We start from the raw sequence: 72,089 nt of genomic DNA, 5'->3' as shown, positions 1-72,089 counted from the left end.
TTATTATATGGTAAGTATGACTAAAAAAATGTACTTTGTCATCACCCTTTGCTTAAAGCTTACTAATATTTTCTCAACCAACCTCACTCTTGTGTCTTTACTCTGCTTCCCTCACTTATTCTTATTCTCCATGTTTACTCCAATTTCCCTATTTCCCCTCTCATATTCAACTTTTTTCAATCCCTATTCTTTACTTCACTTACTCTCTGTTCCCTTTTTTGCTTTTTCACTCATTTTGTTTTTCTTCATTTTTTACCTTACTCCTACACACACACCTCATCCCCCTCTCAACACATACACACACCTCTAACATACACCCCAAAGACACACCACACACACACCTCATACACACAATAAAATCCCCCCACACACACTCTTCACATACACACACACATTCCATACACACACATACATCACACACATATACACCCCACATCCATACACTCCTCACACATACTTCACACACCCTCACCTCCACCGACACCAAAACACCCCACACAGCCACACCCACAGACACACCTTACATACTCACGCCCCGACCTACACCCACTGACTCCCTATAAGTCACACACACTGCATTACTTATCTTTCTTTGCTGTTTCACTCAAACCCATTCAGGTACTGTTTTCTTTACTCTTTTTGTCTTTTCTCTTTCAAACTCCCCATGTCTTATCCTAATTCAATTTTTCACCCTCTTTCACTCCTCTTTACTTACACTAACTGGTCTTTTCTTACCCTCACTCACCGTTCTTCATTTATCCCGGTTACGCCACTACACTTCATTCTCAAGGTTTTACTTTTCTTTTCTTTTTCTTTCAACACCCATTCATATTCTCCTACTATCTCTTCTTTAGTCTTCTTCCTCTCTCTTCCCTTCTTTCGCTCCTTTAGTCATTTTACTTTTCTCACTTTCACCCTATTACACCTTCTCTGTTTTTTACTATGTATTAAAGAATCCCTCTGTGTTCATCCTGTAGCTCTCTTTCTCTTAACATTACTCTCTTTGTGTTCTTCCCTCATGCTAACTCCTTCATAAATTTTTTGTGTTCTTTTTTTTTGGGGTGCGCTGCCCGGTGCACGCCCCTGTGCACGTACCGGTACGCGTACCCTGCAGAAAAAAGATTGACACAGTTTCATTAAAAATATAGGTTTATTTTTATAAAGTAAAGGTAGTTCTAAAAAGAACTGTTTTTTTTTTCTTTTTGTTGTTTTATATTTTTTTATGTTATTTTGAACATTTTGTACTTTTTTTGGCTTTTCTGAACACTTTTATATATTTTTTGTATTTTTTATGGGGAGAAACAAAAAACAGGGAATTGTAAATGGCTCAATTGGAGCATAAAAAAAATCTGGAAAAATTAGGGTTTTTTTGGACACTTATGGTTCTCACCAGCAACCATGATAAGTTCGATGCTTTGCTCACCATAGCAAAGTAATTTGTTACAATATTTGCATAAAATTTTGTAATCGTTAAACTTAGGTTGGATAGTAGCCAATGTATCTCTTGCCCCCAGACCCGATGGAGTGGGTTGTTTTGATGTTGAGTGTCTAGACGTTGATGGGGTAGTTTACTGCAGAGGTCCCTTAACTCTGCATTAGAGTAGTTGTTTGGATGCGCACGCATCATGTGGCGAATCATCGTATGATTGCCGAAGGAATACTTTTTGTTAGGTCTCCCCCTGGATAGCTCAGCACCACAAATTAAACAAGTCACCTTTGCTGCGTTGACTTTTTTGAAACCGCTTGAGAGTTTGTAGAACTGCCATATAAAGTGCTCTTTGGGTTTGTAGGGCTGTTTATCTTCAGGCGGAACTCCATTCTCTGTGTCTCCTCTTCATTATCCTCCTCCTCTTCCTCTTGACCACCAACGTAATCTTCTGGTGGTCTTTCAGATGGTGGTGGTGGTGGTGGTGGGCCAGATGCTCCAGCTGCTGATACTGCTGTAGCCATTTTCTGAGATAGAACTCGAAACAGGTCTTCGTCAGTCAAAGGACAAAGTCAGAATAAGGAAAAAAGGAGGGGGCTTTCATCATTTGGAAAACAAAAGTGTTCTGGACCAATGAAAAGTGTTATTTTCAAGTCACATGATCCAAGCTTTCATCATTTGGAAACCAAAACTGATCTGCACCAATGAAAAGTGTTATTTTCAGATCACATGACCCGACGCGCTTACGCTACGCGCCCCGGGGCGCGCGCGCAAGCGAGTCGAGACGTTGCGCGAACGTATGCGATTGCGTGCTTCCGGGTGCGCTTACACAGTGCTTCATATGACGAATCACGCGACTACGCGAAACGTCACGATGTTGTTTTCGTTCGCGGAAATAGCGCTCCCGGGACGCTCCCCGGTACGTGCCCCGGGGCGCTTCGTAACATTGCGCTTACCCGTACGTTCACCGGTATGCGCCCCGGGAGCGCCCCGGGGCAAACAATAAAACATTTTTTTTTTAAATAAACAAAAAATATTTACACAATTTAAAATTTGTTATAAAAATGATTACTTTTCATACCTATAGATATTTGCTATTAAAAAACCTATGAAATTCACTGAAAAAACCATAGGTTTCAGACCAGTTATAGTTAGGAATTAGCATTTAAAAATCGTATTAAATTCACTGAAAAAACCATAGGTTTCACACCAGTTATAGTTAACTGGAAATTTTACTCGCATAAAACCAATGAAATTCATACGTTATAGTTAGTTGGACTCACTTTAACTTGCGCGTGCAATGCACTGCTGATGACCTCACATATACCATCACTCATGACATGGTCAGTGACATCACTCATGACATCACTGATGACACCATCCTTGTGACAGAGTGACCGACCTCCTTTCACTGTTATGTAACCTTTGATACACATATTCAAAAATAGAAACTAAAATTTTCCAAAAAATGGAGATACCCATACCAGTTACAACAACCAATTCAGTGATTCCACCATCTATATACACATCCACTCATTCATCAACAGTTCTATATAGTCACTCATACATATACTTAATCATCATATGTAGTGATACACCTATACATCCTCTTACACACCGAGAGTCATCCAAAAGATACTCTCACACATACTCACACATGCAAATAAACTATTGAACATCCATTTATTTGCATATACAGTTATACACACACTACCACTTTACTTCTAATGAAACTTACACATACTTATTCTCTTAAACAATTACTTATAGAAACACATACTAATTTAAACAGGAACTCTTACAATCTCTTACTCTCACATATACTCACTTATATACATCAATATTCACATATACTACATTAAAACATATGTAGTTACTGATAAAGACACTCACACAGTCATTCACTCACTAACACACACATATACACACTCATCCACCCATACAGTCCTGCACATATGCTGTCTTCAAAACACATATAAAGAGAGAGTCAGTCATTCATGCATCTATGTGCTAAGTAATACCCCCACCAAACCATACAAACACTCATACTGATACTAAGAAAAACATCTAATAACCCATATACATACACATGTAGCTACTCACCAACCCATGCAGCCACTTATACACAAAGTGAAACAATAATACATATATTTAAATATTTAAACATTACTCACTAATATTTATTTTTCAAAAAGACACACATTCACTGGATGGTGTCATCAGTGATGTCATGAGTGATGTCACTGACCATGTCATGAGTGATGTAATATGTGACGTCATCAGCAGTGCATTGCACGCGCAAGTTATAGTGAGTCCAACTAACTATAACATAGGAATTTCATTGGTTTTATGCGAGTAAAATTTCCAGTTAACTATAACTGGTGTGAAACCTATGTTTTTTTCAGTGAATTTAATAGGTTTATTAAATGCTAATTCCTAACTATAACTGGTGTGAAACCTATGGTTTTTTCAGTGAATATATATATATTATATTAAAGTGAAATTAGCATTTAAAAAACCTTAGACATTTACTGAAAAAAACATAGGTTTCAGGGACGTTATAGTTAGTTGGACAGTTTAATCATAGAAAACGATGGAAATTCCCCTGTTATAGTTAGTTGAGCTAACTATAACTCACTATAACTCGTGCCCCCGCAATGTTCTGCTGATGATGTCACATATTACATCATTCATTACATGGTCAGTGACATCACTGATGACATCTCAAATTACATCACTGATAACATCATCCAGTGACAATGTGTTTCTATAAAATATAAATATGTTTTATATATATATATGTCAAGATGTATTAAAGAATGAATGGGTGTATAAGAGTCAGGATGGGTGATTAATTGTGTGCATGTGTTAGCGACTAATAATTATAATATTAATAATAATAATCACATTTATAAAGCGCCTGGTTACACTGGGCTAATGTGTCCCCGTGCTGCAGTTCAGACTGCTCTTGACATCTAAAAAAGGGAGTTAAAAGCTATCATAACAAGAGGGGGGCTACACAAAGGGGAAGAGATACAGACATTCACACACAGTAGGTTGCAAGTTGGTGTGTAAGCGGTTGCATGGGTTGGTTAGCAGCAAAATAAGGAACTATATGGGCATTTGATTGGTTGTCTGAGTATCCATATGGGTGCCTGAGTGTCTGTGTGGGTGGGCGGGGGGTGTGACACAGTGCATAGATGTGTGAGTGGATAATTCACTGGGTATATGTGTTCAAGAATGTTTCTGTGAAGGGTTGTATGGCAGGGTGAGTGTGTGTATTGTGTGTTGGTGAGTGATGGATGCCTCAGTGGTACATGTGTGAGTAACTGCATATGTGAAAGGCAGTATATGTGCATATTGGAGTGTATAAATGACGATATGTGAGACAGAGTGATTGTACGACTGTATGGATCAGTGTGTGCTTGTATTATTTATTGTATTAGAGTACAAGTACGTGTTAGTATATGTTTAAATAAGTGAGGTGGTATGTTTATAACTGTACAGGCGAGTAAATGATTGATTTTTTTCATGACTGACTAGGTGTGTGAATAACTCTATCAATGAGAGGTGGTATGTCAGTGCATATGATAATGCTGTATTAATGGCTGACTGTGTGTATGAATGACTGTATGGGTGAATGAGTGGATGTGTGTAGACCTAGAAATTAGTGAGTAGATATGTACTAATTTGTATTGGTGTGTTAATGGTTTCGAAAATTATAGTCTGTATTTTAGAGTGGGTCAATCAAGTGTTATATTAGGGTCTGATGAGGGGCATCTGATTTTCACATGGGTGATCTCATCAGTAATGTCATCAGTGATGTCATTTGAGATGTCATCAGTGATGTCACTTACCATGTCATGAATGATGTAATATGTGATGTCTTCAGCAGTGCATTGCGGGGGAGCGAGCTACACTTAGCTCACCTAACTATAACAGGGGAATTTCTATGGTTTTCTATGAGTGAAATGTGCGACGAACTATAATGTCCCTGAAACCTATGGTTGATTCAGTAAATTTCTATGGTTTTTTAAATGCTAATTTCTAACAATAAAGTTCCTGAAACCTATTATTTTTCTTTGCTTTTAAATTATCATCCAATTCTCAATCTGGTGAAAATATCACCACTTATCCATCCTTGCCTTCCGGCAAAAAAATCAACACAATTAATACTAATAACATGCAAATTAAGTGTTGCCGTGGGAAAAAAAACAAAAACACCACTTCCTCATATTTTCAACAACCAGCCAAATCTGCAAAGCAATCCAAAAACAGGCGATAAGCTAAATTAGCAGTAAGAAATTAACATCAACCTTTAACTGGTGTAAGGAGGTCGACTATCTACAGGTGAATTGGACTCAACTCACAGCCATATCTACAGACCAACACGTGATACAGCTACTGATCAAGCAGCTCCGACTCCTAACAAGGCTACAACACCCAGCTCCACAACCACCAGAACCTTCCCTTGGACCACCCCCCTACTACTACACACACAGCACAAAACAGGACAACAGACCTTCCCAAAATGCTATGGCCCCTCAGCTGCACAATATCTGAATGTTGGGAGATGTGGCAACCAAGTATTGTTGATTGGCAAGTCGCCCATCAATAATAATAATAATGCACACAATGCCAAGTGTACCGTTGATGTGCTGCACAGACCTCACCATGCAAAGCACAAACCTCTCCATGTGGAAATATAGTATTGATACTTATAGTGTAGTGCACAGAGGACGCAACCATGTTACCTCAGGCAGTGGGGAAGATCTCGGTCATGTTGCTGTCTTGTCCCTACCTGGAAGCGGAAGCGGAGTGGGCTGGTCCAATGTACGCCACTCCAGTGTACAAGTATGAATAAATAGGCCAGGCCCTGGGTGTGGTTCACTTGTGGGAAGAACAAAGAGTCTGCAGAGCGGCGGTCCTCATCCTGCAACACATGCCTGCCACCATGACCGCAGGCCTCCTTGACATAGTCCCCCTGCAAACCCAGCGGCACAGCACCGCAGACCTTTGTCTGTAACGACTACTGCCTTCGATCTACACTGCGGAAAGCAGGGCTCACAATTCAGATGCAGTGGTGATTGCAGATGAAGCACTCCAGTATGCAAGAAATGTTGCTCCCAGTGCGACCCGAACAGACGACGCATGATCGCAGGCTGTGTACACGCTGTGTGCTTCAGCTGCTACTAACTCACTGCACAATAAGTCATCGCCACGTGGCCTTACTAAGGCAGAATTTATTATACAAAATACATTGCTCCCAGTGCGATCCGTCTGGACCACGTATCATTGCAGGGTGCATGCACTCTGTGTGCTTCAGGTGCTACTAACTCACTGCACCATAAGTCATCGCCACGTGGCCTTATCAAGGCAGAATTCATTAGACAAATTAGACATTGCTCCTAGTGTGGCCCACCGGGACCAGGTATCATCGCAGGGTGCGCACACCCTGAGTGCTCCAGGTGCCACTAACTGTGCAGCTCAACTCAATGCCATGTGGCTGTGCCCCCATCCTGACTGCTGCCTCTGGCCTACACTGGAGTTAGCACGGTTCACAATTCAGGATTAGTAGTGAGGCAAATCGGGTAAGAGGCTATAATGGGTTAAGAAGATCAAATGTTCCCAATCTGTGCAACTCACGTCAACATCACATGCCTGTGTACCTTTGCTGACTGCTGGCTCTGGCCTACATTGTGGTAGACTGTTGACACGTGGTACCAACAAACCCTGTTCAACACAACCGGATCCCATATGTGTACCTGTGTCCTGAGTCCTGAATGGCAGTCACCCCAACTTTGTTGCAGCGAACATAGCACCAGACTCCCTTCAATCAGTGAGGGACATTTGCATATAGAAGGTCAGCGACACTTGGTACCACTGAATCCGCACTTCGCAGGCTGGTGGGGCCACCAACGTATGCATGTGGGTGTGGGCCCTTGCTCACCTCTACCTCTGGACTTCACTGTGGAAGATTAGTGACACATGGTGCCACTAACCATCTTCAACATAAGGCAATCCCACATGTGTAACTGTGTCCTGAGTCCTGAATGGCAGTGACCCCATCTCCATGAGACAACAACAGCAGCAGACTCCCTTCGATCAGTGAGTCATATTCCCATATGCTACGGTGGCAACACGTGGTGCCAATAACCCTCTTTAACACAAGCTGATCCCACATGTGTAACTGTGTCCTGAGTCTGGAATGGCATTCCCCCCAAGTCCATGGCAGCGACCAGTGCACCAGACTGCCTTCGATCAGTGAGGCATATTTCGATATGCAAGGCCGGCGACACATGGTGCCACAAACTCTGTTTAACTCAAGCCGATCCAACATGTTTAACTGTGTTCTGAGTCCTGAATGGCAGTGACCCCAAGTCCGTGGCAGCGACCACAGCACCAAACTCCCTTCGATCAGTGAGGCATATTTCCATAGGCAAGGCCGACGACACGTGGTGCCACTAACCCTGTTCAATACAAGGCGCAACATGTGTTCCCATTAACCCTGTTGAACTCAAGCTGCGACACGTGGTGCCACTAACCCTGTAAAACACAAGGCAAGACACGTGTTGCCACTAAACCATTTTGAACAAAAGCTGCGACCCGTGGTGCCACTAACCCTGTTCAACAGAAACCAGACAGAATGCAATAGACAAAAGACATTGGTCTGAGTGAGGCCCCACCTGAACCACGTATCATTGCAGGGAATGTACACGCTGAGCACCAAAGTTACTACTAACTGACTGCACCATAAATCATCGCAAGGAAGACCGAACAGTTTTATGTCAGCAATAAGGAATACTATAACTCAAACATCACCCCAAAATACGTATAATATAAAAAGAACAGAACAATTGAAGTATATTAATGATTACAATGCTGTGATTTAGATGTGGAATGCAAATATAGAAATACAATATGTTGCAGATAACTGAATTGCTGTTTCTCGCTATGTCACATTATATATTACCAAGTGTGAGAAGACAGAATTGAAAGAAAAGTGGGAACAAAATTCACAGAGAAGACACTTAGCAAAATATTAAACAGCTTCAGCTTAAAGATGCTTTCACATCGAGAAATTAGATCCTATGAATGTTCGCATCGACAGACATCTGCAAGTTTATATGCAAAGTCAAGAGGAATTATCTGGATAAGTCTAAGTCTTGCTGTGGCACGAAATGGAGTTTTAATATAAATCATATAAAACAGGTTTTTGAAGATATGGAGTTACTTCTCTTTCGTAGTTAAGAGAAGTGTACAGAAAATAAAAGTTTGATAAGTATATGTGTTGAAGAAGAGATGTAAGATAATAGTGATGTGAAGTTTCAAAAAGAAATAAAACTATTTAAAGTAGTTTCTGGTGAAATCCCAAATAAGTATAACATCCTTCAAATCTACACAATATCTTTTTAGTCTCCTTGCTTCAAGAACTTGTTTTATATCTCGTGGTGCCACTGAACCTGAACTATGCAAACCGTCGACACATAGTCCCACTAAACCTCTTTAACACAAGCCAATCCCAATGTGTAACCGTGTCCTGAGTCCTGAATGGCAGTGACCCAAAGTCCATGGCAGCGACCACAGCACATATACTCGCTTTGATTTGGGAGGTGTTTTTCCATATGCAAGGCCAGCGACACGTACTCCCACCAACCCTCTTTAACACAAGCCGATCCCACATGTGTAACTGTTTCCTGAGTCCTGAATGGCAGTGACTCCAAGTTCGTGGCAGCAACCACAGCACCAGACTCCCTTCAATCAGTGAGGCATATTTCGATATGCAAGGGCGGCGTCACGTAGTCCCAATAACCCTCTTTAACATAAGCCGATACCACAATGTGTAACTGTGTCCTGAGTCGTCAATGGAAGTGACCCCAGGTCTGTGGCAGCAACCACAGCACAATACTCCCTTTGATTTGTGAGGCATATTTCCATATTCAAGGCCGGTGACAGATAGTTCCACTAACCCTCTTCAACAAAAGCTGATCCCACATGTATAACTGTGTCCTGAGTCCTGAATGGCAGTGACCCCCTCCTCCATGGCAGTAACCACAGCATCAGGCTCTCTTCGATCAGTGAGGCATATTTCTATATGCAAGGGCAGCAACATGTAGTCCCACTAGCCCTCTTTACACTAGCTGATCCCAAATGTGTAACTGTGTCCTGATTCCTTAATGGCAGTGACCCTAACTTTGTAGCAGCGACCAGATTAGTGACGGGTATTTGCATATGGAAGGCTGACGACACGTGGTACCACTGAACCTGCACTACGCAGGTCACTGGGGCCACCAACTTATGCACGTGGCTGTGGGCCCTTCCTCACCGCTACCTCTGGCCTACACTTTGGTCAGCACACCTCAAAATTCAGATAGAGTCCTAATTCCACATGACGCAGTCCAGTAGGCTCCCAGTGAGGTCGTCCACACCAAGCACCTTCACAGGCTCATACAGTCTCAATGCCTCTGGTGCCACTAACTCTATTTAACACAAGCCAATCCCACATGTGTAACTGTGTCCTGAGTCCTAAATGGCAGTGACCCCAACTTCGTGGCAGCGACCACCGTACCAGACTCCCTTCAGTCTTATTTGTTGTTCTTTTCTTTAAATATTTTTTTATATGTAATTCTATCCATGATTAAGATTCTTCTTTGCCCAACCGCACAGCGACACTTCAGGGCCCATGAAGGTTGTTGGGCGTACGATGGCAACGTGGGAAGAGGGTGCGTTACCTGCTGATGTAGAAGAGGGAGCGTCAAAGGGGTATCGCTAACAGAAAGAACTCCGATATGTTTTCACAAATGCATCGGAGAGATGCTAGCTGATGACAAAATGATTCTTCGATACGTATGCAGTGTGAGTTATAAACAGTTTGCACCCAGGCTCGCAGAGGGAATGCTGCGGCCCATGCTCTCGACTCACAGATGCAGTACTATGAGCAGTCCCGGTCATTGTAGCTATCCCTGCCCTGTTCTGTCATATGCCATGCCACACCACTCCGATTACATTTTGATGTTGGCACCACATAGCTACCTGTCGCAGGCGTGCTCCCTGTTGGTGTGCAGGTCAACGGTCTAATTCTCAACATCTCATTGCCACTCGCTGAGGGCAGATTTACACATTCATCAAACCCATCAAGCACACGCGTCACAGGCCATGTGACCACGCAAATATAATGGATCGACAACATCACAACCTTTATTGCCGGTGCTGACTGGATGGCGGATGCTCCACGGGTCTCTACCATAAAGAGACCATGAAAAGTCGCGCAGAATGTTAGTCGCACCCTTAGCTGTATGGCTGTCAGTGGCCTACCATCCCCTTGGCGTGGACTCCAGATGCACAGGGTTAGTGCTAAGCCTGGGCGTAGTTCACGATGTAGAGCTATGCATAGCTAGGTGAAGTGCACTTCGTACTACGCGAGCTACACATAGCACTACGCAAACTGCGTAGTGTGCTATTCGCGATGAATGCACAGTGCCGGATGCTTGTCCGCACTGTGCAATCACTGAAACCGGCATCGTGCACAGTGCGAGCTGTCTTTTACTGCCACTCGAGTAGATTTTTACTCAAGCGTCAGCTTTCTCAAAGCGGACTGGTAGTTTCTCATCGCGAGTGGTCGCGAGCATACGCGACAACTCACAATGAGAAACCCAATCTCCCCGCGTTGAGAATCTTGCTGGTAGGTTTATTTTCCAAGCTCGCGATTCGCAACTTGATGTTGCTGATTGCGAACGAGGAAAAAGTCTCGCCGGGATGTCATTTTGATTGCTCGCGGTTGCCAACTTGACGTAGAGGACCGCGAGCAAGCAAAAAATGACTACTGCACTACGCTACGAGTGTTTGCACCGTGCTACATGCAATTCGCTTAGTGTAAAGTAGCGCAAACTTTGCAAACTATGCGAGTGTAGTGTAGTGCTTTGCCCGGGGTTAGTTAGTGTCACTCGAAGATCATGTGACCATCAGGGGCCTATCACCATGTGGCATGGACTTGAGTTCCACAGGCTTTGTGGCACCAAAAGCTGAGGTGGTCTCTGCCATTGATGACTCAGGACTCAGCAACATGTATGAGATCTTCCGGGCCACAGAGAACCTGATGTGGTATCCACCATTGATGACTCAGGACTCAGCGACATGTGTGAGATCTGCCAGGCCGCAGAGAAGCTGATGTGGTCTCCACCATTAAGGACTCAGCGACATCTATGATATCCACGGAGAAGCTGATGTGGTCTCTGCCATTCCTGACTCAGGACTCAGCGACATCTGTGAGATCCGCAGAGAAGCTGATGTGGTCTCCGCCATTCATGACTCTGGACTCAGTGACATATCTGAGATCCGAGGAGTTTAGATGCGCACGTGGAGTGGCCACTGCTGCTCACTCCAGTGGCACCAGGTAATTATTTGCACATGGATGCGCAGGGGCGGCAGTGTCTCCCTCTCTCTCTCTCTCTCTCACTCTCTCACTCTCTCACTCTCTCTCACTTCCCTCTCTTCACTCTCTCACTCTCTTAATTCCTTTATTTCTATTTCTCTCTTCCTTCTCCCTTTCTCACTCCCTTTCTTTCCTTCCCTCTCTTTTTCTCTCTTGCTTTTTTTACCTTCTCTGTTTCTCTGTGTCTCACTCCTTTGATATGCGCATTACATACATGCTTTTTTTATGCTTTATTTTCAAGGATTTGTCATCGACATCCGTGGTCCCCACAAGATTCTTCCACCTTGTTGTTTTGTACTATTTTTGTTAAATTATGTTTATTAGTTTATCATTTATATATATGTTAATAGAAAAAAGTTTGAAAATAGTTTATCGTTTATTAATATATGTGTATAAAAAAGTTTGAAAAAACCCATAATGTTTTGGGTTGTTTTCTTAACTGCTTTTTGACTCTTTCTTGTTCTTATTACTGTTATTTGGTGGTATCCACCATGGTGTCAAATGTTGGGGCACTTATCATGGGAATACTGGTGATGTCTGCAGTTTGCACCAACTTCTGAATAGTGTGTTAGATATATCTCAACTTTAGTTGCATGAAAGTGCTGATAATAAAATGCAGGGTAGACGTTCCCATGCAAAAAGACACAAGCTGCACCTTGCGATTTATTCTAAATACTAAAATCCTGTATTCAATTGCACTGAGGTAGTGGCTGCACTTACAGTGTTCTCACAAAATCAATGAAGAAATCTCAATGTATTTATATTGATTGGGAATAGTGTGTCATGTACTAGATCTTGATGGGATACACTACCCAGATAGTTTATTGTTCTGCACAAAAAAAATCACATCACAACTTTCACAACAACTGCAATGCAAAACAAATTCCGTCAATAAGCCACGTTAGCACCAGGGATTTTACACAAGCTTTTTGATGGTGTTAAGCAGGACGACTACCTGAAGCATGACAGGGACACAGCCAAGAGCCACATCAGAACACCCACAAGTGCAATAGAGTCAATGAGCATGATACAGGGATACCCATGAGGGCTACAAGACTCATCGCAACAACCCCAGGACCGCCAACGCCCCCGAAACTCACATCTGAGCAAATGTGTCCCTGTGGTCTTTGTGTTAGCATATGCACGGGCCCTGCAACATCCTAGTGTGCTGTCTTCAGCAGATGTTACCATGTCACCTCAGCGTTGGCAGTGACCCTGGACATGTAGCTACGCATGCATCCTCCTGCATGCACAACTGGCATGTGCTGGTTTGGCGTACACTAGTCAGCACAAGGAAGTGCCTATCCCGCAAGGGGAAAGAGGTGTTACGGACATGTCCGTGTGCAGGAAGTAGAAGTGCGGTAAGTGTGTCTTTGTGTTCTGGTGTGTAATTTTTCAAATGTATTTATTTATTTTGAATTGCGGGGTACGCGTACGGCATGAACAAAATAAAAAAATCTGGATAGCTTTTTTTTAGTTATTTAATTAGCCTCCAGGGAGACCAAATCCCGGGTCATTGGGGAAAAAGTGTGGGGGGGTCCAATCCCCCCACACTGCCCCGTGGACCGCCACCCCTGGGGCAAAGTAATTACACTAGCAGGGGGCACACGGTCCCCACGGCAGTCCCGGGGAGCCTAGGCCATTGCCACCACAGTGCACAATTATGAGGTCAGGGTGTTGGAGATGCATAAAGGATTTCACCAATGGCATCAATTGGTGCCACTTTAACCCTGTCTGTCCAATCCATTTAATGTCTACATTTGGTAAACCTAGGTCTTTGTGAATTTCTTTCTGTTGTGCATACCTTTCACTCCAGAAAATATAGCTGTGTCCCACAATCCACACTGTAAGCATCTTGAAGAGAGGTATTGATGCAGTTAGAAGGTCTCTGTAAATGAAAGGACAGTTTTAAGATTTGTTGTTTCTAAAATGGTGGATAAGTGGAGTTTTGAAAAAAGCAAAGAAGTGATTGGTTGTTTGAAATGTTATTAGCTACACAAGTAGGGTGCAATTTTCTGTTTTTTAAAAGCCTTTTATTTATTGGTTAAGAAAAAGTGATAGAAAAGAACATTACTTAAGATAAGCTGGTATATCCACAAGTCAAGCACACTTGCTGTTTTGATTTGCAACAATATATGATGAACTTTTCACCTGTGTTGTCAGTTAAGTGTTCCCTGAAGTGTTTCTATGTTAACTGGCAGAATGTGGTTGGGGGAAGGGTTAAAAGTTTTGTCAGTTGGAAATGGTTCAAAAGTTCAAGCAATAGAAAAGTGTGGTTCATTTTCATTTAATGTGGGAACAAGTGTGATTTGTTATTTATTTGTATTTGTGTGTGGATTAAATGTGTAGATTGACAGGAAATGTTTGCTGTTTGCTATAGGACTTCCTGACTCCCTTGGGTTGCTTTGGGCGTTTTACAATGATCCCCAATGTTATTTTTTTTTCTTGGTTTTGTAGGCTTACGGGACGACTTACAGACATCGCTCCGAGTATGGTAAATCTACCGTAAAAAAAAAAATAGCCTCTAAGACTAATTATTATAATCACCGGGAACCCCATCCCCCGGGGCTTAAAGTATATGTTTGGGGGGTGGGGGCTCTTTGCCCCCCACGGCCCCGGGGACCTCTACCCCCGGGGACTTCATTTAAAAAAAATTTAAAATGCTCTGAGGGTGGTTCAATACCCCCACTTGCCCCGTGGACCGCCAGCTCCCCGGGGACCTCCACCCCCTGGGGTTTTTCAATGTTGGGAGGGGGAAGGGGGTTGTAAATCTGGTACACAGTGTTTTGTTTTAGTTTAATTTGGTTGTCATCAGTGATGTCACTGACCATGTCATGAATGATGTAATATGTGGCATCATCACCAGTGGATTGCGGGCGCGAGAGTTACATTACAAAAACCCATGTTTTTTTCAGTGAATATATATATATATAAATACATACATATATATTACCTACTGGCAGTCGCCAGTAGGTAGTAATAGTTAGGACCTAGTTTCCATAGGAAATCCACAACATTCTATTGGGAATAACTTTGGCGCCGGCAAAATGAATCTTCGCGAATTTCTCAAAGAAGATGGCCCGCTCCGCTCCTTCCCTGAAAGTTTTGGGGGGATTTGTCAAGTGGGGACTGAGAAAAAAGTGGGGTCCCAAAACGTGTTTTCCCCACGGTATTTTCCATAGGACGATTAGACACGGCTACAGCCCGAACAGCTGAACGGAATTACAAGAAATTTGGCAAAATGGTAGAGTCTGATTCGCAGATCACGCTTTTTCTCAAATGGTGTAAATCCATCCAGTAGTTCATGAGAAAATCAAAAGAAAATATATATATATATAAGCGCGCACCGTGCGCATACCCGTGCGCGAATTGGGTGTGTGCGAGCGGAATTCTGATTTGCTGTTAGATGTCTGTCAACATTCCAATCGGTGGAAACCAGGAAGTGTTGGCTGCCATTTTGTCACTCTGAGGCAGAAGAGAGCACAAAACAAAAGTGGAGAACGTGGAAAGGGGGCCTTCTCAGGGGGTCCCCGGAGGACCCCAAAGGGCAAAAAAAACATTAAAAAAAAAAACCGCGGATTATGCGCACGTTGCATGCACCCCCGAGTCAGAAGAGAGTCAAAAACAAAAGTGGAGAATGTGAAAAGGGGGCAGGGTCGAGACTTCCTGACCCCCTAGGCCTTCTCAGGGGGTCCCTGAAGGACCCTGAAGGGCAAAAAAAAGCTTTTGTGTTCATTGAGTGTTTTATGTACCTACAAGTAAGTACCGATGCAGAGTTTAAAGTTCGGAGGAAGACTCTGTTTCCCTCATCTGTGAAACGCAAGTTGTTGTGGTATATAGAACCCATACCATAGTCTCTGAGGAAAGCAGAAACAGACTTATTCACATGTCTCCTTGCTTTCTCAATCTCTGGACAATATTGGTTGGACTAGTTCCATTTTTGCCTTTGGCATACATTACAATATACAAAGGCAGTTTGTGGAAAAAGTGACATCAATTGCCCAAAGGTGTCCTTTAAAAGCATTTCTAGACCTACCCCAGTCAAAGTGCCTAGGTCATTGCCACCAGAGTGCACAGTTATGAGGTCAGGGTGTGGGAGATGCAAAAAGGATTTTACCAATGGCATCAATTGGTGACTTCTCAACCCTCTTAGGCCAATCCACATAATATCCACATTTGATAAATCAAGGTTGAGAAAGCATCTATTTGCTGCATACATTTCGCTCCAGAAAATATAGCTGTGTCCTACAATCCACACTCTAAGCATCTTGAAGGGAGATCTGGTTGTACTCAGATGGGCTCTGGAAATGAAATGGCAGTTTGAATAGTAGGAGTTTAGAAAAAAATGTGGCTGAGATTCAGTGCACTTGAAAAAAAAGAAATGATTGGTGGTTTCTGAAAATTCAACATTGAAAACTAGGGTGCATACTACTGTTTTTTAAAAGGTGTAATGCTAAGGTGGAGTGGTGTGGCTCACTGGTTAGAGGCGGCAGACCCGGGAGCAGAAGTCAACCTGGGGCCAGGGTTCAATTCCCGACGCGGCAGGGTCGTGGACCAGGGTCAGCGGACTCGACAATTCTCGCCTCGGTGCCTACTCTAACCTGGGGTCCCACTCGGCAACTCTGGGCATTAGCTTGCCTAATCTCCACAACGGCCCCATCATCGCCGGGGATGCCTGGCTCCACCTTGGGGATTCCCAGTAGGGACCATCCCACAGGGAAAGCCAGGATGGGTTTCCCAGCGGTATACAGCGCCAGGACGCCCCTTTGCTGGGGCAGCTGTGCGCTTTACAAGTATACAACAACAACACATAATGGTTGAGAAAAAGTCATTGAAAGGTACATCAGTGGTCCCATGCACAAGAAATATTCACACAGCAATCAATGGATACTATATTCGTTATGACATGTCAAGCCGGACAGAGGTCGCAATCTTTTACTAGGTAGAAATAATAAGAAACACAATTCCTTCAACAGTTCTTAGTAGTTGGGGCACAAGCCTGTACCCTAACACATACAAATTGGCATGGTGAAGAAAATCACAAACAGAGCAGGGCTTTTAGGCAAAAAGCTACAGATTCCTGTGGTTGATATTTATAACAGAATATGTAGCTTTTTGCCTAAAAGCCCTGAGAGAGGGAAGCTATGTCATTCTATAATTCCAGTGACTGGTGCACAATTGAGAGATTCTGCTTAAGAAAATCTGGTGTGTGATTGACACTTTTCTAAAACTACAAAAGCATTTTTAAAGGTGAGTTGTTAATTTGTAAGGGGATCTATGTTGTGCACTTTTAGTTAATAAGAAAAATGTGTTCTAATGTTGAAGCAGGAGTTTCTTTGTATAGGGTCTTATTCTGAATTTGTCTGCTTTGGGAAAAACATTGTGATAGGAACATTTGGTATGTTAATGTGTATAAGGAGATATTTTTTGCAGTACATTGCTTTTGTTAAAAGTGTAGAGTGTATACATGAAATGGTCTAACCACTTACACACTTGTATATCAGGGTTAGAATTCTGCACAAATGCCATAGAAAATCTTTCAGTAGCATGCGGCAGAATATTTTGCTTAGTTGATGTGTTAAAACATATGGGAATACATGTACTCATGGAGTGAGTCAGGATTTAGGTCATGCAGTACTAGGAATTCCTATGTAGCATGTGTGTCAGGCCCCTTAACCCCTTCAGTGCTAATGACAAGGGTAACTCGTCATGTAGGGCCCATTGATTTCAATGGAAAGTCAATGGACCTACATGCACACCCCTTAGCAGCCAAGTGGTTAATTCCCAAATAGTCTCCATGCAGTGTAATAAAGATCCTGGGTGTGCTGTGGAAATGCCATAGCATCTCTCTCTGTAGCATGTAGTAATCATTTCAGTGAATTTTCATTTCTGCATTCTCAGTCCCACCTTGACCCCTTATACTGCCTGAATACCACTGAACTGTCCTAAACCCTGAAACACCATCCCTAGCAAAACCTGCTGAACTCTTTGAACACTACTGCACTGCTTTAAATCATGAATCACCTTCCTCAGCGAATGCCCCTATAATGTTGAAACACCACTGCACTGCCCTATTCCCTGAAACAGCATTCCTTGCAAGATCTCCTACAGTGCCCGGACACTGCTGCTGTGCCTTAAAGTCTGAAAGAACACGTCCTGCTATACCCCCTACACTGGGCGAATACTAGTGTAGTTTTCTAAACCCTGAAACAACACTCCCAGCAAGACCCCCTTTCACTGTAGTATTTATTTTACTGAATTGCAAGGGATATTGTCATGTATCTAGGATCACAGTGTGAGTCAGTATTCATTTCAGAAGATTGTGGCAGAATAATTTGCTTAGTTGATGTGATTAAAAATATGGGAATACATGTACTCATGGAGTGAGTCAGGCTTTAGGACATGTAGTGCCCGAAATTCCTATGTAGCTTGAGTGTCAGGCCTCTTAATTCCCAAATAGTCTCCATGCAGTGTAATAAAGATCCTGGGTGTGCTGTAGAAATGCCATAGCAACTCTCTCTGTAGCATGTAGTAATCATTTCAGTTAATTTGCATTTATACATTCTCAGTCCCACCTTGACCCCGTACACTGCCTAACAGCACTGCACTGTCCTAAACCCTGAAACATCATCCCTAGCAAAACCTGCTAAACTCTTTCTGCACTACTGCACTAATTTAAATCCAGAATCACCATCCTCAGTGAATGCCACTATATTGTTGAAACACCACTGCACTGCCCTATTCCCTGAAACAGCACTCCCTGCATGATCTCCTATAGTTCCCGAACACTGCTGCTGTGACTTAAAGTCTGAAAGAACACTTCCTGCTATACCCCTTACACTGGGTGAATACTATTGTAATTTTCTACACCCTGAAACAGCACACCCAGCAAGACCCCCTGTTTAAAATATGGGAATACATGTACTCATGGAGTGAGTCAGGCTTTAAGACATATAGTGCTAGAAATTCCTATGTAGCATGTGTGTCAGGCCTCTTAATTCCCAAATAGTCTCCATGGTGTGTAATAGGGATCCTGGGTGTGCTGTAGAAATGCCATAGCAACTCTCTCTGTAGCATGTAGTAATCATTTCAGTGAATTTTCATTTCTACATTCTCAGTCTCACCTAGACACCCTACACTTGACAAACAGCAACGTGGTTATACTTATAGGTTCAGTGGCGCGAGAGTATAGATTCACACTATATTGTTTTGGATTCACAATTATTAACACGGTGCTCTCAGGAATGGAGAACCACACAAACTCCATAAATCAAGAGAATAATCTCTCACCAAAATTTCTTAACTCCCAAGCACTCGTATATTCATAAGATTGAGTAAACTGGTTCAGAATTACACAAGCATTAAATGCAACAAGATGTCAAACAATAATTCCAGTTATCAAAGATAGTCCTTGTATTTTTTAATTCAGATTTCTTCTCAACAGCAGACAACAGCCAACGCGTTTCGTCGCTACAGATAGTAGTTCCGCGACTTTCTCAAGGCTGCATAAAAATAGATATACACAATTGTATAGTATTTATCCACATTGATATCTATCATTTAATCCCCAAGCACAATAGTGACATTTTAAAATAAACATAAACAGAACGTGCACCCATTATGGTATAATTATTTAAAAGCCAAATAATTATTTGCATTTTTTTATTTAGCTCAATTCTCTCATTATGTCTGTTGTAAAAACATTTCAGTTACAACCTATATAAAGTCTAAACATATCGTGATGGAAGGAGCGGAAACCAGTGGTTCCAAATGGTTCATGATATCTCAACCTTACTACCCAGAAAAGCAAAGTTAAAAGCCAGTCTCAAATTTAGTGATAGATTCAGTCAATCCCAAATGTAAAGGAAAATCATTCCATTATATATAGAAGTGATAGAGAAGAACGAAAGTTTGAGAAAGTCAACAGATTCTGTTGGTAAAGATCCCAAGTGAATAATAATTAAAAGGGAGTATTAAGAATTCATGTATTGTGCCCTGTAATAAATAAAATTTGTAATAATTATAATATATGTTGATACACTTCATCTTTAATAAGTATTGATATTAAAATAACACCTACTCTCTGCGTGGTGATAATTCCAACCCACACGTGGGTTCCAAGTAGTGACACGATATAAGTGGGTTTATTCCCTTTTGTTCTGAGTCGAGTATTGGTTCTTCAATTCTAAGGTTATAAGAAATAATATAGTAAATATCCTCTTATAACTTTTCCCAAATAATTATAAAATAACATTGGACAAACTATAACGAAAATTATAGCTAATCACTGTAGCCGTCAAATAATATTATCTGTCGACATTATAAATGCCCAACATAATCACCGAAAGTTTAATACCTTTCACTACGGAGAAGGGCCAGAAATAGAAAAGCGTCATAATTTTTCGAATATTTGTGTATTTCCCCTATTCCTACTTGCACAAACACGTAATTCTACCACACGTTCCGTATATCGGTACATAGTTGTTTCCTTAGCTATAATTATCGCTGGAGTAGCGCTGATCCAAAGTTTACGCCATGTGTGTTCGGCGTCCGTGGCCCAAATGTAGTCCGCTTCTCAATTAGATCGATATCACTATATCATCATCTCTGATTGGTTGATATTCGTAAACCGAAAATAAAAGTAGGACTATCAACTCACTAAATATAGCGGCCATATTTATAGTATTTTCTGTGGTCGATTAAAGGGCATCTCAATCAATCAATCAATCATAACATTTGTAAAGCGCGCTACTCACCCGGAAGGGTCTCAAGGCGCTTGGGGGAAGGGGTCCACTACTGCACGAACAGCCAGGTCTTGAGTTGTCTCCTGAAGGCGAGGTAGTCCTGGGTCAGCCGAAGGAGGATGGGGAGGGAGTTCCAAGTCTTGGCCGCCAGGTAGGAGAAGGATCTGCCTTCGGTGGTGGCTCTTCGGATGCGTGGTACGGTGGCGAGGGCGAGGCTGGTAGACCGTAGCTGGCGGGCGGGCGTGTAGAAGGTCAGGCGGTCGTTGAGGTACTTGGGGCCCAGGTCGTAGAGGGACTTGTGTGCGTGGGTGAGGAGCCTGAATGTGATTCTCTTGTCGATGGGGAGCCAGTGTAGGTCCCTCAGGTGGCCGGAGATGTCGCTGCGACGGGGGATGTCCAGAATGAGTCGGGCGGAGGCATTCTGGATGCATTGGAGTCTTTTCTGTAGCTTGGCTGTGGTTCCGGCGTAGAGGGTGTTTCCGTAGTCCAGTCGGCTGGTGACGTGGGCCTGGGTGACCGTCTTCCTGGTTTCGGTCGGGATCCATCGGAAGATCTTGCGGAGTATGCGAAGGGTGTGGAAGCATGATGAGGATACGGCGTTGACTTGTCTGGTCATCGAGAGGGAGGAGTCCAGGATGAAGCCCAGGTTGCGTGCGTGGTCTGTATTGGGGGCGGTGCCCAGGGCTGGGGGCCACCAGGAGTATTCCCAGTGTAGTGTAGTTCCTATATTCCCAATAGGCTCTGCGCATTGGAATAATATCTTTAGTAGTATAGACATAGGACAGAGGTTAACTAGGTCTTCTACTGACTATATTAGACTTAAGTTGTGTGTGCCAGCTAGCTCAGAGTTCACTAGAAACTTTCTTGAATAGGCAAGGAGGAGTTTAACCTCCCTGGATAGACAAGAAGGGATTTCGTTTCTGACAACCATAGAACATGACAACTTTGCTCTCCCTGATGAAGAGTGTATCTCTAGAGTCGTGTGAAAACAAAAGACAGCTATTTTACTCAGTCAATACGTGCATACTTAGTTTCACCAGATTGTAGAGAAAAGAAGAGACGGGCGTTTTCAATAAAAGGTGTTATTTATTGAGCAGTCTCTTTTCTCATACAAGAGAAATGAATCGCTACAATTGCAATACTTAGGGTTAAGTAAAATGCATATAGTAAAAGCAGGATTATGAAATAATACTGTAAAAGCATGGATATGGTTTCTTAGCCATATGACACTTTAAAATGGATAAAATAGATACATACATATATACATTGACTAATCGTACTCAACTGGTGCTTCTAACTACGCCTACCCCGGTGTACCTGACCTGAGCCTAATACGTGGGAGGGAGTAAGTAAGAAGCAGTTTAAGTTAAGTTTGTTTTGCCAAGAATCTGACTCAAGAATTCTCTGTAAGGGTTTAGTCAGTTTAGTACCTGGGATTTAGAAGTCAGGAGGGCTGGTATCTCTTTCTCAGGACTCGGTATCCCAGTCACCCACAAAGGTGGGGTGGAAACGCTGGCGGCTGGATTTCTCTGCAAGAGAAAAGACATCATCTTTCTCAGCTCGTCAAAAGGGGGAGGAGCAGCGTCCGTGGGCTCTTGCATCAGCTGGGCTCTCCGGCAAGTAGTCGCTGCTCCAGGTTCATCACCACCGTGTGTTTGCTTAGGGCAACGTTGGTATATTTATACCTGAGAGGTGCTGGGTTTGACGTAAGGATGGACATAAGACATCAATAAAGATGTCACTAAGAAGTGGTCGTTATCGGACAAAATCAAAACATAGCAGGCGGGGATTTCCCAGGTTGCTGGAGGCTTGGATTTATTTAAGAACTCGGTGTGCTTTCTAGGGGGCTGGAGGAATAGTGCTTGCTTAATGTGACAGCATGCGCTATGACTAATTTATGAAACGGTTTCTGTGCCGTTGTAGGGATATTATTGATTTATAACCGTACAAGGGCCAGGAATAGGAATATCGATACAGGTACCTAGATAAACATACTACACCAGGCGGAGGGTGATGGTCCCAGGATGAGGACTTCCGTCTTGTCTGAGTTTAGTTTCAGGCGGCTGTTCTTCATCCACTCGGCGACGTCTTTCACCCCTTCGTGTAGGCTGGTTCTGGAGGTGTCGGGGTCTCTGGTGAGGGAGAGGATCAGCTGGGTGTCGTCGGCGTAGGAGATGATGTTGAGGTTGTGTTGGCGTGCGATGACAGCAAGAGGTCTCATGTAGACGTTGAAGAGGGTGGGGCTGAGTGATGATCCTTGCGGGACGCCACAGATGACTTCGGTGGCCTCGGATCGAAACGGGGAAGGCGGACTCTATGTGTTCTTCCGGCGAGGAGTGAGATGATCCACTTCAGTGCGTTCTCTTGGATGCCGGTGTTGCCACGGCGTTGGACTAGGGTGCGGTGGCAGACCGTGTCGAATGCAGCGGAGAGGTCCAGGAGGAAGAGTGCCGCTGTTTCCCCGTTGTCGAGCAGGGCTCGGATGTCGTCGGTGGCTGCGATGAGGGCGGTCTCGGTGCTATGGTTGGCTCTGAAACCGGACTGCGGGGGGTCGAGGGATCCGTTCGTCTCAAGGAAGGCAGCAAGCTGTTTGTTGACGATCTTCTCGATGACTTTGGCAGGAAAATGGAGGAGCGAGATGGGGCGGAAGTTTTTGAGATCTCAAGCCCATCCTAATCCAAGCGAAATGATACATTAATACTCATGTTTCGACAATTTTGAGTTTTAAATACTAGTTGAAAGGGTCACGAAAATTAAATCTATGGAACGAAGTCAACCGTACTAACTTCCCGGTATTGAAATTGAAGTAGAAATTAAATTATTAAGTGTAGCGACCATAGTGATATTACTTAATTTTAATAATTTATTAAACTTCATAAGTCAATCCTAATTGTAAAATGTAACTCATATATCATTCACTTATGAAAATAAAGAATGTAGAATTTATATATTGAGGTAATCAGTGTCTAAATACCCGCTCATAATCGATTAACTAATATTATGAGAGTCCGCGAAAGTGAATATCAATCTGTATGGTTAAAATGTAACCGACCACTCTAATGTTAGAAAGTCCGTATTGATCAAAGAGAGAAATGCCATATAATTCATTATACTCAAGTCAAAGTAATAATTCTACGTGTATATCAATGTTAATAAATGAAAATAACAGAATGCTTTTCTGAGGATAAGTAAAGGAAACATGTAGAACCATCAATCCTTCCATCATTAACCATGATTTACATTTAAAGAGTCCTAGAGACAAAGGTCATTTGATTTTATGCAGAATTAGAAACAGTATTACCCACTATTTTCAGCATTGACTTATGCATTTCAATATACAATATCATAGCAGAATCAGTCTAATTAAAGTGTAAGCAGTATCATTCATCTGTTATCTCCTAAGAAATAATGCAACTCCTGGTCGATGTTCAGACCACACTCAGTGCTACGCATCTTCAGTATCCACATAGCTTCTCTCCTACGTAACATGAGTTCCCTATTTCCCCCTCTTGGATGTCTATATACATGATCTATCCCGAAAAATTATAAGCATCTGTTGGTAGTTTGTAATGGGCAAATCGACATGTGTGCAGCTAGGGGATATCTCATATCTCCTTGTGTGACTGCCCTAACATGTTCGCATATTCTTTCTCTTAGAGCTCTGATGGTACTGCCAATATATATTTTTTTACACTTGCATTCCACAGCATATACAACATATTTGGTGAGACAATTAATATTATCCCTGATCTCGTATTTTTTATCATTGGGACCATTGAAATGTGTGACTTTAGGTTTGGCCCATTTGCATGCCGTACACTGATTGCAACTGTGAAAACCCCTACCATGTTTAGTTAGCCAGTTTGTATTGGGTACGGTGGTAGGGTAACTAGGACTTAAAATGTTCCTAAGTGTCCGTCCTCTCCTATAGGTTATTGCTGGTCTCCTAGTTATGTATTTCTCAAAAGATTTATCTGCTTGGAGTAAATGCCAGTGTCTGTTTAGGGTCTTACTCAGTATTTTGGACCAGTCATTATATCCTGTGATCAACCTAATTTTGTCTCCCTCCTTGTTCTTCTTCCCTTAGTGTATCGTCTCGTTTAATCTTATTGATCCTGGATTCAGCTTTCTTTTGTCATAACCTCTATTTAGAAATCTTTGAAGGGTTCCCTTTTTCTGGTCATTAAAGTCTGTATTAGTGCTGCAATTCTGTCTTATTCTCATTAATTCCCCATAGGGGATTGCATTTATTTGATGCGGCGGATGCGCACTCTGTGCATGCAAGAGAGAGTTACAAGCTGTTTCTTTTCTAAAGGTCCTACCCTCATTATTTTGTTTTTAATGAAGAATTCGACATCCAAAAAGGAAATCTTGTTCTTACTATATTCACAATTGAAAGAAATATCCAGGTCATTGCTATTCATGTATTTAAAAAAGCCGATAAGCTTATCCTGAGAGCCCGTCCATATCATGATGCAATCATCTATATATCTTCCCCAGTATAAAATTGAGTAATTCCATGGTTGGCCTACAGGGCCCCAGATTCTTCTCTCCTCCAGCCAACCCATAAATAGGTTGGCATACGAGGGAGAAAACCTGGAGCCCAATGCCACTCCTTGTTTTTGTCTGTACCATTTTTCTTGAAACAGGAAAAACATTATTATCAAGAATGGTTTCAACCATCTCGATCAGCATTTCTGAATGTCTTAATGCGCCTGCCACTCTTTTATTGAGTATTTGTCTCATCGCCCGCAAGCCATGTTCTCTTTTGATGCTAGTATACAAGGATGTCACATCTAATGTAACCAGGTACATATTTTCATCCCAGGTTAAGTCAGATAATATGCTTAGACCCCCTACACTGCCTGAACAGCACTGCACTGTCCTAAACCCTGAAACACCATCCCTAGCAAAACCTGCTAAACTCTTTCAACACTACTTCACTGCTCTAAACCCTGAAACAGCACTCCCAGCAAGACCCTTTTTCACTGTACCTAGATAAACATACTACACCCACTCCACGCATTCATGTCCATAATTACTAACCTAAGCAATAGTAAACATATCCAATAGTGCATGTGTATACCGAACCACCCCAAAATAAATTTTTTTGCATTTGAAAAATGGCATATGCGAAATACATGAAAAATGAGTATAGTTACAGTATTTCAAGCAGAGTAATCATTCATAAAATAGGATGCATATATCAGTGGAATGATATTTGCAAAATTACACATGAAATGGCTCTTATTACAGAAAAAAATTTTGAGACCACTTCATCACATATAAATACAGTTATTCGTAAATATACTAGAGGCTGAGGTAATATTTATGTCTCTAGAGTTCCTAAAAATAGAAGCTCTGTTCTCTAAGAATAGTTCTACTTTAAGCAGAAGATGAGTGCCAAAAAAAAAGGTAAATATTTTGGAATTGGTACAAAGTTTTCGTTTTCAAGGGAAGATGAAAAAAAAATCAAAATAGTCCCAGTAGCTTTTGTTTTTCAAAGCTGAAGGCCAGATTCAGAGTTCAGGGAATGCTGTGTGCTCATTTTGCTCAAATCTATTCTTTTTCTTCGGGGGAAAACATCATTTCAGACAGACTTTCAACAAAACAGTTTACCGCCTCAGGTGAAAGTTCGACCAGGTTGGAGAATGTCGCTACCATGCAGTCGCGCGCATGATTGCTTTCAATGATGTTTAGATCAGCATTGCTTACAGAAGGTCGTACCTGGTTGATGCTGCTCTCATCTTGTACTTCACTACCCTTCAATCGCAGTGGTGAAGTCTCCACGAATGCCGTCATCAGGATAGGTAACCTCTGGGGACAACACGATGCATGAGCCTTTACTGGACTTGACAAAGTATCTGTATCCAATGGTACTTCTGATTGTAGTGTGAGACAGGTGTCCAACACGCATTCTTCGCCGCACAGCATACATCTTAACACAGGTAAGATACAATTCTGCCATATGGGTCTGAATGAAAGAAACCAGGTCATATTCAGATCTCTTAGCCGGGCTAATCCAAGGACTTTAGTTATGCGGTCCCGATAGCGTATAGCTAGGATCGTTTCTTCCATTGTTGCTGTAGTCTTGTCTGTGACATGGCTTGCCATAACGAAGCAGGAGTATCAAAAATAAAATGCCTGCTACGAGTCCCAACAGGAGTGGAAGGCCGCCAAAGACCGAATGGACAAAGTTAGGAAAAATTCCCAGGACTGCTTTAAAGGGTGTCAATAGTCCCGAAAAAATTGGCTTAAATACACTCACGATACCATTCGTATCAGAAATGTTTAAGATTTCGTTTAGCATTTCTGCGAAGTGTAGGGGGCAATTTGTTGATAATAATGCATGTATCTCTGTCGTTGTCCTTGCAACTTGGAGATCATACGTTTCTTTCGATGACGTCAAGGGCACAGGCGTCTGTAGAAGCACAGACTTCATTCTGCTCAAAGTATCAATTCGAATAGAAGAGATATTCAAACTGGGCCACATTTTTGCCTCCCTGTCTGGAGTGTCATTTGGATATAATACTTGCATACAACAAGTGACCATGGAACTCACGCTGACCAGATAAGCTTTTCCTGGCACCAAGCCACAACATCTGTGATCCACAATTAGAATGTAGCTCCCTTTAGAAAGCCGTCTAAAGAATGGTTCTATTCGAGTTGCAGGTGTGCCAAGCTGGTGACATGAAAAGTTATTTGAAGTCCCCTCACAGGCCCCATGTAAATTTATACCCTGACACAGGAGTATACCACTTAATGATTTTTCACAATTATTACCGCTAAGAAATACACTCTGTCCCTTTTCACTACAACATGTGTGAGTGTAAGGTAATTTCCATGTTGACTTAATGTATCCTTTACCCAACCTTTCATACTGGCCTGCCTGTATATACTTTTGGCAGTATCGAAATTGGAAAGTTGTTATCGGAATAGTTATGATTCCGTGTATTATCCATTCAATGACAGGTCGTTCTGACATTGTCAATGGTAATCTCTCAAGTTTTTCAATGCTCAGAATTGTATATACCGCTCCCTTTTGTGCCAAGCTGATTTGTGTATCAGTAAGGTTAAAGATAGTGAATAATGACGTTGTGTTGATTAAACGCCAAGGCACGTAGCCTGAACGCAGATTTTGTAACGTCCAGCCAAGCTGTACAATAGAACGCAATTGAGACTGACCATGTTGTAGCATTAGTAAGTCTTGTTCTATTATATCGATTGCAGATGATACAATACCGTCCAGTGAATATATTCTGGAAGACAGAGTCATTAACCCATTGTCCACAACAGAAAGTGATTTTTCCAAATTAACACGGTCAATTTCCCGTATTTTCTCTGCTGTCTCAATTTGAGTTTCTTTCCAAGCTTCGTTGTAAGCTGCATATATAGAGGCCTCTAAGAAACATTTTTGACGCTGTTTGCATGGTCCCATAATGAAATCACGCAAGTCAGCACCTACTTTAAGTAAAGTCAAGTGTTGCTTAATTTTAGCCAGTGTGGATGTGTGTAGCCATTCGAGGCAGAGTTTTCCTACACTGTATGTTGTTACGATCCCTGGATGTTGTCTCTGGGAGTATCTAGGGTCTGGCTTGGTCAATGTGAACCCCTGTATTTTGTTCAGGAATCTATCTTGACAGTTATTTGTGTCTGTGGGCCAGATCAACCATTTTTTCCAATCAGGATGTGTTCTGTTTTGGTTTAAAATATGGGATACGTCTATCTCAACATCTGTAGTTCTATTACTTTCATATGTTGGCTTTGGAATAGACGGTTTGTTTAAGTCTTTAATCTTGGCTAGGCCAAGACAGGTTGTCTGTTGAATTGTGTCATTCAAGAATATAATTTGTTCTGGGATCATGCAGGCTCTAAATAATGATTCTATACCTTGGACCTGCCAATCTTTTGTACCCCAGATGGTTTTCGTTTCAATATTATTGTTCCAGAAATCAAAAACAAATGTATTCATTTGTCAGCATAGTTTTCATTCCTGTCTTATTTAACAGTTTGAAATAAAACGTTTCTGCATCACTTGTGTTAAACCCTGTAAAGTATGAAAATGTATCATAAAATGTTTTCGAACTGCCTTTTGGTGGAGTTGCACAATGTTCCCATTGATTATAATTAAAAACATTTCTCGGTTGAGCAGATTTATGCAAATAATGGTTAGCATAGTGGTTGTAACAGTACATCTGGTCATAATTAGATGAACCCTGTAAATAATCATGTTCTGTAAATTTAGCTGGCATAACTAAGTCTGACATCATATCATTAATACTTTCAAAATCCCAATCATCAGAGAATGTGCTCGGTTTTACAAAGTCACTTAATGAAACCTTAAATTGATGAGGATACTTCAAGAGCTCGACCGGTCCATATATATCGTAATCAGTTTTGTCCCATGCTACCCCACCGGGTATAGGATTGGCTGTGAAGTTTACTGAAGAAAGTTCTCTTTTCTCGATGTGTGAAGACTTGTGTGGCTTTAGGACCAAGTTGATATTCTGACTTTCTGTGTCCATTGTAACATATTTTCCTTCAATATAGTGTCCCAACCATATTACCATGATGAGCCAAAGTAGGAGGAAAAGTACACCCAGCACCACCCAAAATTCAATCCATGGAGAAATCAGATAGGTTTCTTGTAGTTGATGAAAGAGTTTCTTTGCCTTGTATTTAAAAGTCATTGATATTGTAGGCTTTTCCTCAGTTTCGCTCTGATCCTCAGAAAAGTCATCGAAGTTGATGAAGTAGCCTGATGCAGTTCTGTCAATTGTTTCAATTGCTTCTGGATTTATTTTTGCTTTTGGAATTTTCTTTGTTTCATTAGCATAGTCTGTGGCTTACATCATTGTAGACTGGTGTTGATTCACTGTGGGTTTATCAAATGTGATTAGTCTCTCAGTTTGAACCTCTTGATTTGTATTAAACTTTGGTGTTCTGCTATTTCTTGGGAGTCTACTTGGCCTACTACTTATTATTGGCCACATGATTGTGGTTTAACCAGGTCGATGGATACAACTCGGTTCTCCTTTTTACCAGCAAGGGGCGGTAGTACAACTGATCTTGTCCCGTTGATAGATAAGACAGGTACTGTTTTTCTGTAAGAAGGCCCAAATTCCTTCTTCACCGTGATTTTCTCTCTGACCAGATCCCCGATCTTTGGAATCCAGACAGGCCTTGCTGGGACAGGTGGTTTCTCTTCAGTGGCTGTTGGCTGTTGTTTCAACTTTATGTTGCTCAGGTCTTTTCTTTTTTCGTTTAAGTCCTGTAAAATAGCCAAACGATCTTTGATATCAAAGCATTTTCCTTTTACCACTGAAGTTTGACTATCGAGGTCCTGGATTAGCATTCTAGTCCCGAACAATAGTTCGTACAGACTGAGACCTTTCAGAGAATTTCTTGGTAGATTATTAAGACTACGTTGGACACTTATTAAATGTTTGACCCACCCAGCCCCCGAACCTAATACCTTTGCCGTTATAGATTGCTTTATGTCTCGTTTTTTTCTTTCCACAATCCCGTTTCCCTCAGGATGGAAGGGACAAGAATACCGCAATGCAATGCCCATGCTGGTCATGGCCTCCTTATACGCTCGAGAGCTAAAAGCAGGACCCTGGTCAGAATGTAGCATGCCAATTGCGTATGTGCCGATAAAGACTCGCAAATCTTTTATAACAGTTCTGGCATCAGCTGAGCGCTGGGGCCACATCCAAATGAATCTCGTGCATGAATCAACTGCGACCATGATATATTTATAGTTGCCATCCCTTTGTAAGGGACCGCAGTGGTCCAGGTAAACACATGCTAATGGTTTATCTGAGATTAGAAGGGGCGTCTGTGCTGGTCGTTTCACGGTTGAAACCTTCATTCTTTGCCATATTTCACATTCTAGAACATAGTTCCTAGTTTGCCTTCTCATGTGTGGCCACCAGTATCTCTGTTTTAATAACGATACTGTGGCTGAAACACCAGTGTGTGCAGATGCGAGCCCTTCGTGTGCCGCTATAATTAGTCCTAACCTATATTCCATGTTTGGAATTGCCCTATCCCCCACTCCAGGGATTTCAGCAAATGGAACGTTATTTGCATCAGTTATGTATGAGTACTTTACTGGAAAGCCTTTCAGGAGTGTTTCTATCGCATCTTTTACTGTAGCGCTGACAGCTTGTAATATTTCGCTGTCTATTTTAGTTTTTGACCGGGTGATGGCAGCTACGGAAGCCGTTTGCACAGCTGCCTTCGTGGCCTCATCAGCCAATGAATTCCCTGCAACGTGAACGCCATCACGTTGATGACTCAGTGTATGTATCACGTGAGTCTTTTGTAGTTCCTTTTGTAAAATAACTACTTGTTCCCAAAGCGTTTTATGCTTGATTGTGCCACCTTTTGCATCTTTGAAACCGTTTTGAACCCAGTTCTGCAAGTATTCATTGTCTGACTGAACGCAATAATATGAATCGCACACTATGAGTGTGGGGAATTCTCGATCGGTATTTTCAAGCGCCATCTTAAATGCTAGTAGTTCTGCTCGCTGAGCTGTACAATCCCCTAGAGATTGTGTTTTAGTTACCCATGGTCTAAATTTTCTTTCGTGCCAGCGACCTTTAACAATCGCGCACGCAGCACTGTATGCTTGTTTACCCCCAACTGCGGGCTGTGCTGATCCGTCTGTATATATTATACAGCCGTAGTGTTCTAGAGGCAAGATTTCGGTCGGCAGGGGACATTCAAATTCATATTGGAGAAATTCTTATGTTCTTAAATTAGGATAAAATTCGTAGACCACGTGTGTTGCAGCAAGAGAATGAACCCATTTTATCCATCTCGGATGTAATGCTTTAGCATTCGGAATGCTTGCCTTCGTTACCGCTTCTAGTGCTGGTACCGGTGTAACGATAATGATTTGTTTACCTTGTGCTAGGGCTCTTTCTTTTGCTACCGCAGTCTTAACCGCGGTTAGAATCTTTTCAGTTGAGCTAAATTTCATTTCAGCTTTTGTGTACAAATGTGATTTGTATGCTATTGGTACAGTTTCTCCCTCATTAGAGGTTAGGTATGTGAATTTGCATCTTCCTGGAATGACTCGAATCACAAGGTTGCGTGTTTTATCGCGTGTTTGCAGTTTTGTTTTAGCTAACATGTCTGTTGGCAATGATCTCAAAATTTCTGTGTGTTTTTGAGTCCAATTGATTGTTTTAAAATCTGGTTTTATTAGTTCATAGAGAGGTTTAACCCTCTCTGCATAATTTAGAATGTAATTTCTTCCGAAATTCAGGAAACCTAGAATTGATTGTAAGTTTTTCAGCGTTCTTGGTGCTTGGATTACAGCACATTTCTCTAAGAAATTGTCAGCCAGGCTTTTGCCTTCACTTGATAATTCATGTCCTAAAAACAGAACAGTTAGATGGGCAATTCTTGACTTTTTAAAGTTGAATTTGTAACCCTCTGCTGTGAACCCAAGTATTATGGTGTTCACTCTTTTCAAGTGAGTATCCAAGTCATCATCTGTTAGATAGATGTCATCGACATAAGATAATGCCTCATCATCATACATTTGTAGTAACTCTGTTACTCTTGCTGAGAATAATCCTGGGCTGTTCTTGAACCCCTGTGGCAAACAACAGAAATTTTTCTGCGAGCCATTTATTGAGAACGCGGTCAAATATCTGCTTTCAGGTGCTATATTTTGACAAAAGAATCCATTAGAGATGTCTAATGTTGTTTTGTATTTTTTGCGCACGATGTTATTCATTAGTGCTGCACTGTGTGAGTTTTGTACTGCAAAAGTTTTGCAACATGAGTTTAGATGTCTGTAGTCCAAAACTAGACGATATGAATCATCTGGTTTGGAGACAGGAAACAAAGGATTGTTCATTTGTGAGGTGCAAGTTTCAATCACCCCCTGGTATTCAAGTTGATCTAAGATCTCCCTGACCTGTTTTTTAGCTTCTTGCTTAATTGGGTACTGCCTCTGTGCAGTTGGTTGTGTTTTTAACTGGATTTTGTGAGGAGGAGAGTCCTCATCCCATCCCACATGGTTTTTATATAATGCAGGAGCTTGGGCTACTGCCCACTTTCTTGCAAGTGTATATTTTTCATGAATTGGAATATGATTTGAGAAGGCAGGCATAATTATTTCTTCGCCATGAGGGCACTCCCTGACAAACTCCGGTGGCCAGTCTTTTTCAGCTAAAAGGATGTCATAGCCTTTTGAAAGGTTATCCCAAAATAGACCCCTTATTTTCCTAGTCTTATCTCCCTCTATACGTAATGTTATTTTATATATTTTATGAGGTTTGCTAACTCTGGTATCTGCAGTTTCCACTTGAATGTATTCATTCGTGTCCACTGTCTCCAGATGATTCATCAGGATCTTGCGAGCTATGCTCACTTCTGCTGCGCTGTCTAGCATTGTCTGAGCCCACTCTCCATTTTTCCGCTGTGTCCTCAGTATCCTCGGCATGTTTGATTACTTTAATACTGGCTACCTTCTTCTTTTGAAATTGTAACTTTTTACTTTGATGAGCAGGTTCCTTGTCTTTGGACTTGACGTGTTCTTCCCTGTGTTCTGACCGTCCTCTTCTTTCCGATTTCTGTGAGGAAGTCTGAAAAGATCGAGAGGGACGTGTATCAATATCTTGATATCTATCAGGTTTCTTCAAATTATCCCTATTTCTAAGGTTGTATCTTTTCTCAGTGGGCTCCCTCTGGGGAGACTTGTGTCCTTGGTCCGGAGATCTTTCTCTCCGTCGAGGAGACCTTCCTCTGGACTGGAATCTTTTTTCTTTGGGAGTGGATTGTTTATTTCCATCCCAGCACTTTTTTGGAGTATTTAAATTATTTTTAATAAATATTTGTTCAGGATTTTCAGTTAGTTGGGGTTTTACCGGTTTCCCACCCAAACTATCTCTTCCTAGTTCTTCATAGGTTTTTTCTATGATTCTGGCAAGTTCAAATGGTTGTTCTGCTATATCTGTTTCTTTCAGTTTCTGGAGGAAAGTGATATCCTCTGTTGCCAATTGAACTAACTCTCTATATGCCTGTGTTAATTCATTTATTTTAACTAAGAGTTCTTCGCTTGACATTTTATTAATGTCAGGATGTGGTGTGTAGCTGGCTAGAACCGGCCACGTTGCTCCTGGTCTACTTAGTGGACCGAGCCTGGTGATGTGATTATTATGTTTTAGGGCGCCTTTAAACCAGAGCAGGTGCTCTTGGTATTTTAATGGGATTTCCACCTCCTCGAAAGGAGTGTACTCATCCGGAGGTTCCTCTATTTTGTAATAGTGGAAGTCGTGTGTGACAGCGTTTGCTGCTGGAAAGTTTATCCATGAATAGAATACCTCTGTCTGCCGATATTCATGTGCCTCAATTACGAATATGACTGTACCACCTCTTGATGTCAGTCCATTTTCTATAAGTTTTAAAGTTATAGTTTTTCTTATATTGACCGGGATGAGTATTGCATCTGGGTCAGTCTGTAGGAGACTTGTGTCATCTGCTAGGAGTTGAGCGCTAGTCTAGCTGCCTCCCTTTCTTCTTCGTTGTCTGACATTTTACTGACAGGAAGGTTTTTTGTTGGCGATCAGGTTTCCAAGGAAACAAAGATTAGGTGCACAATATTTTGGAACACTGTATCCTTCAACGTTGAATAAACCAAAAAACATACATAGAAATCTCTTTCTACTAAGTTCCGGCGGATTTTAACCTTATACCCACTCCAGACGTCGTTGGAGTATTTATGGGAGAAAGGGTTTGTGTGAAAAAGCACGACTGAGTTACTCTAATGCCTTGCATTATATTTATCGCCTTACCAAACCGTTGGGCGCCATGTAGTGTAGTTCCTATATTCCCAATAGGCTCTGCGCATTGGAATAATATCTTCAGTAGTATAGACGTAGGACAGAGGTTAACTAGGTCTTCTACTGACTATATTAGACTTAAGTTTTGTGTGCCAGCTAGCTCAGAGTTCACTAGAAACTTTCTCGAATAGGCAAGGAGGAGTTTAACCTCCCTGGATAGACAAGAAGGGATTTAGTTTCTGACAACCATAGAACATGACAACTTTGCTCTCCCTGATTAAGAGTGTATCTCTAGAGTCGTGTGAAAACAAAAGACAGCTATTTTACTCAGTCAATACGTGCATACTTAATTTCACCAGATTGTAGAGAAAAGAAGAGACGGGCGTTTTCAATAAAAGGTGTTATTTATTGAGCAGTCTCTTTTCTCATACAAGAGAAATGAATCACTACAATTGCAATACTTAGGGTTAAGTAAAATGCATATAGTAAAAGCAGGATTATGAAATAATACTGTAAAAGCATGGATATGGTTTCTTAGCCATATGACACTTTAAAATGGATAAAATAGATACATACATATATACATTGACTAATCGTACTCAACTGGTGCTTCTAACTACGCCTATCCCGGTGTACCTGACCTGAGCCTAATACGTGGGAGGGAGTAAGTAAGTAGCAGTTTAAGTAAAGTTTGTTTTGCCAAGAATCTGACTCAAGAATTCTCTGTAAGGGTTTAGTCAGTTCAGTACCTGGGATTTAGAAGGCAGAAGGGCTGGTATCTCTTTCTCAGGACTCGATATCCCAGTCACCCGCAAAGGTGGGCTGGAAACGCTGTAGGCTGGATTTCTCGGCAAGAGAAAAGACAGCATCTTTCTCAGCGCGTCAAAAGGGGGAGGAGCAGCGTCCGTGGGCTCTCGCATCAGCTAGGCTCTCCGGCAAGTAGTCGCTGCTCCAGGTTCATCACCACCGTGTGTTTGCTTAGGGCAACGTTGGTATATTTATACCTGAGAGGTGCTGGGTTTGACGTAAGGATGGACATAAGACGTCAATAAAGATGTCACTAAGAACTGGTCGTTCTTACAGTATGCGTACCGGCAGCGCCACGGGAGTCCTCCATTTTGAGTTTCGGTAGATTTCAGTCAGAAAATGGTGGACAAACAATGTTGGGAATGGGTATAAGGGGGTACGGTAGGCACTCCCTGACCCCCTACGTTTTCTGTGGGGGTGTTAGGAGGCCCATATAGGCCACAAAAAAAAATATTTTAAAATTTTCGCGGGGGAAGCGCCCGGTACGCGTACCGGGGAGCATACCCGGGAGCGTACTTTGGTGAAAAATAGTGAAAAAGTTACAACAAAATAATCATTTGGAGTGATCAGAGGTAGGGTAGCCCTGAAAAGAGCTTTTGGGTTCTGTGGCTGATTTAGTACCTACAAGTAGGTACCAATGCACAGTCTTAAATTCAGGAGGAATATTCTATTCCCTTCATCTGAGAAGTGCACACCATCTCCTCTGTAGATATCTTGCATGTTGTTACGCAAGTTGTTGTACCCATTCCATAGTCTCTCATGTAAGCAGAAACAGATTCCGTGTTTTCTCAAATTGTGGACAAAATGGGTTGGACCACTTCCATTTCTGTCTTTGGCATATATTGGAATATACCAAGGCAGTTTGTGGAAAAAGTGCCATCAAATGATCAAAGGTGTCCTTCAAAAGCATTTCCAGACCTACCCCAGTCAAAATGCCCAAGTCATTTCCTCCACAGTACACAATTAAGAGGTCAGGGTGTGGCAAAAAGGTGTTCACCAATGGAATCAATTGGTGACATTTTAATCCTCTCTGGCCAATCCATTTGATGTTCACATTTGATAAATCAAGGTTGTGAACATTTCTGGTAGCTGCATACCTTTGAGCCCAGTGGATATAGCTATGTCCAATAATCCAGACAGAATACATGGTGAGAGGAGATTGTGGTGCAGTCAGATGAAGTGTGGGAAAGAAATGGCAGTTGGAACAATAGGAGTTTGCAAAAAAAACTGTAGACTTTCAGTGCTCTTGAATCACAAGCAATGATTGGTAGATTGAGATAGTTGAAAACTGAAAGTTAGGGGGCATGGTTGTGTTCTGTGTAAGAAGTAACTTGAATGGTTAAAAAAAGTCATTTAAAGAAACCTTGCACCAGATAAGCTGGTGTATTCGCAGGTCAAACATCCTTGCTGTGGTGATTTGCAACATTGTAGAATAAACTTTTAAACCTGAAAGCTCAGTGAGGAGGGAGTTGCTATGGTAACAGGTAGAAAGGGCTGAGGGAGGAAGGGTGTTGGTTTGAAAATACAGAGGGAATAGTTTTGATTGGTTACCATGAGCAATATGTGTGTAGAATTAGAGGTTTTCTGTGCCATTAAGGTTTGCAGTGCCTGGAGAACATACCTTTTGCTCTGCTAAAGAAATATTGGTGTGTGTATCTGACACTGTTCTGAATCTCCTAACGCATTTGTAAAGGTGAGTTTTGATTCACTGGATAGAGAGTTCAGATTAAGAAGCACATTGATTTTCTTTGCTGTTGGTTTCTTTGATGTTTTTTTAAAATGCATGGGCCTTATTTATGAAGGCCTTGCGCCGGTGCGTCACTTTTAACATGGGAAAATGTGACGCACCGGTGGCGCAAGGCTTTCATAAATGAGGCCCATGGTTTCTATATTTGTAAAATAGAGCATTTGTATTTTGTGAAATATTGATGTTTCAGTAGTTAAGTTGAATGGTTGTACATAGGACTTGCACTCTGTATCCAAAATGTTATTTTAAAAATCAATTTTAGGGTAAATAAATGGGTTTCAGTAGTGAAAATGAATGTTTGTACAGTGGACCTGTGTTGTGTTCTTAAAATGGTAATTGAAAAACGATTTTAGTGCAAATCAATGGGTTTCAGTAGTGAAATGAATGCTTGTATATAGAATCTGTGCAGTGTTTCTAAAATGTTAATTGAAAAACGATTTTAGTGCAAAACAATGGGTTTTAGTAGTCAAAATGAATGCTTGTAAATAGGACCTGTGTTCTGTTCATAAAATGGTAATTGAAAAACGATTTTAGTGTAAATCAATGGTTTTAACATTTTTAAGAAGGAATAAATAGTGTGTGCATAATTACATAAAAATATTTGAATCTTTTACAAACATGTTATGTGTTTTACCTCAGATTGGGAAGCAGACTGAGTTTCTTTGCTGTTGTTTTGTTTCATTTTTTGGGTAATGCTTAGTAGGAATGTTTGCAAGAGATAGGAAATGTATTTTGTAAAATAGTGACTTTTCAAGACTGAAATGGAATGATTGTACATAGGATCTGCACTGTGTTTCTAAAATGTTATTGGAAAAAACGATTTTGGTGCAAATTAATAGCTTTTACATTTTTGAGAAAGAATAAGAAGTGTGTGCATGATTAAGTAAAATAATTTGAAGCTTTCACAATCATGACATCTGTGTTATCTCAGATTTGGAAGCACACTGAAAGCTTTATTTATGAAAACAGTGATGCGTCACTTTTAACTGTGCACTCCTTGTGACACCAATAGTGCATTATATTTAATGTATAACGCAACATGTTTCTAGGACTTACAGATAAGTCACTATTTCTGATGTATCTGTAAGAGCAAAAGTGATGAATTGCTGGAGTGTGTTACAAAAATGACGCAACTCTAGCAATGCATCCTTTCACATGGGGAAAGCCCCATGTCAAATCGTTTGCCTTAGTGTTACGCCTGCTGTGAGGCAGGTACAAGATTTTGATGTAACAGTGTCCTAAAACTGACGCAGTGAAATGTCATAGATTTCACTGCGTCACTATTACAAGGCTTTTTGCGGGGGAATGCCCCCTCTGTGTACATTAAACCTGACAGAGGTATATTGTGCCGCAGAGGTTTAAAAAGTGACGCATCTACCTACATGCGTCACTTTTTAAATATGGCGCAAAAAGGTACATGTTTTATGCCGCCGATGCGTCACAAAAAGTGACGCATCAGCAGTGCAAAACTGACGCAGGGCCACATAAATGAGGTTCATCTTTTTTTGCACACTACTCCAGTTTAGTCCTGTGTACTGCACTCTTGGACACAAGCCTCACCTTTTGTGCTCCCCTGGACAGGGTTCATCTCATCTGCACTACTGCTTAGTTGTCAGAATCCTATCACATAGGGAAAGCCCCATGTGAAAGTGTTTGCTTCAGTCTTATGCCTACTGTGAGGCAGGTGCAAGATTTTGATGTAATAGTGTCCTAAAAGTGACGGAGTGAAATGTCATAGATTTCACTGCGTCACTTTTACGAGGCTTTTTGCGGGGGAATGCCCCCTCTGTGTACATTACACCTGACAGAGGTATATTGTGGCGCAGAGGTTTAAAAAGTGACGCATCTACCTACATGCGTCACTTTTTAAATATGGCGCAAAAAGGTACATGTTTTATGCCGCCGATGCGTCACAAAAAGTGACGCATCAGCAGTGCAAAACTGACGCAGGGCCACATAAATGAGGTTCATCTTTTTTTTAACACTACTCCAGTTTAGTCCTGTGTACTGCACTCTTGGACACAAACCTCACCTTTTGTGCTCCCCTGGACAGGGTTCATCTCATCTGCACTGCTGCTTAGGTGTCAGAATCGTATCACATGGGGAAAGCCGAATGTGAAAGCGTTTGCTTCAGTCTTATGCCTGTTGTGAGGCAGGTGCAATATTTTGATGTAATAGTGTCCTAAAAGTGATGCAGTGAAATCTCATAGATTTCACTGCGTCACTATTACGAGTCTTTTTGCGGGGGAATGCACCCTCTCTGTGTACATTACACCTGACAGAGGTATATTGTGGCGCAGAGGTTTAAAAAGTGACGCATCTAACTACATGCGTCACTTTTTAAATATGGCGCAAAAAGATACATGTTTTATGCTGCCGATGCGTCACAAAAAGTGACGCATCAGCAGTGTAAAACTAACGCAGGGCCTCATAAATGAGGTTCATCTTTTTTTGCACTCTACTCCAGTTTAGTCCTGTCCACTGCATTCTTGGACACAAGCCTTACCTTTTGTGCTCCCCTGGACAGGGTTCATCTCATCTGCACTGCTGCTTAGGTGTCAGAATCCTATCACATAGGGAAAGCCCCATGTGAAAGCGTTTGCTTCAGTCTTATGCCTGCTGTGAGGCAGGTGCAAGATTTTGATGTAACAGTGTCCTAAAAGTGACGCAGTGAAATATCATAGATTTCACTGCATCACTATTACGAGGCTTTTTGTGTGGGAATGCCCCCTCTGTGTACATTACACCTGACAGAGGTATATCGTGGCGCAGAGGTTTAAAAAGTGACGCATCTACCTACATGCGTCACTTTTTAAATATGGCGCAAAAAGGCACATGTTTTATGCTGTCGATGCGTCACAAAAAGTGACGCATCAGCAGTGCAAAACTGACGCAGGGCCACATAAATGAGGTTCTTCTTTTTTTTAACACTACTCCAGTTTAGTCCTGTCTACTGCACTCTTGGACACAAGCCTCATCTTTTGTGGTCCCCTGGACAGGGTTCATCTCATCTGCACTGCTGCTTAGGTGTCAGAATCCTATCACAAGGGGAAAGCCGCATGTGAAAGTGTTTGCTTCAGTCTTATGCCTGCTGTGAGGCAGGTGCAATATTTTGATGATATAGAGTCCTAAAAGTGACGCAGTGTAATCTCATAGATTTCACTGTGTCACTATTACGAGGCTTTTTGCGGAGAAATGACCCCTCTGTGTACATTACACCTGACAGAGGTATAATGTGGCGCAGAGGTTTAAAAAATGACGCATCTACGTACATGCATCACTTTTTAAATATGGTGGAACAAGGCACATGTTTTATGTCGCCAATGCGTCACCAAAAATGACGCATCAGTAGTGCAAAACTGACATAGGGTTTTATAAATGAGGCTCATCTTTTTTTTGAACACTACTCCAGTTTAGTCCTGTCCACTGCACTCTTGGACAGAAGCCTCACGTTTTGTGCTCCCCTGGACAGGTTTCATCACATGAGCAGTCCTGCTTAGGCCTCATAATCTTTTTTTAGAATTAAATTTCAAAAACAGAGAAAAGGTGATATGTATAAGCTTTTTATTACACTACTGAAACATTTATAGGGCAAATTAATGTGTTTTATATTTTTGAGAAAGAATAAATTGTGTGTGCATGATTACATAGAAAAAATGGATCTTTTCACAATCATGTCACCTGTTTTACCTGAGATTAGGAAGTCGATTGTGGAGATGATGTGAGGCATGTCCAGAGGGACAGAGGAGGTGAGGTCTATGTTCAAGACTGTAGTGGGAGAGAGGCCTTTCCTGGGAAGCATAGGTGGTTAAGCCTGTGTATAAGAGTGCAGTGGACTAGACTTCATGAAGTCTATCCCATACTGGACTCTTATACATAGGTCTCATCTTCTTTGTACCTGTGGAAAGAGCTGTTTTCCACTACAATCTTCAATACAGATCTCACCTCTTCTGCACCCCTGGAGAATCCTGACTTGATCTGTAACCCTGAATAGACCGTTTGCTCTTTGTCATTGCTTTGTTGTTTGGTAATAGTGGTCTATAATGTGCTATTTTTTACTTTAACACAGATTGAAATCAAGATTTGAAAAGTAAGAAAAAATGCCGTCAAGGGAAAGGAGAAGAAAACAAGATAACCGCCAAAAAAAAAAAACAGCAACGGAATTACAGCACTCTTCTACAACAAATACTTCAAAAAACAGGATCAAAGCTCCTGGTAAGAAAACTAAGTCTTTCTTACGTAACATATGTAGATCCCCAAAAAATGCTGGACATCATATAGAAAAAGAGAATGAGACAGTACATTTGAAAAGGAAGGAGAGAACCTCAAAGAATTCTACAAGTGGAGCAGGAGAGAATAATATGTATCGGAATAGAAGGCAGAATCAGTTTAGAGACATTCGTAAACGAATGTTTCGCAAAAGGGAGGTTTTAAATTTGTTGAAAAACATTAGGAAAGGAAAACAGAGAGCTGCTTTTTATAGGAAAAATGTAGAGAAGATTGTTGATATTTTAATAATCAATAGAATTAGGACACTTAACAAGACAATTGATGTTTTTAAATCAAACAGTAGATGGAAAAGAGTAATTAGTCGGACTAATTTTTTTAAGTTTTTTTCTGGAGAATGGATGCACAGTTCAAGTTGTGATCCATTTTTTAATGAGGAGAGTTACTTCCAGGATAATGAAGTGAAAGATGGTTGTCCGATTGAAAAAGAGAAACTTGTGCCTAGAGAACCAGAAGAGGTGTTAACTGATGAAGTTTTAGGGAGACGTACTAAGGGTCCAGTGTACACTTAGAAGTGTAGTCGTATTTGTAGTGTGCGACAGGAATCAATTGATTTGTTTTGTAATTTCTTACGTACATATAGTAAGAAAAGTCTGAAGCAGAAAATAAAGTTGTTGCAAGATTTAGATCCTTGCAGACTGAGAGAAAAGACAGGTTTGCAAGGCCATTCACCTGCTTGTCTTTCTAGAAAAGTCTGTCAGAGTGTTTTTCATCATTTTAGGATGTTAGCAGTGCATCATACCAAAATGCGGAAATTAGTGAGAATGTTGTATTATGCAAAAAGTCCCGCACTTAAGCTTAAACAATTAAACAGTGCTCTTTTACATGGAACTGAATTAGATGTGAAGAAGATTTGTGAAGAAATTGAGGTTTGTTATTTTGGTGAAAAAGAGGACAGTGTAGAAATTGACACAGCAATTCAAGGTAATGTGGAAGACAATATACAGATTTCAAATATAGAGAAGTTTAAGCAGGAAATTACCAGTTTTAAGGTGAAATCAAGTGAAAGGTCGAATTTTACTTGTGTGTGTTGTCGACGAAGTCATTGTAAGCATCAAACTAGATTAGTTGGTTTATACGTAAAAAGTGAAAAGATGAATAATTATGAGTGGAAAGATTTTGCAACTTATTTGTGGGTGGAGAATTGTTTTGATTTGAGGATCAGCATATTTGTAAATATTGTTATGATAAATTAAATCAAAACAGAATGCCTGCTAGAGCTGTTCATAATAATCTGGAGTTGGTAGACATTCCCCGTGAATTGATGGATTTAAATACATATGAGTCTATTTTTATTCACTGTGTCCATCCTTTTCATGCAATTTTTCGCATGGAGCCTAAGATAGGGAAATCGCCTCCTACAGATTTGCAGAGAGGATTAAAGGGAAAAGTTGTTTATTTGCCTCTAGATTTCAAAAAAAATATTGATACAATTGGTATTGAAAAAGTAGAAGAGGAACCTTTAGTTATTCTAGTTAATGGGGTTCCGACAAAGAGTAAATAAATCTGGCAAGATGTAGTGGATGTTAGGAAAGTCAAAAAGGCAAGGTTGTATTTAGTCAAAAAAATGAGTATTACAAAGATGTATGTGTTGCAGCAGAGGAAACAGCTGCAGATGAAGACAGTGATTGTTCAGGTGGCCAAATTAAAAACGTTGATGCGTCTAGAAGTGAAGAAATATATGAAAATTATACTGTTCATCCGTTGCATTCCAAAGAAGTAATGGGGAATGCAATTGAATTGTTTCAAATGAAAGCAGCAAAAGGAAGTCCCATTAGTGTATGGGAACAAAGTTTGGAAGCTCGTTGTTTTCCACAGCTATTTCTAACAGGTCGAGGTGGACGATATGACGATCGACCACTTCAAATTCCTGCATCTGAATATCGAACTGTAAGATTATATGCTGAAGATCCAAGGTTTTGTCAATGCATTCCCTATTTGTTTCATCTACTGTATGAAAGTGACTTGTCTGGGCTTTCTTATGCAGTAAACCATATACTGAAAAGTGGAGCACATCTGCAAAATGTTTCGGCGAGGGACTTTATGGAGAAAGTGAATCTGCAAGATAATATTTTAGAATCTCTTCTAATCAATCTCATGGCATGTCAGCATGGTACAAACGAGTATTGGTACCGTCGTCATGGGGAATTGAAATGTATGCTAAGAAACTTAGGAACTCCAACATGGTTCCTCACTCTTAGCTGTGCCGAGTATGCATGGCACGACTTACTTCAATTTCTACGAGAGGCAAATGCAAATATAGAAAATATAGAATTCAAAACACCTGGAGAACTGTTGGGCATATTACCAACCAATAGAGATAATTTTTGTCCCTAACTTGTTTAGAGACAAAAATTATCGCCGCAAATCGGCGATTTTTATCGCAGATAAACCTTGCTATTAGCAAGGTTTATCGCAAATGCGATAAAAAACGGCCGCAATGCATGAATATCGCTGAAAAGTCAGCGATATTCATGCATTATCGAGCAAATGCTCTTAGCCATGTTATCCACCTCCCATTGGTTAACATGGCTAAGAACTGCTCAGGGCAGGTGTTAGCTTTTGGAGATATTTGCGCTTAGTGCGATTATCTCCAAAAGTTGGTAATAGGAGATAGCAATGTTAGCGACTGTTTCCAGTCGCTAACATCTTGGCACGCCCACTTTGCATGTCATTAGTGATAAATATCACTGACATGCAAAGCGGGGCCCAAGATGGTCGCTATCTCCTATTAGCTGTCGCTAACTGGTGTTAGCGACAGCTTGGTAATAGGGAGATAATTTTATATCCGCTTTCTTGGCTTTTAAAGCCAAAAAAGCGGAGATAAACCCCCTTGATAATATGCCCCTGTGTTCTTTGGATCCAGTGAATGTATGCAGATATTTCAATCATAGATTTGAAGCTATGATGTCTTTTATTATCAACAAAAAAAATCCTCCACTTGGAGAGGTTTTGGATTTCTTTTGGAGAAAGGAGTATCAAGCGAGAGGTGCTCCTCACATACATATGTTGTTATGGATTAAAGATGCACCTAAATTTGGAACAGATTCGGATGAGACAGTGATGAGCTTCATTGAAGAGTATTCAACATGTGCTGTTCCGAAAACTACCGAAGAAAACAGTTTAAGGCAACAAGTTTTACGCTTTCAATCCCATCGTCGTGGAAAGTACTGTCGTCGAAAATTCAGAAACAAGGACAAGTTCTACACAAAATGTCGTTTCGGCTTTCCACGACCAGTGATTTCTAAAGGCAGAGTAAATAATTTGATGTCTTCTCTGCGACATACTGTGACGAGGAAATCACCAAAAAATACATACAATTTAAAAGAAACGAAGAGTCCAAGTACATCAACGACTACAACCCAGTGATTTTGTCCATGTGGAATGCTAACATGGATATTCAATTCGTTGCTGACAACTCTATTGCTGTGGCTCGATATTTGACGTCTTACATCACAAAAAAAGAAAAGACAGAACTGAAGGAAATGTGGGAGGACATTTCACATGAAAAGAGCCTAAGCAAGAAATTATACAGTTACAGTCTGAAGATGTTGTCGCATCGAGAAATTGGAGCATATGAATGTTCTGATCGATTGTCGTCAGCAAGTCTCTATGCCAAATCTAGAACCATCATTTGGGTGAGTCTAGGTCTTGCTGCAACACGAAATCGAGTTTTGAAATCTGTACAAGAGATAGAGTATTTGGCGGAGAAAGAACCAGAAAGTACAGATATTTTGAAGACAAACATGTTGGATACATACTATCCAAATAGAAGTCCTCATCTTGAGAATGCTTGTCTCTATGAAGTTCTGCAACGATATATTTATAAGAGGAACATCAGAGAAGATATCAATAATGGAATATATGGTGTCATTGGATGTGAAGAATGTCTAGTGAAACAGAAAAAAGGTCATTTGATTAATCATCGAAAATTGAGTTGTGATAATCCAGATAAAAGAGGATTTTATTATTTGGCTCTTTTGCAACTCTTTAAACCATGGCGTGAAGAAGAGGAACTACTTGGAGATTTTCTCTGTTATGAAGACTCTTTTAATGCAACAAAGGATACCATAGAATGTCCTGTTTTTCCAAATTATCTGCAAATGTTGAATGAAGAAATAGAGCAAGAAGCAACAATTGCTGAAGAGATTGCGAGAGACAGTTCTCAAGGCAGTCAGAGTTCTGCTTCATTGAGTCAGGATCCACTAGGAGGACCAATTATTCAAAATGAAGCTGCCACTGCCATGCATGAGGTGGAAAGAGCTATGGAGCAAGCTCAAGAGGATGTAATTAAATTAGAAGATGTGGTGAAACAATTAAACCTTGAGCAGAAACAGATATATGACGAAGTCACAGAACAGGTTGAACATGGATTGAGTCATGAGAAGAAAGAGTGCTCATGTACATCATTTAAGCCTGTCCGACTGTACGTGAGTGGAGAAACGGGAACTGGAAAAAGTTTTCTGATTAAAGCAATTGCATCTTATCTGCAGAAAAGGACTGAATCACCGCTGTCTTGTGTTGTTACTGCTCCAACTGGGCTGGCAGCACATAATAATAAAGGGATTACTTTACATCATTTACTGATGCTGCCAGTGGAGCATGATAACAAATTGCAATATCACAAGCTATCTGGAGATGCGTGTTCCGAAGTTTCGAGAGTCCTGAAGAAAATGAAACTTCCTATCATTGATGAAGTAAGCATGGTGTCAAATATAATGCTTGCTTTTGTGCATTTGAGGATGCAAGAAATTCTTAGAACAGACTATGATGTTTTATTTGGAGGAAAACATATTATTGTTTTTGGAGATCTTCTGCAGTTGACTCCAGTGAAAGGACAACCTGTGTTCAAAATGATCACGCATGAAGATACCAGGAAGTGCCTAGGAAGCATTGGAAACGTTAATATATGGTTAAACTTCAAATATGCAGAACTGCTTCGAAATATGCGGCAGGCAAAGGATGAAGATTATAAAAATATTTTACAAGATGTAAGAGTTGGAAAAATAAGTCAGCAAGGGAAAGAAGCTTTACATGGACGGTTAATTTCAAATTTGTACCCAAATGAAAACATTCTTCCAGAGAATATTTTTAAGAAAATTAACGAGAAGAAATCTGGCATATGTTTGATGCCAACTCTGAAAGAATGTTCCATGTTTAACAACAAAATATTAAATTTAGAAAATGAAGAGATAGTGAAACTGGAATCTACAGATAAAATAGAGTGTATGGGAGCAACAATTGTTTTGTCTGAAAATTTGAAATCAAAATTGGATTCATTAGAGAAGACTATATCTAAAACTGCTGATTTTGAAAAGACTCTGAATGTGTGTTTGAATTGTCGTATCATTTTGAGAAGGAATTTAAATGTTGAAAGAGGTCCGGTAAATGGAGCAATGGGTCATGTTGTTGGTTTTGTGAATTACAAAAATAGAGAGGAAATTGAAATTTTAAAAATTTAATTTGATGGCATTGATGAAATAGAACAAATTTGTCGTTGTTCAGCTAGATTTTTGCTCGTGAAAGACTTATATGTTCGCCGAAAACAGTTTCCTATTTGTTTGGCATATGCAGTGACAAATCATAAATCTCAAGGTTTAAGTGTAGATAGTGCTTTGGTGAACATTGGAAGTTCTGTGTTTAAAGAGGGTATGTCATATGTGGCATTATCACGAGTCAGAACTTTATCAGGATTGTACTTGAATGAGTGTGATGAAACAAAGATTTGTGCTGATCTAGATTGTGTTAAAGAATACAATAGGTTAAGAAGAGAGTATGCTCCACATTTGCCTCAATATCCTCTGTTTGAAAAACGTGTGGTAGGCCGAAAAAGAAGAAATGAGATAAATTGCAGTGAGGTATCAGCAAAAAGGCAAAAAGTAGATAAAAGTGTAATTGTAAAGAGAAAGAAAAAGGATTCTGTTGAAGATGTTGTTGGATTTCAGTTTGAAAACAGTTCTGGTGTCAACTGCTATGCTAATGTAGTAGTTAATGTTGTTTTTTTCTACAAAATTTACAAAAACAGATTGTTGATAATCGGGAACAAACTTTGTGCTGTTTATTGAATTCTGTGTTAGAGAAATGTAGTAGTGATAGAGGAAAAATAGAAAGTGTTTCAGAAATTAGAAATCTTCTAGACATATGTTCAGGTCAAAATCAATTTTCACAGATAATTCAGCAGGATTGTCAGGAATTTGTAATGTATATGTTTGATGTATTGGAAGATGAAGGAGTAGATATAAAAATCTTTTTAACCTTTCTTATCAATGGCAACATGACTGTGATAACTGTGCTTCATCAAGTATTACTAGAATAGACTCTGAAAGATTTATATATTTGACTTTACCAGACTGCAAATCAGCGCCTTTTAATAATCTAGTTAAAGCAGCGGATCACAATATAGTGTGTACCCAATGTAAGTCTACAATGCTGTCCACATTATTTCTACACAATTATGGTCACTATGTCATTTTAATGTTGCAACGATGTAGACCTGATGGAACTAAATTGACAACTTCTATTAAAAATTTTGTGGCTTCTCAGTTATCGATATCAGGAAGAACCTTTGCAACTGTAGCTATTATTTTTCATGACGGTCCTTCTACAACATCAGGGCATTACACATGCTATTTAAAAACTTCTAAAGGTTGGACTCAATGTAACAACACTCATTTGACTTTCAAACAACGTTTGCCTTTTGGCTTTATAAATTCATATCTAGTGTTTTTACAGCCAAAATTTAGGTACAAGTAATTGGCCTATGAAGACGGGAGCAGTTAATAAAGGTTATTTTGCTGTTTAAAAATATATTCTGAGTAAAAGTGATCCAGGCAATATAAAAAATTGACTTGTCATATAGGTACTGTAAGTGGATATCATAGTAAGTGATATTAGTATTATACAAAATGATGAACATGAGTGAGTCAGAGATGGTTTTACAAATACTTAAATATTGTGAAAATGTTGTAGAGCCTTTCTTTCAGAACGTCGGGAAAAAGGTCATTTCAGAGTGCCTTAGAATTAATTTGAAAATATACTCATACATCTGACACTATTTGGCCAAATGGAAAGGTGCAAGAATGAGTAAAGAGTCATGACTGAAAAAAAGGAGTATATTAAAATATTGAAAATATTTCAGATGTTTTTGGAGCTTTTCTTGTAGAAAGTTGATGAAATGGATTTTTAAGTGAACAGCAAAGTACTTTGCAACGAGAAAAGGACCTCCATGATACAGTATTTGGCCTCAAGGAAAAGTAAGTCAATCAAAGATTAGCGTACATTTGTCATTTGTCAGTATCTAAGGTTTTTTTTAAAACACAATCTTTTAGATTGTGTTTTTTTTTCCGCTGTCATATGATGAGTAATTTGAACTCACTGTTTTAAGTGAAATTCAATATATTCTGAGAACAGCAAAAATAAACTATGTAACATGTTGTAGAAGTTATTTTATACTTTGGATTGTGTAAATTAAATTGTATTCCCATTCTCTGACACTCACTTTCCTTTTTCCATCCTCTTTCAGCTCTTTTTACTCACTTATAATGTCTTTCTCTCATTTTCTATAACCCCCGTTCCTTTACTCCACTTCTTTTACAACCCCTCATTCTCATTTCAACTGTGTGCATCCTCTCTCTCCCTTGCATAACTTTTCAGCTTTTAGTCGCTCTGCTTTACTTCTCTTTTCCGTATTTTCCTCCTTTGGTCTTTTAGTAATTTCTCTTTACTCACTCAGCAGTATTGTCGCAGTCTATCACTATAAATCACCCACTCTCCCTCGCTTATCTTTGTTTGCTCCTTACTTTTGACCTATTCTCTCTATTTTTCGTTCACTACCTCTATGTCCTCAGTGCCTCACTCTCCTTGTGTTATGTTCACTTGTGTTTATCTACCTTCTATCACTTCTTTTACAATAACTTCACTGCTCCTCTCTCATCGTTTTTCATCCCATTTCTTTTACTCTGGTTCCATTACTATCCCTCATTTCCTTTCTTTCAATGTCCTTCTCTTTACTTTCATCACCAAATTATTTTCTCTCAGTGCCACTGTTTTAGTCGTCTTCTCCTCTCTTTCCTTCTTTTTGCTCTCTTACTCATTTCCTTTTCTCACTCATTGTACTCCACCTCACTCAGTTTTTCTCTTAGTGTGTCTACCTACTAACTTCCTCAGTCCATTTCCCTCAATCGTTGTATATTATCCTCTCTCCCTTCATCCTTTCACTCTATGACTGATCTTCACTTACTCTCAGTTATCTTCTATTCCTCATTCTTCTAAATGCATCCTTAATTAGACTGTTTTCTGTTTCAGTCATTATCTTTTTACTTACTTCTGTTTCCTGATTTAGTTTTGCTAACTCAGATTGTTTTAGTATCTTTCTTACCTTCAGTTCATTTCTCTGTTCTTCTCTCTGTCTTTGTCAGTAAATCTATATGCCTTACTCTTTGTAAATTGCTGTCCTTCTATTTCTTTTTCTCTCTTTTTGTCCTTCTACCTTACTTTATTTCCCTTGCTGTGTTCTTCACTCTAACTTTCTTTCTAAATAGAGTGTTATGATTTTTAACCTCTTCATTTGTATCTTTTAATTTAAAATACATATTTTACTAATTATAACTTATTTTTTCTTCTCTCTTTCACAGATACAAAGTGTAGTAAAAGAATTAATTAAAGTTACATTTATTATATGGTAAGTATGACTAAAAAAATGTAGTTTGTCATCACCCTTTGCTTTAAGCTCACTAACATTTTCTCAATCTACCACACTCCTGGTCTTTACTCTGCTTCCCTCACTTATTCTTATTCTACATGTTTACTCCCCTTTTCCGATTTCCCATCTCATATTCAACTTCTTTCAATCCCTATTCTTTACTTCACTTACCCTCTGTTCTCTTCCTTTGCTTCTTAACTCGTTCTCTTTTTCTTAATTATTTACCTTACTCCTACACATACACCTCATCCCCCTTCCAACACATGCACACACCTGTAACATACACCCCACACACACACCACACACACACCTTATACACACAAAAAATTCTGCCACACACACTCCTCAAACACACACACACATTCCATACACACACATACATCGCACACATATATACCCCACACTCATATACTCCTCACACATATTTCACACACCCTCACCTCCACCCACACCGAAACACCCCACACAGCCACAGCCACAGACACACCTTACACACCCACACCCCGACCTATACCCACTGACTCCCTATAAGTCACACAGACTGCATTACTTATCTTTCTTTGCTGTTTTACTCAAGCCTATTCAGGTACTGTTTCCTTTACTCTCTTTGTCCTTTCTCTTTGTCACTCCCCATATCTTATCCTAATTCAATTTTTCCCCCTCTTTCAACCCTCTTTACTTATACTACCTGGTCTTTTCTCACTTTCCCTCATCGTTCTTCATTTATCCCGGTTCCGCCACTACCCTTCATTCTCCATTTTTCACTGTCCTTTCTTTTTCTTTTAACAGCCAATCACAGTCTCACACTAACTCTACTTTAGTGTTCTTCCTCTCTCTTCCTTTCTTTCGCTACTTTTGTCATTTTACTTTTCTTACTTTCATCCAATTTCACCTTCTCTATTTTTTACCATGTAATAAACAATCCCTCTGTGGTCATCCTGTAGCTCTTTTTCTCTTAACATAACTCTCTTTGTGTCCTTCCCTCATGCTAACTGCTTCATTAAATGTTTTTTTTTTTTGGGGGGGGCGCGCCCCGGTACGCGTACCCTAAGGACAACAAATTGACAGAGATCCTTTAAAAATATAGGTTTAATTTTATAAATGAAAGGTAGTTCTAAAAAGAAATTTTTTTTTCTTCTTTTTGTTGTTTTATATTTTTTTTATGTTTTTTGAACATTTTGTACTTTTTTTGGCATTTCAAAACAGTTTTATATATTTTTTGTATTTTTTATGGGAAGAAACAAAGAGAAAGGGAATTGAAAATGGCTCAACTGGAGCAAAAAACAAAAAACGCAAAAAAATTCTTCTTTTTTTGGGGGATAATGTGATTGTCACCAGCAAGGACGATGAGCTTTACGCTCTTTTCTCCATAGGCCATGAGCTTGCCACATTCACTACATGTGACTCTGAAATCAGCAAAACGTGGTTGTATGCAAGGCATCATCTCTGTTGTTTCTGGTCCCGATGGACTGGGTTGCTTTCTTTTGGAGCTGGTCCTTGAACACTGGGGGATGTGACTGGCCAGTTCCCTGATCCCTGCACGAGAATAGTTATTAGGATGCTTCCGGGTCATATGCCAAATCATGGTATTATTACCAAATTAATATTTTTTATCTGGACTGCCCCTTGAGAGTTCTGCACCACAGATTCGACATGTTACCTTTGCCGCATTAACTTTTTTCTTGCCCTCTGGAAGAGAAAAAAACTCCCATACAATGTGTTCTTTTGGCTTGTATGGGGTATTTTGTTCAGGCAGCCATCTGCTCCCCTCCTCCTCTTCCTCTTCCTCCTCCGCCTCTTCTTCACCACCAATGTATTGTTGTGGTGGTCCTCTTGGTGGTTGTGGTGGTGGTGGTGGTGCAGATGCTCCAGCTGTTGCTGCTACAGTAGCCATTTCAAAGTACAAAAGAATTGTCTCTGTAGATGAAACAGGTCTTCCTCAGTCAAAGGACAAAGTCAGAGTAAGGAAGAAAGGTGGGGTTTTTTATCATTTGGAAAAAAACTGTGCTGAACCAATCAGAAGTGTTATTTTCAGGTCACAAGACCCAGGCTTTACTCATTTGGAAACCAAAACTGTTCTGCACCAATAGAAAGTGTTAATTTCAGGTCACAAGACCCAGGCTGGTCACAAGACCCAGGCTTTACTCATTTAGAAACCAAAACTGTTCTGCACCAATAGAAAGTGTTATTTTCAGGTCACATGACCCGACGCGCCTACGCTACGCGCCCCGGGGCGAGCCCGTAGTTGCGCTCCGGGGCGTGCCCGTGGGTGCGTAGCGTAAGCGCGTCAGAACGTTTCGCGATCGTATGCGATCACGTGCTTTCAGTTGCGATTACGCTGTGCGTCATATGACGCATCACGCGTGTACGCGTTACGTCACAATGTTGTTTTCGTTCTTGGGAATAGCGCTCCCGGGACGCTCCCTGGTACGCGCCCTGGTACGCGCCGTAATATTTCGCTTACCGGTGCGTTCACCCGTACGCGCCCCGGGAGCGCTCCGGGGTAAAAAATAAAAAAAAAATTGGGGAAAAATTACCATATTTATCCAATATAACATTCGTTTTAAAATTTTTCACTTTTTATACCTATAAAGATTTGCTATTGAAAAACATTAAAATTCACTGAAGAAACCATAGGTTTCACACAGTTATAGTTAGGAATTAGCATTTCAAAAACCTATTAAATTCACAGAAAAAACCATAGGTTTCACACCAGTTATAGGTAGCTGGAAATTTTACTCGCATAAAACCATTGAAATTCCCACGTTATAGTTAGTTGGACTCACTATAACTTGCGCGTGCAAAGCACTGCTGATGACGTCACATATTACTTCACTCATGACATGGTCAGTGACATAAACCAGAGGGTGGCAGTGGTGAACCAGAGGGTGTCAGTGGTGAACCAGAGGGTGGCAGCGGTGAACCAGAGGGTGCTGTGATGAACCAGATGGAGGCAGTGATGAACCAGAGGGTGGCAGTGGTGAACCAGAGGGTGGCAGTGATGAACCAGAGGGTGGCAGTGGTGAACCAGAGGGTGGCAGTGATGAACCAGAGGGTGGCAGTGATGAACCAGATGGTGGCAGGGGTGAACCGGAGGGTGGCAGTGTTGAACCAGAGGGTGGCAGTGGTGAACCAGAGGGTGGCAGTGATGAACCAGAGGGTGGCAATGATGAACCAGAGGATAGCAGTGATGAACCAGAGGGTGGCAGGGGTGAACCAGAGGGTGGCAGTGGTGAACCAGAGGGTGGTAGTGATGAACCAGAGGGTGGTAGTGATGAACCAGAGGGTGACAGTGGTGAAACAGAGGGTGACAGTGGTGAACCAGAGGGTGCTGTGATGAACCAGATTGTGGCAGGGGTGAACCAGAGGCTGTCAGTGGTGAACCAGAAGGTGGCAGTGGTGAACCAGAGGGTGCTGTGATGAACCAGAGAGTGACAGTGGGGAACCAGAGGGTGGAAGTGGTGATCCAGAGGGTGGCAGTGATGAACCAGAGGGTGGCAGTGATGAACCAGAGGGTGTCAGGGGTGAACCAGAGGGTGCTGTGATGAACCAGAGGATGGCAGTAATGAAACAAATGGTGGCAGTGGTGAACCAGATGGAGGCAGTGATGAACCAGAGGGTGACAGTGATAATCCAGAGGGTGGCAGTGGTGAACCAGAGGGTGGCGGTGATGAACCAGAGGGTGGCAGTGGTAAACCAGTGGGAGCTGTGATGAACCAGAGGGTGGCAGTGGTGAACCAGAGGGTGCTGTTCTGAACCAGAGGATGGCAGTGATCAACCAGAGGGTGGCAGTTGTGAACCAGAGGGTGGCAGTGATGCACCAGAGGGTGGCAGTGATGAACCAGAGGGTGGCACTGGTGAACCAGAGGGTGCTGTGATGAACCAGAGAGTGGCATTGATGAACCAGAGGGTGACAGTGATGATCCAGAGGGTGACAGTGGCAAACCAGAGGGTGGCAGTGATGAACCAGAGGGTGGCAGTGATGATCCATAGGGTGGCCGTGGTGAACCAGATGGTGGCAGTGATGAACCAGAGGGTGGCAGTGGTGAACCAGAGGGTGTTGTTATGAACCAGAGGGTGGCAGTGATGAACCAGAGGGTGACAGTGATGAACCAGAGGGTGGCAGTGATGAACCAGAGGATGACATTGATGAACCAGAGGGTGGCAGTAGTGAACCAGAGGGTGGCAGTGATGAACCAGAGGGTGGCAGTGGTGAATCAGAGGGTGGCAGTGATGAACCAGAGGGTTGCAGTGGTGAACCAGAGGCTGGCAGTGATGAACCAGATGGTGGCAGTGATGAACCAGATGGTGGCGCTGATAAACTGCCCGGGAGCCTTGTGGGTGTGAGGCCCTGCGCTGCTGAGCTGCCCAGGGGTTGTGAGCCCACGCGCTACTGAACTGCCCCGGGGCCCAGTGGGTGTGAGCCCCCGTGCTGCTGAACTGCCCTAGGGCCCTCTCAGTGTGAAAATCATTTGTGCTCAATTGCCTGGGAGCCCTCTGTGTGTGAGCACACATTGTGCTAAGTGTCCCCCTGCCCCCAGTAGATATATACCCATACCGCACAGCACCATTATGCTCTTGCACCATGAAGTCTGGTGCCTGGATGCTCCTGATCCGTGTAGGTGGTACCACCATCTGGTGCAGTCAAAATGTAAAGTCATAACTTGCTACACAGCACCAATAAACACATGTCCCCCCTGGCACCGGTATGCGCATGTACCACCCGCATGCCACTGCACCCTACTGCCCAGATTCAGCATATACATGTATGGGGCAGTTTAGTATGAGATGGGGCATTGTCCAGCAGCAGCAGCTGCATGCGCCTGAACCCACTGAGCAGGTTCAGAATGGCTTTATACCAACACGCACAGCAGAGCTATCTTGGACATCTGAAGGATTATGGGGTCCTGTGCCAAACGTATTTTTGCATCCATGAGTTTCCCGAGCGCCATCCCCGTGTAGCTCCTGTGACCAGGAGGCTGCTTTCTCCTCATCTGCTGCTCTGCTCGGTCTCTGACCCTTTATAAACAAGATGCATGTGAACTCGCATAGAAACCCCGCCCATTTGGCCCCATCCACCACACACTACCGGTATGAAACATCTTCCTGCCCCTCCCCACTATAATGGGCAGCTCACTCAAGTGACCTAGTCGCCTTTTGGCTCGCTGGCAAAGTTACAGGCACACGTAATCACATATTTGTGCAACTGGCACGAAAATTCACGAGTTTGCGGGAAAATTCGCTAACTCGCGGACTTTTTTTGCAATTTAGCATGAATTCGCGGACCGCGAATTCGCTAATTTCACCCATACTTATTCAAAATGCAAACCAAGTTTGCTATGGCAGGGCGGGAGCAAACAGCAGTGTTGATAAAATCTTCCAGTAAGATAACAAAGGATTTTGAAGTCCATTATCGCCGTTTCAGCTGTAGTTTTTTGCCGTTAATGCGGCAATAATTTTAACGACGTCCTTGGAAATATGCCCCTAAGTTTTGTAATGTCAACAATCCCGTCTCCCATTTAAATAGGCACAAAGTATTTAGTTAACTACACACTGGGAAGCGGGAAGCAACATTGTCTAATTTTGATCGATAAAGAATTGTCCATTGTTGAGTACAGAGTAGGTAAATTGTACATGGGGTTTTGTAACATCAGTGGCTATTCCTTTAGCCCACTTTTGAGGTTAATTCAAAGAGTTGTATATTTTTTTTCCTCTTAATGTACATAGGAGCAGATTTACCAGTCCCTTGCGCCCCTATTGCGTCACTTTTAACATGGGAAAAGTGACTCGAAAGTGGCGCAAGGGGCTTGTAAATCTGCCCCACAGTGTTCTGTTGTCTCAATTTGCTTCCCCTCTGTCATATAGAGGATCCTGGGTAAATATAACGGCTTCTGTACAGCCAGTACCTTTCAACCTTACTCCCAGACTGCTTACTGCCTGTTACCATAGTAACAGTTCATGGAACACTTAAGTGAGCACACAGGTCACAAGTTCACCACACAATGTTGCTAATCTAAACCGGAACTGTGCTGGATTATTTAAAATGTTCCATAGGAACCGTTATTCGCAGCTACAGACTCTGGTAAAGAGCTGGTAAAGAGTTAGCCTCGGTATTATACGTCTAGTTATAAACATGATTTCTACTTTTTATTGTTAAATCTTCTCTAAGCATATAATCATCCCACTAAATAATAGTGAAATGTTGTCAGAAAAAGATGTATACACTCATTTTTTTTAAATTATCATTTATTTAAACAAAAATAAATAAATAGAAATGTAACTTTAAAATAACAGTATAATAAACAAAATGTGAGATGGACTCCAATGGTAGGAGGATAGGTAACCTGCAAAATAAAAATGAAAATAAGTCTTTAAAATTAGATTGATAAGACTGAATGAGGTCAAAGATCAGGAATTAACATACCACTTGGCAATATTGCTTATTTGCATGTGTGCAGTGTGCCTGATACATCCCACCCCTCTCATAGGCCCTCATTGAAGAAGTGTCTGAAGGGAAATGCCTGCTGGGTCAGATCTACAATATGGTCCAGCAGGTCTTGAAAATGATTCAGAGATCAGAAGAATTAGGTGAGAGATCACGTCATTATGCAGGGCAATATGGCTTCTTTGCAATGCATTTAATTGGTGTCATATAGATACTGCTTGCCTATATATTGTGTTAAGTTAGCAGGAGTCTATTACAGTGTTTAAAAGCCTTTTTTCCTTTATCTGCTTTTGCACACGACACATAATTGTTGTTTTAGCTTTCAACCTAGAAGAGCGGTGTGATTTAGATGAGAATAATATATTATTGCTCTGATATAAGCTTTGTTTGGTAAAACATGTCTGCACAGTGAGTGCTGACTTTTCCCAGGCTAACTCGACACAGTGTTGTTGTAAGGTCTGATCTTCGCACCTTTCTAGACATAACATGAATGCAGCTGCTGCCAAGATTTGGCTTTATGCACGTTTTATATTGCTTTGCTGAGAGCACACGTAAGACACTTGATGCTTCGCTTACAGAGAGCTGGTGGAAGATGATGTGATCCTCTGCCACTGAGATTTTAAGGTATGGGCCCGCCCTGCTAAAACCCAATGAGACCTTCATAGATAATAATATTCTATGCTAGTTAGGGAGGGTGAGCTTCAGGTGTTGCTAAAGCCTATTCATTTAAGCTCATTAGCATGCTATCACCTTTTGCATTTTATGGACTGTTAACTATGCTGATAACTTTGCTTGTGATAATATGTTTGCTAGTATTATCTAAGATACTGCGTTTGAGAACCCTGCATTAGTAAATAAATATTTCAAAGGTGCATGTGTCCTCGTTTACTCAAAGTTCTGATTTGTAATGATTGCATAATGAAAGAGTGTTCATGTGTTCCACGATGCCTGAGGTATCCTAAGTTCATGTTTTGGTCTGTCTAATCATTGGGAAGTCATACTGAACTATGAGACACTGTAGCTAGCTCGGTAAGGGGATTTTGGGTACTAAGGTGAGTTTTGGGGCACCCTGATTCACTAAGGTTCCGAATCTCTATGCACAGTTTTGTAGGAGAACAGAATTCCCGCTACATGGCGCCCAACGTTGGTGGTCTTATATCATGACACTCGAGTAGTTTATCATTCAATCCTTAACCCCTTCATGGTCTTTTCCGGAAGACGGCGGTATTGGAAAAACCTACCTATTTATGAAATAGGTCTTTATCAAGCTTGAATCTTACTAAAACGGTTTCCTTGAATTACTACCCAGTTGTGCTACAAAGTTTGCTTTGTTTTTCTACCTTCCTGTGCCGTCATGGCTCAACCAGTTGACATTCCACAGCATAGTCAAGTTGCGGTGCGCAATCATTTACAGACTTACCAAGTACCCTTGGAGGGCTTGGCTGTGATAATGGTGGTGAGTGCGGATGCTGCTTACCCATACGAACTGTTTTATTCGTGGGTGACATTTCCGGCTGTGGACGCTAACGCTGGTGTGTTCCACAATTACACTCCCTCGTCGGTGCCAGCTGAATATACGCCGTACAGGGCTTAGGAAGTACCTATTGATCATTGGCAGCATCGCGTTTGGTTTGGTGGTGCCCTACCCCATTCATTAACCGCTCCGAGGTTAGGTCCTTTGTCCATTCCGGGTGCAAATTGGCCTGTTTTGGCTGGATTTACTCCTCATCCTCTACACGGCAATTGTTCCCGGGCGGAGGTTCGTAGACTACATGTAGTTTCAATTGCCGTGATTCGTGCATTAGTGCAATACATAGGTAGTCATCTCCCGGGTGGGCCCCCGGGGGGTCCGGCCCTTCCAGCGGGACAGGGGGGTTTGAAGCTCAGTCCGGTTATGGTCAATGCTGTTTTTGGTAAGCGACCCGAGGACAAGGATGACTTTCCTTTCTGGCTTGCCGAGAAATTTGACCAGCTGGAAGCAGTATTTCCTAATACAACTCCTGGAGATAAACATAGAATCTTGACAATTAGTATACTAAAGGATTTAGCCCCCGAACTCGTTGTCTGTGAAACATGGGGGAAAACTTTTGCGGCTGTCTATGCGAGGTGTTACGGCACTCCATCTATGGCTGTACTGCCTAATATCATTAAACGTGTTCAGGATGATCACGGACCGGAGGCGGCGGTTGAATTGGGTATGCGCCTGTGTGGCTCTTTTGAAATAGTTTGCGATCTCATTCTTGCTAATGTCAAGGGGGATGCAGTGAACTTTCAGGTGGCTAAAGATTTGGCGGCAATCCCTGATGCCGATAAACCCCGTCAGTTAGCGAGGATTGTTGTGGCTGCTTATAAAACAGTGGGTCGCAGTAGTAAGGGTCTGAAGCCTTTTTCTGTCAAGGAGAAAAAACAACCACAGGGACAGTCTTCAGAGACATAAGTTCAGCCCAAGTCCAAGAAACAAAATTGGCCTAAAAAGCAGAAACAGGGTAAGCAACAACAGCAGACTCAGGAATCTTATCCTGCGATTCCGATACCTGCGCAGACAGAGCGAGTTTATGACTTGCGCGATCGTGCAATGATTAAATCACCTGATCGATTTCAGCGCCCGACATCGCCATCGCCATCGAAGACGGCTACAAGATCATCCGTAGGGACCGTATCAACCAGACCGGAGGAGGCATCGCCATCATCCACAAGAACACGATCCGCATCACGACCAACACCGACGACTCCCTCGCACCCACCGAGCACCTGCATTTCTAGGTCCACATCAACCCCAAGACCACCCTAAGAGGCACCCTCATCTACAGACCCCCGGGACCACGCACACAATTCAGCGAGGACATCGCCGACTTCATCAGCCCACACGCCCTCCTCTCCGCTGACTACATCCTCCTCGGGGACCTCAACTTCCACCTGGAGAACAACAACGACCGCAACACCATCGCACGCCAGCACAACCTCAACATCATCTCCTACGCCGATGACACCCAGCTGATCCTCTTTCTCACCAACGACCCCACCACGACCAGAGCCAACCTTCACGAAGGGATGAAAGAGGTAGACGAATGGATGAAGAACAGCCGCCTGAAACTGAACTCGGACAAGACGGAAGTCCTCATCCTGGGATCCTCACCCTCTGCCTGGGACGACTCCTGGTGGCCCCCCGCCCTAGGCAGCGCACCCAAACCAACAGACCACGCACGCAACCTGGGATTCATCCTGGACTCCTCCCTCTCCATGACCAGACAAGTCAACGCCGTCTCCTCGTCGTGCTTCAACATCCTGCGCATGCTACGTAAGATCTTCCGGTGGATCCCCACCGAGACCAGGAAGACGGTCACCCAGGCCCTCGTCACCAGCCGCCTGGACTACGGCAACTCCCTCTACACCGGAACCACCGCCAAACTCCAGAAGAGACTCCAGCGGATCCAGAACGCCTCAGCACAACTCATCCTGGACGTCCCTCGTCGCAGCCACATCTCCGGACACCTGAGAGACCTGCACTGGCTCCCGGTCAACAAGAGAATCACCTTCCGTCTCCTCACCCACGCACACACAGCCCTACACAACCAAGGCCCAGGGTACCTCAACAGTCGCCTCAACTTCTATGCTCCCAAACGCCAGCTCCGATCGACCGGCCACGCCCTCACCGCCGTCCCCCGCATCCGAAGAGCCACCACAGGGGGACGGTCCTTCTCCTACCTCGCCGCCAAGACATGGAACTCCCTCCCGACCCACCTCCGCCTGACCCAGGACCTCCTCGCCTTCAGGAAGCAACTCAAGACCTGGCTGTTCGAGCAGTAGCGGACCCCCCTCCCCTTGCGCCTTGAGACCCTCTGGGTGAGTAGTGCGCTATATAAATGCTTTGATTGATTGATTGATTGATTGAGGTTTCTGATCATCGCTCGCCTCGTTCCTTTCAGGAATCGTCGGCCGCTACGACCGGTGGTGGAGGAGGCAGAAGGGGTCGAGATGGTCAGCAAGGACGTGACCAGCCCCGCCCGAAAGAAGGTGCAGGAAAACAGGACGGCTCAACATCGAAGAGACCACAGTTTGCCAAAAAGAAAGTCCCGGCTTTAACAGCGCATTGATATGCCACTGATAGTGAGAGCGCGGCTTCGGAATCTGACTTGGGCTCTGACCTTGCTGGACAGCGCGGCGGAGATTACCATAGTGAGAGAGGCCCTGCGTCAACTACTGATGGTGACAGCGACTGACATTTATGTTGTGATCGAAACAGCTGATACTAGAGTTGCTCCCCCTGATAGACTTTTTGAAATTGCCCTGTTAATCGAAGGTGACATACAACGAACCGTTAAAGGGGTATTTTGGGGAAATCTTTCGTCTACGTATGACATTTTGCTTGCGGAGGCTGACTGGCCCCCACCTTTTGGGCTCGCGGCGCCACGAGGGGATGAGGTAATCCTCCCCAGTTTCGCGAACACAGTCTCGACTGAGCATGCGCAGCATTTTGCAGAAGAGTGGGCTAAGGCTCTAGCGCCGGCTCTGTACTTCAACCAATGTGGTTGGGATAAATTGTCTCCAAGCCACGAAATTCTGTTATGGTCTCAGCCACAGCCTCAACCCCAATATCCCATACGACGTGAAGCAAAATCTTCCGTCGCGGCAATCCTTGAATAATTGGAATATTAAGGAGTAATTGTAAACGTGTTTGTCTCCGATGAATAACCCTCTTTTTACAGTAACCAAACCCGACGGTTCATATCGTTTGGTGTTGGATTACCGGCATTTAAACTCCCATTGTCGTAACTGTGCTGTACAGAATACACACGGCTCTGGTTTAGTGGATAGTCTTGTGCGTAAGCGTTATAAAACCACGCTTGACATTTCTAGCGGTTTTTATGCCCACAGATTGGATAGTCTTAGTTCCCAATGGACCAGTTTTACTTGCGCTGGGGTCAAAAAACAATTTCGGCGTCTTCCAATGGGCTACAAGAATAGCCCTGGTATCTTCACTGCCCGCATTATCTCTCTTTTAGAGAGTGTCGACCCAGATGCATGTTCGTATGTGGATGACATTTATCTCACAGACAACGAAATTTGGCAGCATCTGTGTCGAGTAAACAGTATAATTTGTGCCTTTGCGGACATGGGTTACAAGTTTAACTTTGCAAAATCGCACATTGGAGAGTACACAGTGTTGTTCCTGGGCTACGAGCTCAACAATGAAGATAGAGGACTGGCTCCTCACTTCCTGGAGAAATGCGCACATTTGCGCGCTCCCACAACACTGAAAAAATTACAGTCTTTACTGGGTTTCTTGAATTTCGGAAGGACATACATTCCGGAATATGCCCAGCGTATCAAGCCTTTGTATGCTTTGATACAACCAATTTTTTCCAAATCATGCTGGCTGCCTGAGCACTCTGCCATTTTGCAATCCTTGCAGGCTGATCTGCTCGCTTCTAAATTCTTACTGACTCGTGACAACCACACCAATCTGGTGATAAGAATAATCCCTGGGACGGTGGGTTTCACGTACCTTACTTTTAATGATGGAGACACAGTACCTATTGTTTACAAAACACACTTTTACACTTCGGCTGAAATGCGATTTTCCACTGTGGAGAAAGTTTTAACGGCTGTGCAGATGGCGATTCTTAAGAAACGTGCACTGTCACAGGGAAAACGCATGTTGGTTGTCACACTGTGTCCTGCCTGGGAGGCAGTTACGAAAGCCAGTGTACCTAACTCTAAAGCTTTGCACCCTCGGTGGATTCAATGGGCTACATCCTTGACATCTCAGGATGTCACGTTTATCTTTGATGCCACGTTACGGTCGCAGGAGTACCTACAGTATGAATTCGTTCACCCGGCTCCTTTAGCAATGCGACCTTTGGAGGATTTCCATTGCATCATATACACTGATGGTTCGGCGCAGGTTGCGCATGGCTCTAAACACGCCTACATTTCCGCATGCGCTATTGTGGTCGGTGCCATGGTGAACGATGAGTTCAAGTCCAGAGTCGTGCACACGCAGACTCTAGGGGACTGCACCGCACAATTGGCAGAGCTTCGTGCTCTTTTACTAGCATTGGAGTACGCAGATCCGAGTGTGACTACTCTTGTTGTGAGTGATTCATATTACTTTGTCCAGTCTTACAATGAGAACTTGTTCTTTTGGTTTCAGAATGACTTTCGGGATTCCAAAGGTAGCACAATAAAACATAAAATGATCTGGGTTCGAGTGGCTGAGCTGAAAGAGCAATTGCCACTCGTGTTTGTAATTCATACTCTTGGTCATCAGCGTGTAGGAGTCCACGCTGTTGGCAACTCGCTTGCTGATGAGGCAGCGAAATCAGCGGTATCGACATATTTAGTTGCAGCAGTTACACAGTCCAAAAGTAAGATTGATAATGACATCTTGGTGGCAGTAGCTGCCACTGAGAAGGGAAGTAAACATCCTACGGGATTCCCTTTGAAGTACACATACCACTTAAGTCCCAATAAGGTTCCTTTTGTGAAAATACCTGATGTTGGCGAACGTTTGATTCCCAACTCTGATCGCAGGGAAAACATAATTACAGCAGCGCATGAAGGTGTAGCGTCTGCGCATGCGGGCGTTTCAGCCACTGTAACTCAATTACAACTACGATTCTGGTGGCGGGGACTGTACAAACAGACGCGCGACTATGTCCTTCAATGTGACATCTGCCAGCAGATTAAACCTTCAACTGCTGCGCGTCCGCCCCAGACGCAGTTGTACATATCTACTAAACCGCTTGCCTGTGTTTATTTAGATCACTGCGGTCCTTTTTCTTCTGATACTGCGCATAAGTACATCTTAGTAGCAGTTGATTCATGCACACGCTTTGTATGGGTATGGCCCCATCGCAGCGCTGATTTGCGGACTGTCATAAGAGATTTGCGTGTCTTTGTAGGGATTTTGCCTGTGGTACCTTCCACTCGGATCAAGGTCCGGCTTTCGCCTCTAAGGCGTATAAGGATGCCATGACTTCGATGGGGGTCCAAGTCAAGTTTTCGTCTCTGTACAGACCTGTGGGTAATAGTGTAGTGGAGCAAATGAACAGTGACTTAAAGCAATCTTTGACAGCACGTGTTATAGGCACTGGCAGAAACTGGCTTGCCCACCTCAAAGGCGTGCACCGTGCTCTTAATAATCTCCCTAGAAGGTCTCTGGGTGGACCCCGTACGAAATGCTCTTTGGTATCAAGATGTTTGTTCCGGACCTTGACGGTCTAGACGGCGTGTTCCGCGCCACAACCTTTGACGTAGATGAACATTTCAATGTTTTACAGGATCTACAAAAGACCAGAGACAGTCTTGCAAAAGAACATTTGCCCTCCACATCGGATGACGCGTTGCAGATCCCGGTAGTTGGCTGGCTACCCCGAGTTGGAGAACTGGTTCGAGAGAAGATCAATAACAAAAAAGAATTTGGTCCTTCCTATCGAGCTCCGGTTCCCGTGCTTGGAGTGAAGGGCACACGAACAGTCATTTTACCACCACTACCTGGTCGTAAGCAAAACAGGTTTATCTCTATTGATAATGTCAAGATACACAGAGTGGCCGATTCTTCATAGTATAACTCCGGCGGTCTCCTGTCCCTCGATTGCGAGACATTCTGTTATGGCCTCTTCTGCGGTTTCCAGTCCTTTATTAAATACTTTACAAATTGATCGCATTGACGAACTTGATTACACTTACCCTACTGACTTATCGATGCCTGATTTGCAAACACGTTTGGCCACTGAATCCAGGTTCTCTTTTGACTCTGTTTCACAAAATTCGAAAAACCCCTCAAGTTTTGCAGTATATGCCACATTATTTTAAAAAACATTTTTTGATTACACCTTGGACATATATTTGGCTGGTGCTTTTTGTTGTATACCTTTTTATGTCAGTTGGTTTTGGGTTTTATTTTTTCCGCCTTATTGACGGGCATTAGGTTGAAGAAAGATCATGCATTCGACATCTTAATGGAACTTTGGCGCCCCTTTCCTCGTCCCATGCAGCACATCGCCTGAAGAGAGACTTACATTTTGTTAACATCACAGCTTGGCCTGTCCTTGATGGGATTGTGTGGGATGCGGTTAAGTTTCAAATTCATGGCCCTACTGAAGTGGTTAATTACCCCAATGTACTGAGAGTTAACATGGGGGACGTAGTGAAACAAAACATACGGTCTGATGATTGGGATGTTCAGGCCGTTGAAACGTTATTTTCTGATTTGAAGTATTATGCTGCCTTTGATGCTGAAGATTTATACTTAGATGCTGCTAATTATGGTGAATTGTTTTGCTTCCAAAATTTTGGCAATCATTTTCTGCATAAAACGAATTCCGAAAGGGAGATGGTAAATTATACTCAGTGGGAACATTGCCCAGCTCCTTTACAGGGCAGTTCGAGTACCTTTTTGAAAAAGTACACTTATTTCACAGACTTTAATCAGTCAAATCCCAGCTCTTTTTATTTTAAAATGACACAGAAGCCCATGTCCAAGGTTCGACTTACCGATACTAAATTGCTGTATTCGAAGTCCTTTCTAGAAGAGTTAGCTGTTGAGGGCTACGAATTGTGGAAGGAAAACATTGACCTTAAATTGGTTTGGGGTTCCAAAAGTTGGCAGGTACAGGGCACTGAGGCTTTGCACTGAGCTTGTCTCATCCCAAATCAAATGTTGTTCTTGAATTCTACCATTTCTCAAACGACATGATTTGGATTGGCTACTTCTAAAAAATTAAATACACCTACTATCCCTGATTTGTATGAATATTCCGGTTGGAATAATGTTACACGGTTTTCCATTAATGAATTGCAGGCCCTATTATTGAATGCATCCTTTAACATTTCCAGTTTGGACCCAAAATGTTGGCTGTTGTGGCACAAAAGTTCCGACTCATGCCAACATAATTTTCTGGGTTTAGCTGATGGGTTCACACATGTCAGACCTGACCCCCGCTTTGATGTTGACCATTCTGTCACCACTTTCTCTGTAGGAAAACTGTGTCAGAATTGGCTGAAACATTCTACCTTGGCTGCGGTTAAACTGCATCTTTCCAAGCTTACTGAGGATGTGGATTTGAACGATTTCATTAAAGGCCCGGCTAGTGGTAGATCTAAAAGAATGATATATGCAATTTACAATGAAATCTGGAAAACTTCACAAATTGAGGCTGCTACACGTCTTAGAGCTATTGATCATGCAAACTTAGAAAAAGTACTTGCAGTTGTGGATAATAGTATTAACATGCTTTCTTCCCGCATTTACACGTTGAAAAACATTGTGTCTTCTGTTGTTGATATTGTGCAAGATGAGGTGTCTGTATTACACCATGGACAAAATCAATTGCGCTCTATTATGCAATTTGCGTGGACCCTGCAAACACTGAAGGCTGGGCGTGTCCCTTGGGGTTACATGAATGTTTCCTCTCTTTTTGCCCCTTTTAACTTAACTGACAAGCAGCGCTTGCTTTCCATGCGAGATGCATCTTTTTCCATGTTAAACATTGAGAAATTGGAGTCTTTGCCGTTTTCTGTGGCAGAAGCCAGTGCTGCAACGTGGCTTATCCACGGTTTAATTACATTACCATTTGCTTTATATAAATTTACAAATTGTATGCGTTACATTGCCATAGTTAGATATGAACCCTTAGGCAGTTCTTTCCTCCATGAAGTATGGTCCCTTCCATTCACATACCGTTGTCTCAAAGACGAGAAAGAGGTTTATCTAAAAGGGGAGGAGTGCACGGAATCACCTGATCCATCATTAATCTGTAGACACATTCATTTGCACGGTTCATGTAACCAGAACCGGCCTAATTTAGCCTGTGTTTTAAAAGGGACTCCTGTTCCTGCTATTGTTCCTACATTCACATTGCTGGCGAATGGGAGTTATTTAGTTTTAAATAACGAAGACTGTTGTGGGTTAATTAAAGGTGTCGGTAATGTGGTAACAGTATCAGAGCGTATGGTGTGTTGCAAAAACGTTCTGTATCCTCCTACACATGAACATTCAGATGTTTCCATCTGGCCACGTATCCCAACCTTGAAAACAGAGTTCAATGGAATGAGTAGAATAAGGGCTCTTTTGTCTCAAAAAGAAGTGGCCCTGAGTTCGGCTCGCGAAACATTCGTCCTTCACATAGCTAATACACGCACAGAAGTGCAAGCGCTTTTAAATACTGATTTTCCATTACATTTCAGCGAATTGGTCCATCAAATCTTTAATGCCTCCTTCACGTCTGGCCTGCCGCATTTTTTTAAATTAGTTAGCAGTGGTCTCGTAACGTCTTTTGAAAAGATTTTTGGGGTCATCTCTGCTTTCTTTCACAATATCTTTTCGAGTTTATTTGGAGGGTTTCCTGTTTTGCTGGCGCTGGCTGCAGGCGTTCTGGTGATATTCTATTTCATTAAAAATGGATGCCCTTCGTGTGCTAGAAAACGCACAGCCCCATCTGGCACTATTTCGCAACCAGATGCTTGACTACTATGGCACCCTGCCGCTTGCGACTTTAAGCACGGCATTTGGATTATCTTTTTCGATTTTCCTATTTCACATGTGTCCAGCCTGTGTTTCATTGCCTGAGCTGCGATTTCGACTGGGCCATTGATTTGTGTTTCTGCAAGATGGTATCTCCTGACGTCGAGTTTGATCCCCTGATGGGTCCCGTAGTGGCTCACGAGTTGGTTTGTCCTGGCGAAAGGATTATGGCCTTGGCAGCGATGCATGAACTAATGGGTCAATGGAACGTACTTGCTGCAGCGCAAGACTTCTTGGCACAGAGCTATATATCGAAAACCCACCGAGTTGTCCTTTGATAATGCTAGAGGCTCCGGTGCTGGATGAGCATGCATGTTCCTTCCAACTCCTAGATTGGATGGCTGAACTGTTTTCGGATGATGACAGTGATTTCCTGCTGGAAGTTGTTGCTGCATATTTTGCATATTCGGTCATGTCCTGAAAAACATTTGTGGCTTTGGCTGAGGTCCCCTTCATTTTCCACATTTTTTTTTTACCTACCCAGACCTATTGACTTGAGTTATAATACACTTTTCCAATTTGAAATTTTTTCGCAAATTAGCCTGACTAGTTACTATTGAACTCTGATTTCATTACATAATCTATTCTGATCACAGAACTTCCAGTTATGCTGGCTACATTTTTATTTTGTCCGTGCTCGGATCATTGGGGGGGTGTCATATAGATACTGCTTGCCTATATATCGTGTTAAGTTAGCAGGAGTCTATTACAGTGTTTAAAAGCCTTTTTTCCTTTAGCTGCTTTTGCACACGACACATAATTGTTGTATTAGCTTTCAACCTAGCGGTATGATTTAGATGAGAATAATATGTTATTGCTCTGATATCAGCTTTGTTTGGTAAAACATGTCTGCACAGTGAGTGCTGACTTTTCCCAGGCTAACTCGACACAGTGTTGTTGTAAGGTCTGATCTTCGCACCTTTCTAGACATAACATGAATGCAGCTGCTGCCAAGATTTGGCTTTATGCACGTTTTATATTGCTTTGCTGAGAGCACACGTAAGACACTTGATGCTTCGCTTACAGAGAGCTGGTGGAAGATGATGTGATCCTCTGCCACTGAGATTTTGAGGTATGGGCCCGCCTGCTAAAACCCAATGAGACCTTCATAGATAATAATATTCTATGCTAGTTAGGGAGGGTGAGCTTCAGGTGTTGCTAAAGCCTATTCATTTAAGCTCATTAGCATGCTATCCCCTTTTGCATCTTATGAACTGTTAACTATGCTGATAACTTTGATTGTGATAATATGTTTGCTAGTATTATCTAAGATACTGCGTTTGAGAACCCTGCATTAGTAAATAAATACTTCAAACATGCACGTGTCCTCCTTTACTCCAAGTTCTGGTTTGTAATTATTGCATAACGAAAGAGTGTTCATGTGTTCCACGATGCCTGAGGTATCCTAAGTTCATGTTCTGGTATGTCTAATCATTGGGAAGTCATATTGAACAATGAGACACTGTAGCTAGCTCGGTAAGGGGATTTTGGGTACTAAGGTGAGTTTTGGGGCACCCTGATTCACTAAGGTTCTGAATCTCTATGCACAGTTCTGTAGGAGAACAGAATTCCTGCTACATTGGAGGCATTGTGTATCTAGGCCGCTCTGCTTACCTTTTGTAAACACTGTGTCAAACAGAGTTTCCAACTTGAGTTCTGCTTTGTTTCTACACTGCAAACTGTATTAAATTCAGCCTTGATTTATTTATTTGCAGAGTGGACAGCAGCGTCCATAACTTGAAAAGAGAAAGCAAAACAATATGAGAGAGAGGGAGATAGAGAAAGAGAGAAAAAATGATATTGAAAGTGTGAGAGATAGAAAGTAATAGATGGAGCAGGAGAGGTAGTGTTTATACTGGAGAAATCTTCGGAGCTCACCTTTTTGCCTCCAGTGTGTGTCCAAGCACATGCCGGTTCATAGTGCACCCTCAAGTTTATTGAGCTGAAAGATGGTATAGAATTAGTAATAGCAGAGTACATAACACTGCACAAGTATGTTCCTTTGTTATGCATTTGGATACTCAGATTGCTGTATTACATCAACTTCCACTTTAAGGAGGTGTCTGTGCACTCTTTTTCTCCCAGAGTATAATATCCCATGGACTACCTCTGCATAGCAGTGAGTTCTCATTACTGCATACCCACACTGTTGCACCCCATTGACTCCCAGTGTCCGGAGGTGAATGCCCTTTCTTGTGCACCCAGACTGTTCCAACCAATCCACACCCACTGCGCGGAGGTAATTGTACATTCGTACGCAGTCAAGCTACTGCACACTATCCACTCTCTCTGCCCACAGGTGACTTCTCGTTGCCTCAGAAACAAGCTTCTTTGCTCACCTTGTGACATTGGCGTGATTCAAAGAGGGTCCACCACGTGTCGAAGCAGTCTTGTTATGTGTTGTTATGATGGCCATGCATCAGTGCAGAATCCTCAAATGTTGAGCTTTGGAGGTGTTGGGGGAACGCCAATTTGTGAAAGACAATCTGTTAGATAAAAAGGAAGATAAGATTCTGTGCCATTTTTTTTTCAAAGGAGAGAAGTGAGAGAGTGACTAAAAAGAATATTCACAGCTCACCTTTCTGTCACTGGTGTGTCTTCCATCACATGCTGGGACAAAGTGCACCCTGAACCTCTACAACTAAAAGATAGTAAAAGAAAGATGTTATGATTGGTAATTTTCACTACATTAATGTGGAGTAGAATAACATCGCCCTTTCAAACCCCTTCCCTACTGCATTAACAGTTCAACTATTTGTACAGTTCCAACCTGTTTAGTGGGCATGATTTTTTAAGAATTAGTAGAGTCGAAATGTTTGCCATCCGGTTGTGAAAACAAGTGGTGTGCAGTGATACACGTGGTTGCAATCATCATGAGAGACGAACTTTTGACCAACTATAAAAACTATAAAAACTTCCCTGCTATAGGAAAAAAAGAAATACAAATGCAATAAGATACGGTATACACGACTGCGTACGCCTAAATGACTGCGTCGTCTTTTTGTGTCCAGTCTGTTGCACCCCATCTATTCCCTCCACTGTGTACCCAGGCCTCACTGCTCACCTTTTCATGGACATGGTACGTTCTGCATCATGCAGTCCTGCTCTGCCACCAAAAAGTCTCACATTTGGTGCTGAGTCTTGATATCACCACGGCTAAGGACATACTCGTGCACCCATCATCATCGCAGGTTGCTGACCCACTCAGTCCTTCAGTACCACTAACTCAGTGACCAAAGAGGCAATGAACTACCAGGATGGACCATGACAGCGCTTGTGATGGGAGCTACCCTAAAATGTCGTAGAGCACGTGCACTCTGTCTTTTTTATTGGTAGGGGCATGTGTCTTGTGACCCATGTGCTGGATGGTGTGGTGAGGAAGTATATCAGCCATTAGGAAGGGTTTTTGCCGTTCTGAGAACTAGACCTGTTACTAGCAGATCACTAGAATGAAAATATGGGCTAAGTAGTGTTGTTGTGATTTCCTGGAAGCTTAACCGGAGTAACCCTGATGTATGCCAGTGCTGCGCGAGATTGTGATAAATGACTCTGGAGCTATGGGTGTGGCTCCGTTATGAGCTATTTAAGAAATCACGTGATTCTGTTGTAGTTATGCTGTCATCCGGATCTTAAACGCAAATGTGTCACTATGTCTGTGAAGTCCCACAAAATAGAAGGTATGGGGTATAACTGACCCTATATTCATCCATAGTTTCACACATAGCAGATGGTGGAAATGACGCATTTCTGTGAATATGAATGTTTGTGGTACATTCAGTGGAGTGTTGTAGCTGTAGCAATACACGGCTGTAAAAGCTTTAAGTTGCAGTTGTTGGCACATGAAGTGCAGCTAATATATATACGTATGTAGTCATTCAGGTATACTGTTTAACTTGGTGCTGGAAATAAGTGTTCCAGTGCCAGGGTTGCGTCCACATCCTGTTATTGTAGACAAATCACGTAATCTACGTGTGCCTGAAAATATACTGTAAATACGGTGCTCATGTAAACCGCTGAAATAGTTTTGGGTCGACTTCGCACAATATAAATATGCTACAAAAAAAATCGCACACACTTATAAATTTACTATACACTTGGCTTGCAGTATTGTAATGATCAATGTTATACATTCGTATTTGTAGAATGAGCATGAGAAAGTTGTATAACTGATGTTTTTGTTTCTGTCATAGGTAAGATGGTTGAAAATGCTGTTTACAGCAGAATATATTGTGGTAGGGCTCAGGGGCAGCATTTTAGAAACATAGGACCTCATTTAGGAGGTTTAGCCATAGAGAAGAGCAGCAAGCCTTCCTGCTGCGCTTCCCTACAGCAAAAGAAAAGGGCAGGAATGCGCGGTATCTATAAGATATGGTGCATTCCTTTCCTTTTCCCATGCACTGCCACACAATGGGCTGCTGTGCGCTAACGTAGGCATCTTTACACAATGGTGCAAGGGTGCCTGCGCTGTGGGGATGATTATTTGTGTACAGGAAGGGAAATCTTTCTGTACAAAAATAATCACAAGAGGCTTTTCCTCTTTCTACCTCTGCTGCAGAATGCAGCACATATAGAAAAAAGAAAAACGAGGAGAAATAAAGATATTTCTCCCATTACACCTCCCCTCGGGAGGAATACGCTTTTAGCACTGCCTCTAAATTTACGATGTCTCAAAAATCTGGGGCAGTGTGAAAAGGCCATGGATGTTGCTGGGAACGCCCCCAGCAACACCCATTGCACGGCCCTTTAATGCAGGACACTGTGTTAATGGGACTGATATTCATCAGTCAGCATTTAGCCAAAAAAAGTGGCTTAGTCCTGCCTGATAAATATCACGTAGGCTTCTGCACCAGGGAACGTCACAAATAGTGACGTTCTGATGGTATAAGGGGCCTCATAAATGATGCCATAATGAATACACAGACATAGATAGATAGTTGAAGTGGGTATGTGCACATGCGATCCACACATGCTGTAGGTAACAAGTGCAATTGTAATCATCATATTATACACATATATTTCATAATAAACGGTTTATGATTTCTGCTGTACAAAGGTAGGAGCACTGCATGTGAAATAATACACAGAAGATTCTATCGTAAACGGTTTATGAGTTGTGGTGCACTGAGGTAGTGGCGGTTTGTGTGGAGCCTGCGATGATGCGTGG

The sequence above is a fragment of the Lissotriton helveticus genome, chromosome 6 (genome assembly GCF_964261635.1).
Source record: "Lissotriton helveticus chromosome 6, aLisHel1.1, whole genome shotgun sequence".
NCBI lineage: Eukaryota > Metazoa > Chordata > Amphibia > Caudata > Salamandridae > Lissotriton > Lissotriton helveticus.
The sequence above is the reverse complement of the archived record's forward strand: the minus strand, read 5'-3'. Positions refer to the sequence as shown.